The sequence below is a fragment of the Nicotiana sylvestris genome, chromosome 9 (genome assembly GCF_000393655.2).
Source record: "Nicotiana sylvestris chromosome 9, ASM39365v2, whole genome shotgun sequence".
In the NCBI taxonomy this organism is placed as follows: Eukaryota; Viridiplantae; Streptophyta; class Magnoliopsida; order Solanales; family Solanaceae; genus Nicotiana; species Nicotiana sylvestris.
In genome coordinates this window covers 21219794-21291882 of record NC_091065.1, presented here as the reverse complement: position 1 = coordinate 21291882, position 72089 = coordinate 21219794, and the positions used below count along the sequence as shown (strand labels likewise).

At 35.5% G+C, this 72089-nt stretch overlaps 3 protein-coding genes and 1 non-coding gene across 4 annotated transcripts; 1 reads left to right on the top strand and 3 right to left on the bottom strand.

Moving 5' to 3' along the window:
- Window positions 1-29217: 29217 nt before the first annotated feature.
- LOC138877319 (uncharacterized) lies at window positions 29218-30084 on the bottom strand. Its single transcript, XM_070156920.1, has one exon. It carries the CDS (start codon window positions 30082-30084, stop codon window positions 29218-29220), a length of 867 nt encoding a protein of 288 aa, XP_070013021.1.
- Window positions 30085-31466: 1382 nt separating this feature from the next.
- Window positions 31467-31573, top strand: LOC138878846 (small nucleolar RNA R71). The gene has a single exon (XR_011402619.1). It is a non-coding gene; the product is annotated as a small nucleolar RNA R71 (small nucleolar RNA).
- A 3255-nt stretch (window positions 31574-34828) lies between these two features.
- LOC104245046 (feruloyl CoA ortho-hydroxylase F6H1-3-like) lies at window positions 34829-36797 on the bottom strand. The gene is made up of 2 exons (XM_009800604.2): window positions 36283-36797; window positions 34829-35405 (listed from the first exon to the last, which is right to left on the bottom strand). The coding sequence occupies exons 1-2, from the start codon at window positions 36795-36797 to the stop codon at window positions 34829-34831; spliced, it is 1092 nt and encodes a 363-aa protein (XP_009798906.1).
- Window positions 36798-43991: 7194 nt separating this feature from the next.
- Window positions 43992-50438, bottom strand: LOC104245047 (vesicle transport protein GOT1-like). Its single transcript, XM_009800605.2, has 7 exons — window positions 50248-50438; window positions 49968-50051; window positions 48866-48957; window positions 48667-48747; window positions 48421-48518; window positions 48260-48341; window positions 43992-44273 (listed from the first exon to the last, which is right to left on the bottom strand). The coding sequence occupies exons 2-7, from the start codon at window positions 49996-49998 to the stop codon at window positions 44235-44237; spliced, it is 423 nt and encodes a 140-aa protein (XP_009798907.1). The 5' UTR covers window positions 49999-50051; window positions 50248-50438; the 3' UTR covers window positions 43992-44234.
- Between the last annotated feature and the right edge of the window lie 21651 nt (window positions 50439-72089).

The following is a 72089-nucleotide window of genomic DNA, read 5'->3' as shown; positions in this document are numbered from 1 at the left end:
TTATCTCTAAACCTACTTTTAAGTTCAAGTAATGAATCTTTTCAATTACCAAAAGTGGTGTTGTTCAACCGCCGTCTAACCTAATACTCTTTCTTAAGCAATATAAGGTAATTAGACACGATTAATCAAGGGCCCATTCAATTCATCACCGTACAAAACGTAGTTGAACAATCATATCATAAATCTGGCTCGATTATAACAACTTGAGTCAATACTTCAACCAACAATTGGTTCCATCAACCTTAGATAAGTATTTAGCTACTCATAACAAAACAAGATAAAACTACTAAATTGTTCATAATGTAAAATTGCAAGAATTAAAAGGAGATAGAAAAACTCTAATGTTTTGTTGATCATCTCACACTTGTTCTTCCTCCCAAAAATAGTCTAAAATTAGCTTCCCCCCTCAGTTGGGCGAGTTTCTAAAGCTTATAAGGGTTTTACAAAAGTTTCCCCGAAATTACACTTTGGTCCTTAAACTTCCAGCTGCATGAACAGTGAACCGCGGTCGCGGCCAACCGCGGTCGACCGCGGTGAAAGCTGACCTTTCTGCCTCACTTCAGTAACCTGCCGCGGTTCACCGCGGTCGCGGTAGCCTTCTTGCCCAGGCCATTTATGCTTCTTTGTGTTCGAGTACTTCTCGAGTGGGTGTTTTCTTCACATTATCGCCTCCAAAACACTCCATGTTGCTTCCTCTCATATAATATTCCCTGCTAAACAAAAGAACACTATTTAGAGCATTTTGTTGGCAATTTATCTATAAAACAACAAAAATGTATGGTCATATTAAGGTGTAAATATCAACTATATCGCCTAATATCAGTAATATGCAAACTATGAACATATTTGGTAATATAGTTTCCTATATGGCATAGGAACGAAAATTTTCCTATTCCTATTATATTTTTCAGTTCTCATAAGAATCTGTCAAGTTCTTACTCACCTATTCAAGCTAACATAATGCCTATATGTCTATGGAATTATAATTAACAAGAATGCATCTATAATTCATGTACATCAACCAAGCAAGGCAATTAGGTATATGTCTATCCTAATCGCGAATCCACTCCCCGATGCCCAGGTTCAAGAACATGCTCTACTCAATCCTATGTACAATCTAGAATTCCCAATTTTAAGTTCAATTCTAGATTAATAGATAATATTCAATTGGTGATCAAGCAATCAAATAATTAAGCGCAAGAGTGAATAAATAAACCAAAATGATAAACTAAGAACTCACAATCATATTTGAATAACAATGGTCATGAAAGAACCACAACCCTAGAACGTGAAGTTTAGCTCCACATAGATATGGTAGCCAAATAACAAATTATATAAACAAATATAAGAATTACTAAGTTTGGTGGACGAAAGATGAAACCCGACCTCTACGTCAGCTCCGTGCTCTCCCTAGGTCAAAAGTTACTCCAAAAACATCTTCCTCCTCCAAAATAAGTTTAGAACCCCTTTTATACGAATTGGGTCCGTATAGGGCCGAAATAATATTGTCCCGAGCGAAATAGGAAAACCCCCGCCTCCAGCATCCAGACTAAGGGCCTAGCGCAGGCCTTTGGCGCAGAAAACAGTAACGATTTTGCCTTGAAGTCTTTGGTTTGCTTTGAATTCTTGTTTCATTTTCTTTTGTCTTCCATTTTGGGGACAAACACCAAAGGGTGTCTCCCTCCTTTTTAATTATTTTATTTTCCTTTCTTTTTCTTTCGTGTTTTATTTAATTTTGTTCCAAATTTCTTCATCTTCAAACCGTTTTATTCCTACACAGCTAAAATATAATATAAGCATAAAGTAATATAATTAACGCTCAAAAAATGATTAAAAGTACTAGAATATGAGGCAACAATAAGTAAATATATGTATTTTTGGCCGAACATCACATTTGAATGAGATTATATATAAAATTTGAGAAAGATTTTGGATTGATTTGTATTTAAAATTCTGAGTTGAAATTGCCTGAAAATTATCACTACGATAATGTATATCACGTTTGTAAATCATATATGTATATTACACACACACACAAATATATATATATATATATATATATATATATATATATATATATATATATATATAAACGTGTAAATCATGTATGTATATTACACACACATATATATATATAGGTAGAATACGTAGAAATACGCGGTGATAACACATATATACACTGCCTCAAATATTCATGTTTCCTCATTTTCACACATCCTCTATCGCACAATCACCACCATAACCACCAGCCATTGCACACCCCAAAAAGAAAATCAAAACCAACGAATGTAAATTTGAACAAAAGACCAAAATGGTTGACTGAGAATATCGGAACCCCGACTTACATTTTTATTGTCACGACCGAGTTCCTATAATAGACTCTAATGGCGCCCAACGTCGCCGTTAGGCAAGTCAATGGCGAACTACCTATTTAATTGCTCATTTTATTGATTTTGAAATCATGAATTTTATTTAATAAGCAGACAAAGCATAGAAAGCCTTGGTGATATAAAGCATAAATAAAATATAAAAATAAAATGGTGTAAATATTATGCAAAAACCATTAACTTCTACTAGAATTTTCCAAAATCTGATATCATAAGTGCACGAGCAATTTAATAGATTATACAAACCATTACAACTAGTGTCTAAAACGAAATAGACATAAATAGAAAATGAAACATGAAGGAGACTCCGGGTGCTGCAGATCGGAGCATAGGGAGCAGCTCACCACTAAGTCTTTGTATAATGTGGATGCATGCTTGAACGGACACCAGAAGTACTTGCCTCAGTACCCGTACAATTTGTGCAGAAGTGTAGCATGAGTACTTAATTCAATGTGTACCCAGTAAGTATCTAGTCTAACCTTGAAGAAGTAATAACGTGTGGTCAACATTGACACTACTAGTGATCAATAAATAAAGTACAAGAATTATAAATAAGCATAAAATACAACAGTAACAACGGAATAAGAAATATTAAATAACGTGATCCTTTAACGAAATATCAATTTAAAATCCCCACATATTACATGTCATATCAACAAATAAGAACCATCAAGTGAATATCAAATCTCAAGTCATGAAGGAAATATCATGTATATTTTGACTCTTATCGATATTACGCACGAGTTATGCCGAGGTCGTATGTCATGACCCAAAACTCCCTCTGTAAAATATGGTGACGACACCTAGTTTCTATGACTAGGTAAGCCTAACAAATTGCGAAAATAACAAAAATGAAAGTAAAACTTAACAACTAACTGGAACAGATAACTAAGTAATTAATAACAATGCCGCTCGGCATATGCAATAACCAATACTCTAGTAATTCACACTATTCCTAAATTCAGAACATCATAAGTCACAAGCTACATGAGTAAACTAGTATATCTATACACTAGAGTCTAATAAAAGAAGTACAGAAGGTAAATGATGTAGGAGGGAATAGAGGGGGCTCCGAGGTCTGCAGACGCAACAGATATACCTTGAAGTCTCCAAACTGTCACTGCTCACTAATGACGTGGCTGATAAGAAGTCCCTGGATCTGCACACAAAACATGTGCAGAAGAGTAGTATGAGTATACAATAATGATACCCGGTAAGTGCCAAGCCTAACCTCGGTCGAGTAGTGACGAGGTCAGGTCAAGGCCCACTGGTATATAATAAATAAGCAGGAGAATGTAGCAATATAATAAGAGACTCCGAATGGCCCAAGTCTAGCCAAAAGCAATTACATACCATAAATATAACTGTAAGAAACTAATCAATTAATGAAATCAAGGCTTAAGCAAGAAATTAAAAATGCTCCCCAAAAAGTCAACCCAGGCCTAAGTCTAGGAATCGGGTAAAAGTCACAAAATATGAACACACATTCACTCATACCAAAATTGTCCAAATCCGAATCAAAACTCTAAAACTTAGTTGATGAACTTTCCAACCTTTTCCCCAATTTTTCTCAACCCAATTCCTTAATTTAGTAGAATACACCCATAAATGAGTTAAGAATCGTTACCCAATAACTTTCTCTAAAACCCTTGAATTATCGCCTCAATCCGAGCTCTCGAAGTCCCAAAATTAAAAATGAGATAAAACTCGAACTTAGCCTTTTCTGCCAAGAGATTTCGCACCTACGACCTATTAGTCACATCTAAGACACCGCACCTGCGGAAAACCATCGCAGGTGCGGGCTCAACTTATGGCTAGGGTTTCAACTTTTGCGGACCAGGGACCGCACAGGCGATCTCGCTTCTGCGAAGACCCTTCCGCTTCTGTGGTCCCAAGCCTCCCAGGCCTCTCCACTTCTGCATTCAAGCTTTCGTAGATGCGACTCCGCTTCTGCGGCCTTCATGTCGCACCTGCGACCACAGGCCAAACTCCTCCATACTGCATTTGCTCCCCTTGGCTCGCTTCTGTGGGCTCGCCCCCGCGGTCAATCTTGCATAGGTGCGATTACACCAGAATTGGTGCCTTCAGCCATTCTTCGAAAACCAAATTTGATCCATTAACCATCTGGAAGCCACCCGAGGCCCCCGGGACCCCAATCAAATATACCAATTGTTGATACCCAATTTTTCCCTATGCATTTCTTTACAAAATACTTTCAAAATATCATGTACATGCATATATAAGCATGCCCCAAGAGTTTTGGTATTTTTTCTAATTCTTAAAGATTTTTAAAATCAATTTATTGTCTATTTTAGCAGTACAAAAATCCATAATTATTCCCAAAATCATCAATTTTGGTGAATAATTTATTTTATTCCCATATTTATACCAAAATATAATTAAGTTTATTTTAGCATATTTTACAAATTTATTTGGTATTGTTTAAGTTAAATTGCATATAATTGCAATTTTAGCCTACTTTAAGATTTAATAGCATTTTATAATTGTAAAATTGATCCCAATATTTTAAATTAATATTTATATATTATTAATTGGGTCAGTACTTTTAATTTGCTTTTAAAATTATTTTTATTATTTTTATAAAATAAAAAGGAAAAACTGGCTATTTAATATTTAGCCACATTTCATTTCAATTACAGCCTATTCACATTTCAATTTTAGCCCTCAAATTAACCCAATCTTAACACCCAATTGGACCGGCCCAATTTCATTTTAACCCGACCCTCTTAACCCATTCACTAACCCGCTCGGCCTTTCCTTTAATCCAGGTCGTTGATCGTTTTGATCAACGGCCATGATCCTCCCTTACCATTTTAATTCACCTAACCCTACCCTAATCCCCCTATTTCATTCTAATAGTCGCCTTTGGATACTCTCATCTCTCAAACTCTCTCGAACCTTCCCCTAACCATAGCAGCCTCTCATCATCCTCACCTCAAAACCCCTCGGAATCCATGGCTTCTCAGGCCATGGAAACCTTATACTCACCTCCCTTTGCTCTTACACGCCTGATACCTGAGGAATCGAGGCCAGACTTTGAAGGTTTGCACCCAGATCTCTGTCGATTCAAGGTTCCAGAGTCATCATCGGCCTTGCTCTGGCATATCATGGTGTTTTAAGCCTGGTTCTGACCGCTCCGACTCAGATCGGTGACATTTTCAAAGCTTTTTCTAGGGTTCTTCTGAAACCCTAACCCTTCGAGGGTTTCTCCGATTTTCTTTTAGATCTGTTGTGTATCTATGCTCTACTTGAGTGTTCAAACGATTTCCCTAACTTTTCTTTCAAAAATTACTTTCAAAATCACTTCTTTTCGATTTAGGGTTTTTTGAAAATGCATAAAATGTTTCTCTGACTTTTCTTTTCCTTTTCTTTGTGTGTAGTTGTCTCTACTATGTTCTTAGGTTTTCTTTTCACCAAGCATGTTCTTTATTGTGTTCTTATGTTTCCCTTTTATCGCGCATGTTTTCCTACTGTGTTCTTATGTTTCCGTCCTTTCTTCTACTGTGTTTTCTATACTATGGTCTCACGTGTTTTTTCAATATGTTCTGCTATATTCTGATATGCTTCGCCTACTGTACCCTTCTACCATGTTCTTAAGTTCTTACTGTTTTCTCTTCTACTTTACCTTGTTTTAAATTTCTTCTGAAAAGACCTGCTTAAGCATGTTTTCCTCTATTGTTTCTTCTACTCTCATTATACTTCGAATTAGTTTCTTCACTCTGTTTGCTTTGAACTTTCTACTATTTTTGCTTGTTTTCTCATGAGTTTCTGAAAGAAATCTCTGAGCCTGCTTCGACTACTTGCCTCCTCATCTATGTATTTGACTCGAGGTGAAAACCCTAGAATTTGGGGGTTCTGCTGAGGTTTGATCGTGCGATTGAACTAGGGTTCTATTTGAGAACTTTTGACTCTTTCAGACTAATATTTGAGTCTTTGAACTGAGTTAGGACCCCTTTGTTTTCATACAATTCTAGACTTTTAAATTCTCCTGCACTAGATTCTTTCTACTGATTTCACAAGAGCATGACAATCTTTCTTTCCCGTGTCTGTATGCTTTTATATGTGACGAATCTTTCTTCAAAAGGGTTTTCAAGCTAGTGATTGATTCAGAATTCCTGTTAAAAAGGTTTAATTGATTGTTTGCTAATTTTCCTTAAGTTGAAATCTTTCCCCTCTTTCTGACTTGGTTCATTCATACAAAATCTTCGACTTCTGATTTCTTGGCTGTTAATTGATTTTCCTTCCTTAAATGTTACAACCATGTACTGTCAAGACCCTGTCCTTAAATAGCCTTTATGTATTTACCCCTTTTGTGCTACTTTGAAATTTTTTAACCAAAATTCTTTCCTTAATTACCTTCTACCCGTTTGAAATCAAATCCCTTAACTGAAGGGAAATTCTATGTGATTGATTGCAAGTTATTTTCTTACCTTTCTTACTTGTTTCTCTGCACTATAAAAGGGACTACCATTTCCGCATTTTTAAGACACTGACAATTCAATACTTTTTCAACACTTCAAATTGCATACTCTTACACACACTACTACTCTCAAAACCTGCATTCCCTCTTGCTCTTTTCTCTATTGTTGTTCTCTGCTCCAGCTTATTATTAGCCGGCTAAAAGTCAAGGCTAATATACTGCTACTACTTTGTCTTTGCTCTGCTCTTGCTTTTTTACTGGTATGTCTTGATTCAGTTCCTAGCAATCATCCTAATGTGTTTACTTAGAACCTTTACATCTATGCCTATTATCTACAAAGTTTGACATGTTCATATGTTGTTGTTTGCTTTACTTTCTTGTGAATGCTTGATCCCTATACCTTTACCCTCTATGTGTTTGTAAATGGGGATTCAGGGCATGGCAACATGAGTTGTTGTCTATGAACTGAATTTTAACCCCAAGTAAAGGGTGTCAGTATGTTTTATTGCTGATCATGTCCTTTGCCCACTTTTCCTTTGTCTACTGTTTCTGTTATGAATCCCCTACCCTTGCTCCCTATGTATGCTGAGTTAAGGCTCATGGTCTGGTAGCCTCTTAAATGGCTGCCCAGGCCTGAGCCTGGCTTTCAATTAGCCCTAACTCCTCAACTTGAAATGACAAGTTGGTCAGGGGTGTGCCAGTACTTCAAGTTGCTTGGCATGACCACCATCTTATCACTCCCCCTCCCCCTGCACTTGCACCTACTCTTAGATTTTAAGTTCTGCCCCTCTCTTTTCAGCCTTGCTTTGGGACCTTGAGTTCCCTCTGAACTTGGACATCTGAGAGCTGGCATTTCCACACTGCACTATAATCTAATTCCGCAATATATTTGGGGTGTAAGCACTGCCCTGAGTCCCTTTGAGGCTCTTGGGAACTTTGACACATCCCAAATCAGAGAAAGGCTTTGGACTTGGTTTACTTCATGTTTTAGACAGAAGTCTGAATCAGGCTCTCCTTGGTTGGGATTTTTTAGCTTTCAGATGTAACTTTATTTTACTTTTCTTTATTCATTTTGGGCTATAATAATTTGTAATAACTTATGGGGTTTTAGTGAAAAAAGGGAGGGTCACTCATATATGCATAAAGGTAGATATAATGCTCATTAGGTCTTTGTTTCTGCAAATCATGGCAAGTTCTGCATTTCGGAAATCCTGTTTTAGGTTCTGCACTTCTACATTTTCATGTAGAAATCCTATATATAAACTTCTGCACTTTGCATTCTAGAAACTTGTCTATAGGTCTCTGCATTTCATACATAGATATCATGTCTATATCTTCTGCATCTCATATAGAGACCATGTTTATAGGTTTTCTACATTTCTGCCTATCGTATAGACGACATATCTCTAGAGCTTCCTGAATGCTGCATATGCATCTATCACTAGGCAAACGTGCATATAGGTTTAAATAACAATCAGTATTTTAGATACCATGTCTATAGGACTTCTGCACTTCTATAAACGTTTAAAATCAATAACGCCTAGAAAGCATGCCTATAGGAGCTATCAACTAAATCAGAATCGTTCAACCCGCTTATAAGTCTAAAATCGGTAAATACCAATGTTGGAACATCTGCAGAACTCATGTTCCTGCAATTAATAAGTCTCCCTCTATAAAGTTAATATATTTCTCTCCTGCATTGTTAGATATCATGCCTATAGGTTTCACCTAGGCAAGCTTTAAGGTAAAACCATAATTGCATCACTCTTTGATAATTTCAACCAGCAGGCAGGTCTGATCCGGATTTCTTATCTGAAATATGTAATAAATCAGTCTGTCTCATGCATTTTTTCTAAGTTTAATTCAGACCTAATCATTACATATAAGACATGCTAAACAATCTGTCTTTAAGTGAGAAGGTTTGTTTGTGCCTTTAACTGCTATTCGTTTTCCCCTAACTGCTTATGTGTTTTTTGTTTGTCGCCTTAGACTTTTACCCTTTTTAACTCTGAAAAGCCCCAACTCCCTCCCCTTTAGGATTAGTAGTCTCAATGCCTCCGAGACTGATAGGATTGGGGCGGGTAATAGCATGCAATAAGTAACGATACCATTCTGCACTTTAATACCTTAACGGAGTGGGAAGGGTAGAATATGGATATGATGACCGGTGCACTAATATCACATGCGACCCCTCTTCTGAGGAGTGATTGCTGGATATTGCATTGAAGTGATCCATATTAATCATAAACCTAGGACCCCCTTCCCTTTATTTGCTTTCATCTGTTCTTGTAAAACTATTCAAATCCTTTTTCATAAATATCTGCCCTCTCTACTTGCCTTCAAAAGTTTTCAACCTAATTGCAATTTTATATGCGAGTCCTTATTTGAGCCTCTATTGTTTACTTGTAAAGTCACAATTGTAGCATGGTCGGGACCACACTAGTGGATCTTGAGGGATGCCTAACACCTTCCCCTCGAGATAATTTCTAGCCCTTACCCGAATTCTGGTTTACCAACTCAAACCTTTCTTAAAAGTGTCTGAATGCACTATAATCATTAGGTGGCGACTCTTCAACTTCTAAGACCCAATTCTCGAAAGGGAATAGAGTTGTCCTCCCAATGTCGTATACCCTATTTCGACCCACATATAGAAAAAGGGGGCGTCGACACCAACAAGTCCTAAAACACCATACCAACTTAGTTGAGCCCTCAAATCTCATCAAAGAATGCTAAAATCGTGAATCACCCTCCAATTTAAACCTAATAGACTTTGAAACTTCAATCTTCTACTACTGATGCCAAAACCTACCAAACCACATCCGATTGACCTCAAATTTTGCACACAAGTCATATTTGACATAACGGACCTACTCCAAATTCCAGTATTGGAATCCGACCCTGATATAAAAACGTCCACTTCCAATCAAACTTCCCAAAAATTCAACTTTCACCATTACAAGCTTAATTCAGCTACAGACCTCCAAACTACAATTCGGATATGCTCCTAAGTCCAAAATCACTCAACGGAGCCAACGGAACCGACGAGACTCCATTTGGAGTCATCTTCACACAGTTCCAACTACGGTTAAAATCCTAGAACTCACACTTCCGTTTTAAGGACTGGGTGTTCCAAAACACTCTGAAACTACGAACAAAACCTCCCAACAAGTCACATAAGCAGAAAAGGATACAGGGAAAGTAGTAAATACGGGATCGGGGCTAATACACTCAAAACAACCAGCCGAGCTATTACATTGTATGACCCAATACAATATAATCATGTACATATACTATCGAGATCATACAGCCCAATTCGGGGATCCATTTCCACAGGAATAGAGAAACTCTTCGAACTAGGAGTCAAACAACTACAACACAAGGATAGCAATCAAAGAAAGCATAATTTTCACCAACAATCAAGTATTCCGCCAAAACGCAAGGTAATAAAACTCGACCTAGCATAATCCCTAATATTTTAGTTATAAATTTAAGTAGTTTAACTAAGAAGTTAAGTTCAAAAATTCAAAATATTACTTGATAAAGTCCTACGTCTACCAGGATATGAACATGGTTTTAGCTACATTCGGACTCTCGTCACATAGTGAGTACGTAGCACCCACAACTAGTAACAAATAACAATTTAAGCACCTACGGGGATAATTCCCTCTTACATAATTAAGCAAGAGACTTACCTTGTTCTAAGTCCTCTTCTCGGCCCTCAAACCATACTAATACCCTCAAAATAATGTCGAGCAACTGAAACTAGTCAAAAGTCATACAAACTAATAAATATATTCTCAAAAGTTCATAATTCATCTATTAGAGTAATTACCCAACCAAAATAGGAAAGTTACTAAAAGCCACCCCTAGACCCACGTTCCTGGATTCCAAAAACTTTCATAAATTAATGTTACACCCTTTGTATTCATACGTAAGAGTACGCCGTAAATCAATTGATGTAAGCTCAGAAATGAAATCATCTTTGAAATGTTTACAAAGTTTGTTAATCATGGTAACGTGGAGGTTACAAATATTTAAGATCATGAATACCAAGTATCAATAGGGTTTGAAGGTTTAGAGGCTAAACGAATTGAAGAAAAAAAGTTTCGTCGAAAGTCGACAAATTGGAAATATTATAAGATATACTATTGGGTGAGACTAGGGCACGTAATATTATAAGGAGATTATGTTATACGTTATTTTAGTCGTATGGTAGTCGTGTGTTATATTTTGGAGTCAAGAGAGTTGTGGAACGAAAGTTGGAAAAGGTCATCACAAGTTACATTCAAAAATTTGTTGAAACTTGGGACAAATGTAGCTAAGCTTTTCTCCCAATATACTTGGAATTAGGGGATGATCTATATATTTTGAAGATCTACAAGTCTAGCTTGTAACTCATTTATCCATTCATTGATACGACATCGGAGTAGAGAGATATCCGCATTTTTGCGAGACTGCGCAAAGTTGCTCCCATGGGACCCACAAAGTCGGTGTAAACTCCAGCTTGTATTTAAGTCAATTTTAAATCATTTTCACACATTTTTCTAGTTAAAAATAGTTCCTAAACCCTCCTAAATTCTCTCCAGTGGTTCCTCTATGATTCTAGGGTGAAAACCTAAGATAAAACATGAATCCAATGCTAGAAACCCTGTGGTGCTGGCTAGATCGTAGATCTTCAATTTGTGGTTGTTTTGGAGGGTTCTTCAAAGAGAAGTAAATTCAGGTATCATGTGGTTCTTGCTGATTAAGGTAATAATCAGTCCCCCCTTCATACATATTATAATTTCAAGGTGAATTACAAGTGTTTACACTCCAACTTGAACACCAAAAGTTGATTCAAGAAGAGAATACAACACCTATAGTGTTGTGGTGTCAGTAAGGATAATTATGGGTTGTGTTTGGCTGAACTTTCAAGTTGTTGCTACTGTATAAGGTGATTATAACAGCCTACCAATTTTGCTTAAGCTTTCTTGTATGTTGGTTAAGTTGTTAGGATGATAAACTTCAAAATAATACTTGGATTAGCTTGGATGTTGTTCTTGATTGATTGATTTGAAAGTTGCTCTTATAAACTTTAAGTGGCTGAAAATTATGGAAAGTAAGTTGGCTATGATATTGTTAGTATGATTATGTTGGTTTTCATGTCAATCTTGTTGAGGAAATTGGTAACTAAAAAAGGAAATGGCTATAAAGCACTTGGAAGTTGTCGACAGTGATGTTATCTTGTGTTGGGCTATTTCAGGTAACTATAAAATTGAGTACAAGGTTGTAAATCCTTTAAAAGGTATTGATTATTATTCTGAATATATTACTAAGTTCAAGAATGAATGATAATGGAGTTGAAGGTTGCTAAAGGGATTCAATCCGAGCTTGCCGCTCGACGTGATATGTTAATGACTTGTTAAAGAAATATTTTGTACCCTATTGTTGATGTTGTTTTTATTGTATTTCTCTAGTTGTTGTTGTTAGTATATGGTATTGACGAAGGCCCTTGTTACTTGGGAGATACTGCCTAAATTTACATAAACGAGCTATTAGCTTAAATTACGGACATAGCCTTTACTCAACACTAATTTTGAATCTCTTTATGCTATGGTAGACTGAGTTGAGTTATTTGAAGAGTTGCTTGGAATCTATTAAGGAATCAACGAGGTTAAGGTATATTAAGGCTAAACCCTTTTTCATTTTGGCATGATCCAGTAACTACATGTGTTCGATAATAAGACATAAAGTGAAGTTCATATTCCTGAATATATGTACATTGTCCTAGTCTCATAAGCTACAGCATTCCCCCTTATCAGAACTTCATATTCAGTTTAGTTTTATCTTCTTTTAGCCAAGAGAGAAGAGAGTCTATATATATACAGCATTATAGTATTTTTACCACCATCGAGCTATAATCGATGGGCAGGCCCCTATTGGGTAACCTCCGATCAGATGGTAAGTTATACACCAAGCCTACTGTGGCCGAGCGCCTATAAGCGAGCCCATAATGGCTGAGATATAGAGCTTAGTATGGCCGAGCGCCTATGAGAGAGCCTACTATGGCAAAGCAGTTATACGTATCGAGCCTTATAAGGCCGGACAACTATTTTACTTACTGTGTTGAGAGATTTGAGTTAGTATCAGCAGGTAAGCATATCTTTAGATTATCTTTGACTCCCAGTTACTTTCAGTTATTATATTATCAGTTCAATTTTAGCTTTCATTTATTCGGTTGCCTTACATACTCAGTATATTATTTTGTACTGACGTCCCTTTTGTCGGTGACGCTACATTGCATGCCTGTAGGTCCTGATTATAGTTGGACAGACCCTCCCAGCAGATAGAGCCAAACATCAGCTTGGTTGGTAAGCTCCACTTCCTCGGAGCTACCAGGTTTAGACCTTGGAGTCCATTTTATATATACATGTTTGATGGGTAGGCTGAGGCCCTGTCCTGAATATGGTAGATTTTAGTTATCTCTAGAGGCTTGTAGACGAGTCATATATATTTTGTATATCAGTAGATGTTCATGGCGGCTTCGTCGGCCTGCATGGTTATATATATATATGGGGATATGTTTACCCCACAGATGAGAGAGACGTTATTTTCAGACGATTCAGAATATAGTTGAGGGTTACCCCTCCAGAGTTCACAGTTACAGAGTGGTACGCTCGGGCCGAGTAGGGCACCAGGTGTCGGCCATGCCTCTTCAAGTTTGGGGTGTGACAAACTTGGTATCGGAGTAGTTCTATCCTCGGGAGTCTACAAGCCGTGTCTAGTAGAACCTTGTTTATAGATGTGTTGTGCACCACATTATATAAACAGGAAGAAACAAGGAATTTAGGAGTCTGTTACCCTTCTTTCAAATCCACATCATGCTATAGAGCTGAGTCATAAGAGTTCAAGCCAAGACTTATGTTTTCTAATTATAGAGATGCTTGCAATTAAAAAAATCACAGCTAGCCAGAGGGCTAATACAGCAGCAGGTAAGGGCATTAGTACAAAGAGAATTCTTGACGACGTGGCCCTGTTTGAGGCCCTACTAGATCATGCATGCCAGATTGTGCACTCTAGAATAGTGCAGTCAGAGTGCAGTCAGATATGAATACTAGAACGTTGAAAAAATATTAGAAGACATGTACTGGCATCCGAGAAGGGATAAATATTTACTTTAGTATGACTCTCGCCCCTAGTAAAAAGAGAATAGTAGGTGATCCGAAGAGCCAGTGAGATGGAGTAAGGGGAGATAAAAGTGAAAGAATATTTTGTTGAAGTTTTCAAAATAAGGTAATAAACAGAGATATTAGTAGGAGAATAAGAAGAGAGTAATTGAAGCATTACGAGTACGATGTGATAAAAGGGTGGTAGCAGTAAATTATAATATGACATGACGACATAGTCTATAGACAAGTAAAGGAAAAGACAAGAGGTGGTAGTCCTTGAGACTATAAAAGAGTATAAGCCATAAAGTCATATCCTCATTTCAAGAAAATGAGTTGGCGATTCCAACATAATTACTAGAAAGCTAAGTTAGATCCCCCGGAGTAATATAAATCAACATAGGTTAGTAAACAAGACAAAAAAAATCAAACATGATTTAGTGACCTAACGATTCGATAATAGTCGGCATCGTAAGAATTTCAAAAATTGTGTTCCGAAAATAATAGAATGGAAAATGGAAGAATAACCTTTAAGGGTCATTCAGGAAGACGCTTCCCTAAAGCAAGCAATATGAGCAGAGTTATGCTTAAGGGACTAAGTGTGCCAGTTACACTAGATGACACCCTTGCGCATAAGAAATTTAGTTATCCCTGGTATAGAAGGGTTACCGCAAGGCGAGTAAGAGTCAGTGAAGATATAAAAAGATGCCAAATATTAAGAGGTAACTATGGACTAGTAAAGGGAGTAAAACGGTGAAAGGGGTGAGATTGCATTTATTCAGATCCTACATATACGTTATGACTCCAGAACATTATGCAAGCATTATGTCGGGGAGATGCAGTAAGGGTTCCCTCCCAGGATGTTATTAATAAATAAGTGCGAATAAACACTTGATACATAAGGAGCCAGTACGAGAGGTAAGTTAAGACAAAAAAAAACAATCCAAGAGAGATTACATGAAATATAGTTATGAGAATGAACCAACAAGTAGTTAATAGTTGATTCAGAAAGAGCCTAGTTATGGCTAGACAAGAGGATACAGATAAATCAGCAGATCATGCAAGATAAACCTAGTGAACCCCAGCATATGGAATTCAGTCTCGCAGATATAAAATCGCAATCCTTGAGAAATATTCAGATAGGAGTTGAGGTAGTTATAGTTACCATAAAAGTGTTACGGAAATAAAAGAAAGTTCCACGGGGGAGATAAAAAAATTGAGTTTAGAAGTAACCCCTACAAGAACAAGGGAACAGAGGTATGTAACTAAGGATATTTATAGGTGAGTAAGAACATCAAAAATTTTGTCAGGTATATGATGTGATGAGCTCACAGCTTTACAAGAGTCGGGGAGTCTTCCCTAAATGCTACAACGAAAGACTAGCTGAGGAAATAAGGAAGAAAGATTTAAACTAAGCATAGTGACCTAAATAAATAATGGTCTTGTAATAACAGTCTCATTACAACATCGTATACACTCTTCTATCCTTGTGGTCGTTAGTGAAATGGGGGATGGACATCTTCGGACCGCTGCCACCGGCTCCCCGAAAGGTAAGTTTTCTTTTAATTTTTACTGAGTATTTCACCAAATTGGTGGAAGCAAGTCCTTATCGGAATATCGTAGAATGCAAAGTGGTCGATTTCTTGTGGGAAATATAATTTGCAGGTTTGGAATACTAAAGGAAATAGCATTTGACAATGGACCGCAGTTTATCGGTGCAAAAGTTACAAAAATCCTTGAAGATTTCAAGAAAAAAAAGATCTCGTTTTCACGTTACCATCCGAGCGCGAATGGTCAAGCGGAAAATGAACAAAGTGATTATTTGAAACCTCAAGAAAATATTGGAAGTGGCAAAAAGAAAATGGCCTGAAGAATTACCTGGAATTCTATGGGCCTATCGTACAACAGCCAAATCGAGCATAGAAGAATTCTTTTTTCTCTTGTAAACGGTGCAGAAGCTCTAATCCTGGTGGAAGTAGGAGAACCTACTTTGAGGTACTTCCAGGAAAATGAAGAATCAAACAACGAAGTAATGTTAATCAGCTTGGAGCTGCTTAAGGGACGTAGGGACTTGGTGCGTGTAAGAATGGCAGCTCAAAAGCAGAGAATGGAGTGGTATTATAATCAAAAGAGCTAACCTCCATTATTTTAAAATAGGATTTGTTTCTAAGGAAAGTAACTCAAAATACCCGAGAGCTCAACGTGAGGAAGCTGGGACAAATGTGGGAAGGTCCCTACCGGATTTCAGCAATCACTGGGAAAGGTTTATACGAGTTGAAAAACTAGAATGGAGACAAGTTGCCTAACAACTGGAATGTGGCACACCTCAAAAGATATTATTGTTGAATAACATTGAGTATGTGCTGCATTTTTTTCCTTCATTCAGTTTTTGTCTGAATTGTGTTTTTCTGGCAAGCTTTTTAACAAGGCATCGACAGAAAGCATACTATAAGGATAGCAGCAATACAACCTTTAATATCAAGGCAAACAAGCAAGTTTCTACTCGGGGATGGTTAGACAGTCTTTGGCTCTTAGCAAATTCCTACTGGGAAGTTAAGTTTGCTATTGAGCAAAGGTTACCTGAACATTCACGAGCACAAACCACTAGAGGATTGTTAGGTAATCTTTTGTTCGATAGCATAGATTCTTGAGGGAAAGAAAGGTGTGTTACCGAGTTAAGGATTTTTTGGCAATTTATTGGTGGAGTTTTTGAAGGTACAAGACTTCCAATGTTCCGATTCGAATTCTTCATTCAAACACTAGGGGGAATGATATGAGGATACAGCACCGGTAATACCCACGTCAACCAGAAAGTGCGCAGCTAGCCCTCACTACAAAAAAAACTGGAATTAGCTACGAATGTCGTCGCTAATCTGTAGCAAAATTGCCCGTAGCTAGTAGAATTTTTTAATAATCTGTCGCTAATCCGTCGCTAAATGAGATTAGCGACAGATTTTTTTATTTAGCTACAGAATTTATCTGTCGCTAAAACCAGATTTTTTAGTAGTGCCTGTAGAAACAAATTGTATAAGATAGCCACAAGTAATGGCAATTTCTTTTTTAGCATTGCAAATGCTTGTACACTTTTGTAAATAGAGGGAATTCAATGAAATGAAATCCTGTTATTTTTATCTTGTTTCTAATTTGAACGATGAACTAACTTCTTCATTAGAAAGTTAAACAAGTACTTCAAATGTTAGTGCCGTAATGAATAGGAGATGTCCTCTTCAATAGCACCGTAAACATAAGAGGGCCCTCTCTTATAAAAATTATCACGTTAAATGGTCGATTTCGGAAGAATCTATACCTAGAATAAAAATGCCTTCGGGAGAAGATGTACTCAAAGACATACACAAAAGGACGCCAAAAGTAAACTTGCACAAACACTTATAAAAACCCTCATGTAAAAGGGATAATACTCGAGGCCAAAATGCTTCGAGGAAAATGCATCCGAGATCACACATAGCAAAGCGCGGATAGAAAAATGTGCGCAGAATTCTTAAGCAAATGCAAAAGTTAAAGACTTGCATGGATACTACAATATTAAGACTCAAACCATACTTGAGAAAAAATATGTCTTTATTTACAAAACATGAAAAAACGGCAAAAGCATAGTAATGTTAAAAAGAAAAGCTAAACTGTAGTATCACCGGAACCAGGAGAAAGAGAAGTGTCCGTGCCCCCGGGAGAAGTAGGAGGGTCCACTGATGACTTAATATTTTCCCCGGTTTGGTATTTAGCATCATCACCTTCTGATTCCTCTTCAATTCACAAAAACTCGGAACTAGAACCAGAAGAACCCGGAGCATCAGACTTCACCGGGAGTCAATTTTTAGCAGTCAACTCAAGCTCTCGGGCCTTATCAATTTTGGCATCAAAGTCAACAATTTTTGCTTTGGCCTCTTCCAAGGTTTTTCTCCTCATGATGTACATGGTATAAGTTTTTTCAACGATAAGGGAATCCGCTCGACGCTTAAGTTCTTCTTTAAGTTGAGTTATTCGGCAGAAAGGCTTTCCCGGGAGGACCTAACAGATCTGAGGCTAACATCAAGGTCGCAAACGGTTGAATTAAAGAGCCTGTTATGCTCGATAGTCTTCTTGTGCTTCTCTTACAACTGGGCATATTTTGCCGTCACAACAATAAGCTCTTCGATTTTGGAGTTCAACACTACCTCTAATTCAGTTACTTTTTCAGCATTGCCAGTCTCGCGCTCAATTGCAGCAACAACGGCGTCCTAGACTTCATACCATTTAGCCTTAGCTTCATCAAATCTAACCCTCAGTAGGCCAATTTCTTTGCTAAGGCTCACCACCACTTGCTACAAACAAGCCTCCAACAAAACAGCTTTAGTGGCTTTGGTTTCCAGCTCCGAGAGGCGGAAAGCGAATTGATCCTGTTCCACCAAAAGTTGATCCCGCTCAGAAGTGAGTTCCACTTTCTCACGAATCAACCTCTGAAGGCCTTCGGAAGCAAGAAAGTTGGTCTACAAAATAGGAGAAGAAAAACTTAGAATACATTCTTGCAAAATTAGAAGAAATTACAAAGAAAGAGAGTAACACACGGCTGCAGCATTGTGCATGGCATTTTTTAACAAACACTCCCCCGAGAGTTCTTGGATCTTTTCGCAATCTTTTTCAGAAGCCAAAGGCTTCATATAGTTAGCAAACTCCATCGGCAGGGAAAGTAGGTTGTACCCGGTAGAGACTAAGAGGGTAACATTTCTCTTCCTTTGCGGATCTTCAAAAGGGGCAGCATAATTTTGCCCCAGATTCCCATGAATTGGGGACTGGGGAGGAGGAACATATCCTTCGTGATCAGATGTAGCAGGTGGAAATGATGTAACGGTTACCGGTAGGAGAGTGGATCAAGATGGAAGTGATGCAGCAGTTGCTGGTGATGGCAAATGGGGATGAAGCTGATGGAGTTGAAAGGAGCGAAGAACTTGCATCAAATGCAGTGCTGGTGGTTAGGTCCTCACGAACCAAAGACGGTAGGGACTCAGTACTCGGGCCCGCAATATTGGGCACAACAGTTGGCACCTGATAACGGGAGTTGGCATTTTCTACCAAATCAAACTCCCCCCAGAGTGTCGAGGTGTCGTCCTCGGTTGGAATAGTTAACTCAGTAGATGGATCATTCTATTGAGTTAATGATAAACGTCGCCTTCTGTGTAGAGAAGCCCCATCATTACTAGCTTCTCTATTATCGTCGACCACCACGTGTCTATGATCGGCCCAGGAGGAGGGCTAGTGATCACAACTTCCTGATACGACTCGGGGGCAATAGTCTTCGCCTTCTTATTCTTTTCCCCGGCCGAGGAAAAACGCCTTCTTTTTGGTTGCTTGTTCTCCGATCGGGGACCCCGTGGTGAAACATTTGCTCCCGAAGTAGGCCCGAAGATACCTGTTCGAGTAAGTGCCTCCTGAACCAGCCTCGCTGTATCAGCAGGATCAGCCAAGACGTCCTTATCGGGGACAGCAACAGAGCCCGTGAGTAGACCTAATTTCATGAACAAGTCAGAAGGGTTCGACCAAGTTCTCATATTAAAAAATAGAAACGAGGTAAGTTCAAATTACTATGATTTTTGACCTTTAACCCATACTAAAGGGCCAGCACTTTCCACAAATGAGTTTCAGGCGTCATAACATCCAAGATCTTCTGGACCCACCCGTCCAAACCTTCCACTACGGGTGGAACCCATCGAGTTGCTAAAACACGTGACTAGATAAGGAGTCAATACTCTCACAAAGGAATATTTAGTAAAGAAAAATATTAATTAAAAAATCTTACAATTGCGATTCCAAGCAGCCGGAAAGGATGAAGTCGTTGTCGGAATGCTTTTATCGGTGGCAATTGCAACGAACCGTTTCGTCCACCCACGGTCGTTATCATCATCCATGTTGGTCAATAGAGCATGGTAGCCACGTTTACAGAGGTTTATTATTCCCCTACGGAAAATCTTACGAGAGTAGAGATTCATTATATGAGCTAAAGTTAGCTCTTCTCTAGTCTCCCGGCACAGGCGCCGAAGGTAGGCAACCGTCCTCCACACAGAGGGACTTACTTGTCCCAAACATATTTGGTAGCTGAGGCAAAACTCCACAATCACGGAATCTATCTCTCCACTCAAAGAAAATGCACCCAAAGTGAAGGGATACGTGTAAAAATATGTAAAACCCTCATTGGGAAGGGTCACTCGCTCAAATGGATCAGGAGCAACAATATCTAACTCATGGCAAAGTCAGTTTTCCTTCACAGTAGGAATACTGGAAGGACGAAAGGAAGAAGGATACCTATTAACAACCCATGAACGAGGGTTAGCAGTAGGGAATATTTCCTCAAAGTCCTTTGTGGTGTTAATACTTCTGGGGATGATGGAACCTACCGTTGGATGATCAGAATCTTCAGTTTTGTTCTTGCTCTTTGAAGAACCAGAATGCTTTGATAAGGAAGCCATTGAATAGAAGAAGGAAAAGGTATTGGATCGAAGAGAATTAGAAGAAAAGATGGAAAGCAAGGAGGCAAATTGGGAGCTCGAGAAATTATGAAGTTCATATGAGAAGGATGATGTGTATAAGTAAAATTTTGGCAGCTAAATTCATGGTCATGATTACCTCGATAATTGGCAAAAGTTGTGTTGAATCATGGGATGACACGTGTTCGAGGCATTAAATGCATAAAGCCATGTGTCTAATTGATCATGCCCAATAATTCCTCCTAAAAGGTTGAGCGGTCGTTGGAAATATAATCTGTTTTACAAGTCCGGAGTCGAATCCCACAAGGAATTAACCTACTAATCACAGCCGCTAGTTTTGCAAGAATTCAAGTAATCAACCTTCAGAAATATTAAATAATGAGTTGATTGTTTACTAACTAAAAGCAAGGTAATTAAAAAGCTATAATTTTGATACTAACAAAGCAAATGTTGTAGACAAATTTGGAAAGGTCTAGGGTTAGGATTTCCCTTGTCGTCGGAATCCTCCCCGCCACGTCTCATATAAATTCGCTTAGATATTCTCTACCGATCATGAGTACTTTAGGTGTCGTAATTCTCTTCCGAGCAAATACAATAATTTACTAGACGTATTCTTCCGAACTACGCTATCTGGCACTAGTATAACGCTCATTTAAGATCAAACCAAGATTTATTGCTAATCCCACCTTTAAACCACCCGTATTGATCCCTCATATAATTTAGGAGTGATGTTGTTCAACAACTACCTAAATATATACTCTTTTCCAAGTAATACACACTAAATAGGCACAGTGAATTGAGGGCCATTCAATCAACCACAATAATCATATAATAGAACAAGTAGAGAAAAGTAAATGGCAAATTCATATTAAACGCAATGGAAAAGTCATCAAGAGGTTCCATCAAACCCTATATGGAAATTTAGCTACTCATAATTGTTTGCACAAATACAAGATTAGAATTCATAACAATGGAAAATTAGGAAGAAAGAGAAAAATGTGAAGTAGAAAAACTTCTCCTTGCTCCAAGCGTGTTCTTGCCTCTCCAAAGTCTTCTCTCCCTTCAAAAAGTGGCTAACTTTCATATTTATATGGTTTAGGGTTGAGTTGGGATGAATTGACTTCTTCTAATTTGGATATCTGGATTTTTCTGCTCCGGTCCCGGTCTAGCGAAGCGACCATCAGTTTGCTGTCTGGGACTTTCCTGATTTCTTTCGCTTCTGTCCTGGTCTGGTGAAGTGAACCTCTCTTCATTGTTTGGGACTTTTCTCTTCAGCTCTTTTTTCACTAATTTTTCTCCCATTTGCTCCTTTTTCGCACATGTTTATCCCTACACATAAGACACACGTAATGAGCATATTTCATTTCAAAAGCGATGTGAACTCCCGCAACTCACACACGAAATAACACACAAACACACTCAAAATATGCACTTTTCATCCTTTATCACCACCCCACACTTAAACTCTTGATCATCCTTGAGCAACTTAAAAGTAAGCACATAAGCAAGAAACACCTTTCAAAACATACTCAAGCATTATACCAATGACAATAGTTTATATAAATGCTTAGAACCCAGCATATGCACTCTTCATACCTTTCTTCAAGTTTTAAACTCATGCCAAGATCATTTAAAATATTCATGCGACCCTTTCTAACATCCTCGCCTCAAAACTTGACTCTAATACACTCTACACTATGACTCAATTCTTGTACCAACTCAAAAATAAAGTTCTCTACCAATCCCTTGCAAATCATGTGCCTTCACCAACATACCAGAGAGAGAAAGTAGTCCATACACCAAGTATAGGTTCAGGTATAGTTTTTAAGGACTCAAATATAGAAAGAATTGGCTCACTCTCACAAAGAAACTCTTATGCCACCCAAGTTAATACCATAGGCTTGCCCGTAGTGTAAGTCTCTACTCATGTAAGCTCGTAAAGTCTAGGATCAAGTAGCACTTTACAAGTTGTAATGTAGGCTAAGGGACGGGTTGGATATATTTGAGAAAATAGTGACTAACCCTCCTAAGCACTTTAATACACTACATTTCACTTTTAAGAACCTCCTTGTAATGACCAATTCAATGTCTTGCCATAAAACCATACACATTTAGGCCCTCCATCATTAAGCACATCAACATATAGATATTTACTAGCCCAGACAAAGATATGAGAGGTGTTTTTTCTTTTTTTTCTCTCTTCAATTTTGTATTTTCGGCTAGTATCTTTTGTTATTTGTACACAAGTGCACCTTTTCGGCCTTTCCATGATGCTACTCAAAAGCTACCCACTCTTTTTCTTTACTCGTCTAGCTACTTAAGTGCTTTCTGAGGTAAAGGTTCAACAAGATTTGATTAAGAACAAAAAGGATTCGGCTTGTAATATGGTTGCCAAAGAAAGGGTCTACAGGCTCAAAAGGGGTGACTACGGATAATATTAGCATTGGTAGGCAAATAGGCTAACTAATCAATCAAAGGAAGCCAATATCACTTCCCAAACTTACAAGACTTAATCATTTTTCTTTGACTCACACACGGAGAAAGTTTTAGACTCACGAGGATGGCATAGAGTAAACTAAAGTCTCTCCTCACACAATGCACATGACTCACTTAGGACGGCTCAGACCTGTCACTCGAGTTAAAGCAACTAGCACAATCATCATAGAATTTCAGCACATGAATTTTAATCACAAGAGTCAAAAAATGAGCCTCGGTGTCAAAAGAAAGCCATACATATTGTCAAGGCATGTAATTATATAGATCATGAAGAAACTACTTAGTTCAAATTCTCCAGACCTAAGCCTCGATATAAAACATGTCAAAAGCACAAATTACTCAAGCTTCTTCCAATTTAATTATCAGTTCAACCAGAAAACAAAATAAAAGAGAAACAAAAAAATCATTTTGTATTTTTCTTTAGACTTTAATCCCTCAAGAAAACTGTCTAGGTAATCACTCTTCGGGAAAATAATTCTTTACACAGTTTGAAAACAAAAATCTACCCAGTTGAAGAAAATGGCATTCTCGGAAAAGAACTGTGGTTTAAAGAAAACCCGGGATTAAGCCACTACAAAAAAATTACTACAACTATAATATTACAATGGCTATAAGAATGATCATGCAGTACAAAATGTATCACTAGTAATTAAACACATGACACAAAAATTAAAGCCTGACATCCTACCCCCACACTTAAGAATGTGCACTGTCCTCAATTGTAGAATATCACAAAAACACAAATAAGCAATATCAAAAGTAGAGTGGATGTCAAAAACTCCCTCAAAATCACTCGGGTTGTGGTAAGGACCAGGTGGGGACATCGGTCCCTAGAAGTACAGGATCCTCTAAGGCGACGCTAGGAATATCAGCTGTATCAATTAGTTCGCCCTCTGCCATCGGGGGAACCTCAGTCTCAGCATTCCCCACACCCGCTACAGTCACAGCGGCCAGTCTTAGATCCTCCGCAATAGTGTTATCAGTAGCACTCAACTCAATAATGTGGGGCCCCTCTGCATTAGACTGCACCCCAATAGAACGGGTCGGCAGGGTACCCTTAAAGATAGTAATCATGTGTGCAAAATGAGACGGCATCCTCTGCTCCCTGGGTTCTATTGCATCAACCAGTGCACGATCTCGAGCCTCTAACTCTAGTCTCAACTGGTGTATCTCACTCTCTATTGCTGTAAATCGCATATACGTACTGATCCTCTAGAGCCACTCCTCACTGGGGTCTGACACATCACAGATATCATGCAATGCTCCTTCAGTGCAAACTCTAATATCATCTCCAGCTCTGGCTAACTTATATTTGGCTGAGAGTGTGGTCAAGGTTTGTACAAAGTAAAGGATGAGTTGCTGATTACCTAGTGTTTGGTGCATCCAACTTCGCATCACCTCCCCAAGATTCACGGGTATATTCGCCATCAATGTGTACACCAAGAACACATACTCCCAATATACAATCGATTTATGCATCGCTGGTATTAACCTGTTACTCACCCAGTTCAACCAAGTCCTAGTCTCCCTAGTCATGCATCCCTTTCCCAAACTTCTGGTTTTGGTCCACGGCGGCTCTGTCATTGGATCACACATTAGCTGCAACATATGATGCTGGTCTGGATTCTTAATTTGCTGTAAATACCCATCCTGAGATTGGAATGGAATACGGTAATGCTTATTTATTGTAGTGGGAGAGATGCCAACCTTACATCACAGGCCCATACGATATCATCATCCTTTTTTGGATCCCAATTAGCATATAATTCTTGTACAAGTGTCACATTCTCCTCACCTTGGGTCCTTGAGAAAAACGTGTCCCGCCATTCCTTTCAATCTTTTACAAAATCGGCAAGAAATCTTTCTTGACTACCTTAAAATTCAATAGCCTCTCAAACAAAGCTGGGTTGACTTGCTTTTCTTTAAGTGTCGGCTAATGGAGCCATGACTTCTTGCTAAAAAAGTTCTTATTCCACACTGAATCATCCACTGGTTCACGAGGTTCACCATTACCCTCGGGTAAAACAACCTCTACATATCCTCATCATCGGACTGGTCCTCCTCAAACTCAGGTTCCGTATCAACTATAGCTTTGTACCGCCCTTGCACATCAACTAACTTGTGCTTCTTAGCCTTGGGAGGCCTCGAAGATCCTTCACTAATCATGAGTGGTACTTCTCTCGACCTAGAAGGTCGTGTGTGCTGCACTTCCTGTGGTATTGCTCTAGAAATTTCCTGTGCATCCCTATCGTTCCTTGTCCTTGTTCGAAGCTATGTAGCACATTTGGCTTGTGCAGTTTTATTGGAAGGCTTCTCTGAGGGTAGCTTACCCTTACCATGGTTACTTGTAGGTGTCTTGGAGGTGGTCATAGTACCTGGAAAGAGCCAAGAAATAAGATTAGTTCACTCTATGCCTATGTTGGCCGCGGATGACACATGTCTTAGAAAGAGCACAATTTAGTTCATAGGACACCCGACGACTACCCCACACTTAAAGAGATATTTGTATTGCTAATTAATGTAGGTTAGCTACTTAGAATTCACGAAACCTTAACAAAAATTTCATTCGAGCAATTCATCGAACACTTTATGTGCACAACTTTTGTTAAGCTTCATTAGTTCAATTTGCCAATAGTGTACCCTCGCAATTAGATTGAGGTGGTGGTAATTGTAGTTTTCCACCTCACTACGCATAACCACCAACGATATTTTGGAGCAAAATATGCTCCACCATTCCAAAAAAATCATTAATCCTCCTACCACCTAACCAACAACACAACTAGAGAGACAGAAAGAAACAAAGAAAACAAAAACTAACTAACCTAATGAAAACAACTACTGGAATCAGCCGAGAAAGAGAAGAAGATAGAAAAAATAGAGAGGAAGGGTGGGGGCTTACTTGACGGAGGAATTGTTGGGGAAACAACAGGGAAAGAGAAAGGTGGGAGGGGTAGGGTGGGCGCTGGTGAAAGGTGTAAAAAGAAATAGAAGAGTTAGTTAAGACAGCACAAATACAAAAGAAAAAAAATTCTCCTTTTTTTGTAATTTATTTGCATATTATTTATTAAGACAAAACAAATACAAAGAAATAGTAATAAAAAAAAGTACCTGGGGTCGCGCAAGGATCGCGCAACGCACGAACTGGAAACGCGCCCCTTTACCTGGTTTAGCTATGCCTAGTCCCGTTCCCGGTCTCGCGAAGCGATGCACACTTCGCTGCCCCTCTTCTCTTTTTCTTTCACTTTTGGTCTTGGTCTTGCGAATCGAGGCACACTTAGCTATGCTCTCTTTGCTTCGCTGCCCCCACCCCTGCATTTTTTTGTGACTAAATGACAACTAGACGAAAACAATCAAATCGGGTTGCCTCCCAACAAGCGCTTGATTTAACGTCGGCACGACGAATTTACAATATTACAATGGGTTGCCTCCCACAAAGCGACTGATTTAAGGTCGCGGCACGACTCAAGCTATCCCTAATCAAGGATCCTTCTAGTACATGGTTGAGATTAATTACCATGCCTTGATAATGTTTTAGCCTTTGTCTGTTAACTTTGAACTTGCAGGACCCATCTTCTTATGCAAATTCTACGGCTCCGGCGGGATGCATCTCTACCACACGAAATGGTCCGGACCATCTTGACTTCAACTTGCCCGAAAACAACTTTAATTTCGAATTGTATAGCAATACCATATCTCCAGGTTTAAAATTTCATCATAAGAATATTTTTGTCATGAATCATCTTCATTCTCTCCTTATGTAGCCTTGTACTCTCAAAACCATGGAAGCGGAACTCAGCAAGCTCGTGCAACTCTATGATTCTACGTGTGCTAGCTATTTCCATGTCAAGATTCAGCTGCCTTAATGCTTACAAATCTCTATGCTCCAACTCTACGGGTAAGTGATGCGCTTTTCCAAACACCAGTTTTTATGGAGACATGCCAATTGGGATTTTAACGGAGGTACGATAGGCCCAGAGTGCATCATCTAGCTTTCTTGACCAATCTGTTCTTGTAGCATTCACGGTCTTTGTCAAAGCACTCTTTATCTCTCTGTTCGACATCTCCACTTGCCCGCTTGTTTGTGGGTGATATGAGGTGGAAACCTTATGGCGAACACCATATTTTTCTAACAACTTTAAGAAAGCTCGATTGTAGATGTGAGTGTCTCCATCACTGATTATTGCCCTTGGAATGCCAAACCGGGTGAATATATTCTTTCTCCAAAAAACCAATGACTCCCTTTGCATCATTTGTAGGGATTGCCACAACTTTCACCCATTTTGACACATAGTCCACAACTACAAGTGTATACTTGTTGCAATATGAGCTTACAAAAGGACCCATGAAATCGGTTCCCCACACGTTAAGCACTTCCACTTCCTAAATTGGGTTCATGGGCATCTCATATCGGCGAGAAATATTCCTGGTCCATTGGCATTCATTACAACCCTTCACCTAGAGGTTTGCACTTTTGAACAATGTCGTCTAGTAGAAGCCCAACTCCAAAACTTTCACAGTTGTCCTTACTCCTCTGAAATGGACACCATATAGGGATGCGTGACAATCCTGCAAAATAGAAGATTGGCATGTCTCAGTGATACATCTATGGATCATGTTATCAACACAAATCCTGAACAGAAAAGTCTCACCCCAATAATACATGCAACGGTCATGAAAGAACTTTTTCTTTTGGACAGAGGAAAGGTCATATGGGATTATACCGCTTGCCAGGTAGTTTGAAATGTCTGCAAACCATGGCGCTACCTCAAGGCTCGTGGCCAACAGTTGTTCATCTGGGAAAGTCTCCATAATCTCTTTCGCCTCAACCTTCTTCTCTGCTCATTCCATCCTAGATAAATGATCAGCCACTTGGTTCTCCGTTCCCCTTTGGTCACGGATTTCCAAGTCAGATTCTTGCAGCAGTAGCACCCATCAAATTAGGTGCAACTTTGACTCCTTCTTCTTAATTAGGTACCTAAGAGCAGCATGGTCAGTATAAATAATTACCTTCGAGCCTACCATGTATGACCTGAATTTGTCAAATGTGAACACCACTGCTAACATCTCCTTCTTGGTCACTAGGTAATTTAGTTGGGCACCACTCAAGGTTCTACTTGTTTAGTAGATTGAATGCATGACTTTATCTTTTCGCTGCCCAAGAACTGCTCCCACAGCATAGTCACTTGCATCACACATCAACTCAAAAGGTTGCTTCCAGTCAGGTTCCACTATAATTGGTGTAGTCACCAACCTCTTCTTCAAATCCTCAAAAGCTACCCTGCAGTCATCTGAAAATACAAAGGGGTTATCTTATTCAAGCAATTTACATAAAGGTTAGCATTTTTTGAAAAATCTTTTATAAACCGCCTGTAGAAGCCGGCATGACCAAGGAAACTTCTTATGAATTTTACGGAAGTGGGTGGAGGTAACTTTACAATTACATTAACCTTAGCACGGTCCACCTCAATTCCCTTACTTGACACTAGGTGTCCCAAGACTATACCTTCATGTACCATGAAATGGCACTTTTCCCAGTTCAGTACTAGACTAGTCTCCAAACACCTCTTCAATTCTTTTTTCAAGTTCATTAGGCACTCATCAAATGAGTTCCCCATCACTGAGAAGTCATCCATGAAAACCTCCATTATGTCCTCTATCATATCTGCTAAGATGGCCATCATGCACCTCTGAAATGTGGCGGGTGCATTGCATAGGCCAAACGGCATTCTCCGAAAGTCATAGAGATCATACGGACAGGTAAACGACATTTTCTCTCTATCCTCCAGGGCAATACAGATCTGGTTATACCCCAAATATCCATCAAGGAAGCAAAAGTGGGACCCCCCCCCCCAATCTATCTAACATCTGATCAATGAAAGGCAGCGAGAATGGTCTTTTCGGGTGGCCTTGTTCGACCTTCTGTGATCCATATAGATTTGCCATCCTATGACTATTCTTATTGAGATCAACTCGTTGTTCTCATTTTTCACTACAGTCAATCCACCCTTCTTTGGCATACACTGAACTAGGCTGACCTAGTTGCTATCATAGATGGGGAAAATAATTCCCACATCTAACCACTTGATCACTTATTTCATCATCACTTCTTTCATGTTAGGGTTCAGCCTTCTTTGATGTTCCCTGGAAAGTTTGTGCCCATCTTCCAGTAGAATCTTATGCATACAAAATATTGGGCTGATACCCTTTATGTTTGCAATGGTCCACCCAATTGCAGTCTTACACTTCTTCAGAAGCTGCAAAAGTTGTTCTACCTATACATCTAACAAACTAGAAGAGATAATAAGAGGTAATGTCGAACTAGGTCCTAAGAAAGCATACCTGAGGTGAGACGGTAACGATTTTAGCTCCAACTGTGGTGGATCTACAATTGATGGCGTAGCTGGAGGAGTCTTTCTTTCTTCTAAGTGTAAAGGCTCGAATTCGAACTCTCTTTTCCAGTATCCTTGGACTTCAAGAGCCAAAACCCACTCCACCAACTCCTCGACATCTACCTCTTCTAAGTTCATCAAGCAGGTTACTAGAGGGTCTTTTGCATTCAGAGCCTCATCTTCCTCCTCCAAAATCACATCCACGGCTTTGATTAGAGAGCAGATAGCAAATTCACTTGGTCGCCATATAGGCTTCTGCACATTGAACATTATCTCTTCATCGTTCAGTCTCATCTTTAGATCCCCAGTTTCACAATCAATTAGAGCTCTCCCAGTGGCCAAGAATGGCCTTCCTAAAATTATGGTAATCTCCTCATCAACTCGGCAGTCCAGAATGACAAAATCTGCCAAAAACACAAACTTTTCAACCCGCACCAGTACATCATCAAGTATACCTGATGGCCTCTTCATTGTTCGGTCAGCTAGCTGCAGTAACATGGATGTGGGTCTTGCTCTTTCAATGCCTAACCTTTTATAGACAGCCAAGGCTATCAAGTTTATGCTCGCCCCCAAATCACACAATGCTTTAGCAAAAGCATAGCTGTCTATTGTGCATGGGATTGTGAAACTCCCTGGGTCAGATAACTTTTCAGCTATGGGTCTCATCACGACAGCACTGCATGTCTGAATTAGTGTAACAGTGGCCAAGTCATGAAAGTCGAACTTGCGTGACATCAAGTCCTTCATCATTTTGCATACCAAGGCATCTCCCTCAAGGCGTCAATCAATGGAATGTTCACCTGGATTTGCTTTAACCTATGAATTTCTTATACTGCTCATCCTTCTGATATTTGGCCAACCTCTGCTGGAAGGGTGTTGGCGGTCGCTTCTTTCTTGTGACTTGAGTTAGATCCTACTCGGGCACTTTTTCCACTATCTTCTCTTGCACTTCCTCAGCCTCCTTTTTAACCCATATATCCTTGTTTATCTCCTCCTGGACTGACTGGATTCTTACTTTGGTTAAAGGAAGAACCACTGATAGCATTTGTAGTTGCTTCTTTCCGATCGATATACAAGCAGTTTGGCGCTAAGCTTTCTTCGTGAAAAAGCTTCTCCTTGTCAATATAGGATTATCTTTCATTTTTCTTTTATAGTTGACTCATCTACCTCAATTGTACTGGCACAAGTATCTCAGTTGGTCGGCTTTCGCGAGCAATTTGTTGCTCTAGATCAAGATCTCTACCATTTCTCAGAATCACAACCATCAGCTACTTCGGGCCCTGCTCTTTCAGGTTAACATGTGTGTCTGCAAGTAATGTCCCTTGAGAACGATTGTTAAGGGCCATGGATATTTGCCTTAGTTAAATATCAATGCCCTTGATATCTAAGTCGTGTGATACTACCTTTTCGTGCATCTGGTGTACCTTTTCTTACATTTAGTTGACCTTTTCTTCCACTTTTCCGCTAGACCTAATGAGTTGTTGCAACATTCCTTTTATTTCAAACAACCCATCATCTTTTCGCACTATATGTTGTTGTTGAGGTTGTTGATAAGCTAGTTGCTGATTCTGCACCCTTGTTGTCGTTGATAAGGCACAGCCTGACCCTATGGTCATGCAGCTCCAGGATGATTATTATTATTATTATTATTATTATTATTATTATTATTATTATTATTATTATTATTATTATTGTACTGCTATTTTGGTGTCCTATTGTTGATTCTGATGTCCCCAAGTCTGACCGCCTTTTCTCTAGCCTCCATAGTTTCCCACATTATTCATATTCTCTTGATAGTTTTGATTGTAACTTTCACCACTCCACGAGCACACATATGGCTAATTAATGCTTGGTGTGCATAATCCTCCATTTATTATGTCAACTATGTGCACCAGCTTATGGCCTAACTCATCAATCTTTTTAGTTAGGATACTCAATTGCGTCATCATCGTAGCCATATTCTCAGCCATGGAGTTGTTTGGTTCTAAAGCTACTGAGTGAACTACAAGAATGATTGTAGAGTCTCTTGTCATCCATTTTGAGTTTTGAGCCATTTTATCAAGTAAGACCTTGCATTCCTTGAATGATTTGCTCATTCTATGTAGAACCTTTGCCCCAACATCTAATCTAGAATGCCATGATGTGGACACTTAACCATCATACCTTTGAACCTCTCCCACGTTTCTTGCAATGTATCAATTAATTTTTGCATGAAGCTCAATATCTCATCAACTTGCTTGGCAATCTTATTGAGTGGGTAGAACTTATTCAGAAACTACTTGACTAATTCCTACCAAGTGGTGATGGAGTTTATGGGGAGCGAACTAAGCCAAGTCTGAGCCTATCCCGTCATTAAGAATGGAAACAACAACAACCTTATTGCTTCCAGTGTCACATTTGGTTGCCTTTGCATGAAACATATTGACAGGAAAATTTTTAAATGATGTTGAGGATCTTCAATGTAATACCCCGAGAATAGTCAATTGTTCTGCAACAAATGTAGTATGTTGTTTGTGATTTGAAATGATTTCACTTGTATCTGAGGGACTGCAATTACGATTGCTAGATTTTCAGTGATGGGTTGTGCCCAATCATACAAGGTTGCTTCTGGCACAAGAGGTGCCACACCCTGATTGTTCGGGTCATTCCCATTGTTTCTGTTGTTTGGATTATCTATTACGTCATTCATGTCTAGTTCTATTCATTCTATTGAGTTTTGTTGTCGTTTGTCCTTCTTCTTTGCCCAATTTAATGCCTTGAAAGCTTTCTCAGGATCCGATAATGTTCAAACCATTCACCAGTTCTTGAGGAGTTTCTAGGCATGTACCTGTAACACCCAAGATTACAAACGTTAGAGTTTCAGTATAATGAATTTCAAGTCGAGAAAGCTGAATAAACTACGAATTCTAATAGTTATTTTAGCCATAATTAATAACACTATTAATTCCCCAGCAACATTACCAATATTTGATCACACACAACTATGACTCCTAAGAGGTCTAGCGGTCGTTGCAAATATAATCCGGTTTACAAGTCCGGAGTCGAATCCCACAGGAAATTAACCTACTAATCACAACCACTAGTTTCGCAAGAATTCAAGTAATCAACTTTTAGAAATATTGAATAATAAGTTGATTATTTACTAACTAAAAGCAAGGTAATTAAAAAACTATAATTTTGATACTATCAAAGTAAATGTTGTAGACAAAATTGGAAAGGTCTAGGGTTACGATTTTTCCTCTCGTCGGAATCCTCCCTGTCACGTCTCATATAAATTCGTCTAGATATTCTCTACCGATCGTGAGTATTTTAGGTGTCATAATTCTCTTTCAAGCAAATACAACAATTTACTAGACGTATTCTCCCGAACTATGCTAGCTAGCACTAGTTTAATGCTCATTAAGATCGCACCAAAATTTTGTTATTCCTAATCCCACCTTTAAACCCTCCGTATTGATCCCTCATATACGTTAGGAGTGATATTGTTCAACAACTACGTAAATATGTATCCTTTTCCAAGTAATACACAATAAATAGGCATAGTCAATTGAGGGCCCTTCAATCAACCACAATAATCATATAGTTGAACAGGCAGAAAAAAGTAAATGGCAAATTCATATTATACGTAGTGGAAAAGTCAACCTTCAAGAAGTTCTATCAAACCCTAGATGGAAATTAGCTACTCATAATTGTTTGCACAAATAAAAGATCAGAATTCATAACAGTGAAAAATTAGGCAGAAAGAGGAAAAACGTGAAGTTGAATCCTTCTCCTTGTTCCAAGCGTGTTCTTGCCTCTCCAAAGTTGTCTCTCCCTTAAAAAATGACTAACTTTCATATTTATATGGTTTAGGGCTGAGTTTGGCCAAATTAACTTCTCCTAATTCGGATTGGAAAATTTGAGTTTTTCTGCTCCGGTCCCGGTCTGACAAAGTGACCATCACGTCGCTGTCCGGGACTTTCCTGATTTCTTCCGCTTCGGTCCCAGTCTGGAAAAGTGAACCTCTTTTCGTTGTCCGAGACTTTTTTCTTCAGCTCTTTTTCACTAATTTTTCTCCTATTTGATCCTTTTCCGCACAGGTTTATCCCTACACATAAGATACACGTAATGAGCATATTTTCACTTAAAAAGCGATGTAAACCCCCGCAACTCACATACGAAATAACACACAAACACACTTAAAAAATGCACTTTTCATCCTTTATCACTAATCAACCGTCAGAGGACTGCAGAGGGACTTATAATAATTCCTGCCAAAAGAGTATTTCTACCAACTTCCCGATGACACAAAAGTAATGTCACTAGAAAGCAAGGGGACTATTTGTATAGTGTAAAATATATTATGACACGTGGTCGTCTAAAGGAAAGACACGTGGAATACAAGACAGGGATGGCCGAAGACCGAACACAACTATTCTGCTTATCACCGGAATGGATAATGCTCATAAAAATATATTAAATGTTTTGCACAAGGTAGCATTTAATAAAAAATATTCTGCCGCATTAAGGATGACGACCTGTTACAGAGAATTTGGCATTTATGTTTGACGTTATATCTTCATCAATGACCCTCATAATTGACATTAAAAGGGGGCATGATCTTAGGACCTCCTTCCCTAGACACGGCTATAAATAATGAGCCAATTATCATTGTATAGGACACAAATTTTCTGGCTAACTTACACTACATTCTATACAAAGTTTAATATCATTTTACCTTCTTATTTTTTATTCCATCATTGCTATGTACGAAAATTTTGATCCCGGAATTATTATTTCTACTATTTCATCTACATTCTGAGGCTAAGTATTGTACAATTCTTCAGTTATGTTATTATTTCGGGATCAAATTAATTCACTTGTCTAAAAACCACGTATAAATTTAACTATATTGCTTTACGGGTAAACACTTAATTTACCACTTGATCATACGAAATAAATGGAGTTACGCTGGTGAGTTAGTTTTTCCCGTCCGAATTAGCCTTCTTTTTTATGGCAAACCAAACTCTACGGACTATATATAATTATTTGCCAGAGAGAGGAATTATTAAAAAATCAATGCAAGCATTTTTAATTGGATCAATATTTATTAGATTGAAAATAACAAGTATGAAGTATAAAAAATATTGCATCAGAAAGTTATATTTCCGGCAATTGTGATTTTGTGGTGCTATTTGTACATCATGCCCCTTTACAATTTTAAAATTAAGAAAATGACATTTTTAGATCTCTTATGTAGAAAAGACAGTTCTCTTACGTGTAAAAGTAAATTTTTCATGTGTAAAAAAAAGAGGTAGTGTCATAAAACTAAAAACAAGTTTGTAAAAAAGAAGTTATAGTTATATGACCATGTGTGAAATTTACCCTTTCAAAGTACGACAAATCGTGAAAATGTTATCAATATTACATGCCTGAAATTTTCTTTCCATTATTTTTCTTCCTTCAGCTTGTGGGAATGTTAAATAAAAAAGGTTGTTACACTTGACAAAGTATGTCATATCTTTGCAAAATCAACAGTGTCCTTTCCATCATGAGCTTTCCTGAAAAAATGCTTGACATAATCCGAGTAAAGAACTTGCTTATACACTGGTTTTTCACCATTTTCCAACACTTCTTGTAAAGGACCAATAACATCATTTGGCTTAGGGTTCACAAAAATTGGCACTGAAACTCTGTTATTGCTACCATTAGCAATAACACGATGCTCGATACTCTTGTATCGACCATTGCTCAGAATTTGAAGCGCATCGCCAACGTTAATCACAAGCGCTCCATTAATCGGAGGGACAGGAAGCCAAGTACTGTCATTGTCTAGTTTTCGCACGTAAAGTCCTCCGATATTGTCCTGAAGCAAGATGGTTAATGTTGAGACATCAGAGTGACGCCCTACCCCGACTGTAAGTTCAGGATTCGGGCATTTGGGATAGTAGTTAAGGTTGATCCTCTTTGAACCCATTAGAAGTGATTCTTTAGCTTCATCAACCTCTTTCACATTTAGTCCTTTCATTAGTGCTTCCATCAATCTTTTGATCACAAGATTGGCCTTTTTCATGAATTGAAGTGCTTCATCCCTAAGATCAAACAACAATTAGATAGGTTTTCTTTTGAATACAACACAACACAACTCAGTAAAATCTCATTCGTGGGATCTGGGGAGGTTTGGGGAGGTTAGAGTGTACGCAGACTTTACACCTACCCCGGAAGGATAAAGAGGTTGTTTGTGGGAGACCCTCGACTCAACAAAAAAGACAATAATATCAAAAAAGAACAAAAGAATATAACTGTAACAACAAAAGAACCAGAAAAATAATAACAGTGTCGTAGGAGACATCGAATAAGTGAAAAGGCAATAACACCATACTATGCAAAACAAAAAAAATAGTGTAAACATAACATAAACCGCTAGCGGTCCCAGACAAAACTCTATCAAACTCTATCTTTTAAATATGTTTCTTTACAAGTTATTTTTACATTGGGTCACTAAATTTTACCCACTGTAACATTAAAGTCGCTAAACAAATATTTATCGTATTAAATAACTGAACTTTATCCACTATAACAGTCTGAGTCACTAACTTTATAGTTGGTAAACTTCGATTAATCCTATGTGACAAAACTTAGTCTTGTGACTTTACTATTATAATGGATTAAGTTAATTTACTTTAATATGACAAAAGATAATTTTTATTAGGGATCTTTATATAAATAGCCGGTTGGATTCATTGTTTATTTTTCCTAGCTGGTATATATAGATTATATACTGATTATACACGATTACACACATATGATACATGGCTTATAATATTATATATTTGCTGTCTATTTTTAGTTTAAACGGTTAGGTGAGCGGCTATTTAGGTTAATTTAAAGTTGGATGATTGTATATGAAATTAACCTGCTTTTAAACTAGAAGTGGAGAAAAACATGAAAATTAAAAGAAAATTGAACCTGCAAGCAGGAGGCCAAAAATCAGCAGCTTCTTCATCAGAAACATAGAAAAGGCTAAGGTAATCTTTCCACTCTAAAGCCTGTTCAGCTTGAGGAGTAAAGCTTGTCCCAAAACGAACATTATTCGTAGAAGAATACTCTTTTGAGTACTTTATCTTTTCTTCAGCAGGCAAAGCAAAGAACCTATGTGTAGCATCCTTAACATTCTCAAATACTTGAATTGGAATTCCATGATTGACAATCTGAAAAAAACCCCATTTCTCGGCTGCATTACATATCGAATTCGCCACATTTGGATCGTTCCAATTTGACATATCAATGACGGGTATAGATAGTTCTTCAGCCAACTTAACATTGCTCGTGTAAATTCGTTCTTCGAGTGGTTGAATATATTGCTTAGGTAGTGTCTCAATTCCCATATCTGCAAGACCTTTCACTCCATGGCCTTCATTTACAACAAAATTCTTGACATTCCATGTGTTGGAACTAAAGATTGTTGACAATGATGGAGCCATAGCTTTTGATTATTATAACTTTAGTTATTGAGCTTATAATTTGTAAGGAGTAGAAGAATTGATGTATAATTTCAAGTGGTATTGAAGGCTATATATATGAGTTTTCAAGATTGCATTCTATTGTAAGCCTACTTTGGTTGCAATTCTCATGCTTTCCTTTTCATGATAATACTCAAGTTGCATTGATTATTCAATTGCAAATACTTGGCCTTGTACCGGTGCCAAAGTAATTTGCCTTTGAGTTTAAGTTCAATGCACTGACGGCGTAAAAACGATATAAGATAATACATATAAGTATATGCATCAATGGTAAGTTGAATTTGATTTTTTTTTTAAAAGTCAATAAATTGCTATAATATGTTAAATTATACTATCGAAAAAATATTACTGCCAATAATAAGACTTATATTCTTTGCCTATGAAATCATAGGCCATGAGTTATAGTTTTTGATATTTATATTTTGCTTCTACAGGATAGAAGTTGCTGACATTATGAAGTTTATATTATTAGCAAAACAAAAGGAGGAGCAGAGCCTTGGCATGTTTTACTCTAAGTTTCAGTACTCGGGGTTGGTAGAAAGGAGTTGTTGAAAATGCAGTATGTTTAATGACTAAAACTCTCAATGACTGATCCTACTATATGATAACTTCCTCAAATATATTGTTCATGGTTAGGGCCACTATAGGTGACACTTGCCATTTTATGGAGCTTTCTTTTATTTTAATTTATTTTTATTATTATTATTTTATTTGCATTTGCCTTTGAAAGAATTGGGGCCGTGAAAGTCGCATTGTAACACTAAGCTCTAGGTAACGGGAATTTGGCACTGGCTATTCAGAATAGTAACTGGTAATACAAAATAGAATAAATTATAGAATAATGCACTACATAAGTTGATCTTGCAATATTTTAGTCCAGTTATAAGTTTGTAAATGTGCAGTCAAATATCAATAAGATCTTTTCTTCACATTTCCTCTAATTATAACAATCTCATTTATTCCTACCTACCCCTATTGTAGCTCTCTCCTCATTTTTCACCCATAAATATTTAATTTAATTAATGAAAAAGAATCATATGCAAACAAATCTGAAAAGAAAAATTAGTTCCCCATTCAGTCAACATTCATTCGTGTCTTCTTCCATAACCAATACTTCTCTGTTTTTTTTTTAAAAAAAAAATTGTATATCTTCAGGTTTATACATACCTATCACAACTGCAAAACGCAAAAACAGACGCAAGGATCCTAAAACCTCATCTAATTTAATGCTAATCTTGTTAAATTTCGATTATGATTTTGTGAGAAATTTGGAGTGGGTATTGTTTGAACTTATTAGAAATAGTCTAAGTAGGTTGTATACAAAGTTTGAAGTTATTTGCTAGAGATTTGGACTAGTTTTATACAAGAATTGCAAGTGAAAATCGTACAAAAATTTCGTCAGCGATGCTTATACACTTTTATACGAAGAGGTACAGTATGTATATAGTTGTATAAAAGTGTATAAAGATGTATAATCACAGAGTGAAAATATTCTTGATACACTATGTATATAGGTGTATAAAAATGCGAGAAATTCACCAAATACCTGTAAATAATGTATCAACCTTGGATATAATAGTGTATAAGTTGTGTTTATACACTGTTATATACTATTTATACATTATTATACAAATGAATCCTATCAATGGAGCTTCACGTATTCTTTTTCTTCCTTGGGCATCCTCTGAAATTTAACTCAAATATAGCCTAAAGCTACTCCAAATCACTTGAAATTTAAGTTTTGAACTCATCTTAATGATTCCAATCAATTGAGACAACATCCATTCCAAACAACTAACAAATCGAAAAACTCAATTTCTGAAATCGAATCTTCGAACCACTTGTAATGGTGACTTTTATTTTTTAAATCCTTAGTTAATCATTGAAATCCGGAAAAGAATTGAAGGAGAATAACAATAGTAGAGAAATTTTGTGGTGCAAAGGCTGACATGGAAAGGAGAAGAAGAACGAAGAAAAAAGGGGAACGAAGAAATAAGGGGTGGGCTAACTGGTGAAAATTAATTTTCAGATTATGTACAACCTGGGCTATACTAGGTAAGGGCTTCAAACATGGGCCATTTTCTGATGGGTTGTTAGGCCAAGTGACAAGGGATGTAATTCTCCCTAAAAATATAGAAATTTTTACCTCCTATAGCAAAGGTTATCACCTTATTTATTTTAAATAAATACCATTTAAAAAAAAATATATTCTGTAGATACCTTTTAAGGTTTATAGCAAAATATTTAATTTTGGTTACCTCCTAGCCCTAAGACACTAAGTACGCTAATCAGTTACACTATTTTCTTTCTCTCTCTACTTTGATACATCACATTCTCTTCCCCCGTCCCATTAAAATTTCTGCTCTCCTCCTCCTTCTAATGCACAGCGACAACAAACCCTAACCCACACAAAACAAGCGCAAATTATCATTCTTTTTCGCTAAGTATTTAGAGATCATTATAACAGAGATATCGAGCAACACAGGTCAGAGCTAAAAGGAAAGGATGGTAATTACAAATTGAATCTGCAAAAAAAGATAACAGTGACCGGGACAAACGAGCTCGCCTCACCATGATGGAAGGGATGAAGAAGATCGGAGCCAAAGATCACGTATTTTATGGTTGCCTGATTTAGGACTTTATCTCTAAGACTTGTGGAGGTACATAGATTTGAAGCAGTCACTTCCTCCAGGTTTGAGCGTGCAAGATCTTTGAAGATGGAAGGACTATTTGGCTACAAGGCGGAAATTAGGGTTTGTTGTTGAGCAAAGATGACGGAGTTTGGGGCTGAGCAACTTGATTTTCTGTTAATATATTTCAATGTATTTGCAACGTATCACGTGTATTTTCATGTATTTTATTGTATTTATTATCTTTTTATTCATTGTAATTCAATGTATCTCGCTGTATTCCGTGTATTTCATTGTATTCACTGTCTTTTTTTCATTGTATTTCAATGTATCCCGTTGTATTCTATGTATTCATATATTTTTTCAATTAATATAATTTATGTATTCAGATGTATTATATAATTTCTCTGGAGATTGCTATGTTTTGGGGGGGTTTTCCAGTTGAGAATCTTTTTTATAACCGAAAATATAAATTTTATGTGTTATAATTGAGTTTGTTGAGTTATATTAGTAGTCTATTATGTTAATTGATACATTTTCCATTTAAAAACAGTGTAATCCCCTTGTTTCATGTCATAAATACAGTCGAATACAGCAAAATACAATAATTTGTCCAGCTGTAATCCCATGTTTTATGCCATGAATACAGGCGAATACACTCGAATACAACAACTGATTAGCTGGACTTCCCTGATTCACGCCTATTTTTGCTACTGTATTCATGAATACAATAGCTTAAATACATCAAATACATCATATAACCACAAAAAAAGTATCTATAACCCGTTATATAGCAGCAACAACAACAACAACAACAACCCAGTATAATCCCACAAGTGGGGTCTGGGGAGGGTAATATGTACGCAGACCTTACCCCTACCCCGAAGGGTAGAGAGGCTGTTTCCAGGAGACCCTCGGCTCAAAAAAGCAATAGGAGATGATATATTAGTACCATAAAAATGCGTAATAAAAATAACAACAATATATAAGAGATACGAAATATGAAATACAGGATACGAAATACGAAATACGAAATAGATGGCTGGTATAGTACAACTAGAAGGTAAAGCCCTGCATCAATAGACGACCACTGACATTCCTAGTCTAACTCCTAACTAGATAGTCTCTCTCACTTGTGCTGTAGAAATATTCACACTCTCCCCTAACCTACAACCTTAATGCTCGACCTCCATAATTCCCTATCAAGGGTCATGTCCTCAGTAATCCTAAGTCGCGCCATGTCCTGTCTGATCACCTCTCCCCAATACTTCTTAGGTCTCCCTCTACCTCTCCGCGTGCCCACTACAGCCAGTCGCTCACACCTCCTCACCGGTGCATCAGTGCTCCTCCTCTGAATGTGCCCAAACCATCTGAGTCTTACTTCCCGCATCTTGTCCTCCATGGGGGCCACACCCACCTTCTCTCGAATATCTGCATTCCTAATCTTATCCATCCTTGTATGCCCGCACATCCACCTCAACATCCTCATCTCTGCTACTTTCATCTTCTGGGTGTGTGAGTTCTTTACCGGCCAACATTCAGTTCCATACAACATGGCAGGCCTAACCACTGCTCTATAAAACTTACCTTTTAGTAACGGTGGCACTTTCTTGTCACACAAGACTCCCGACGCTAACCTCCACTTCATCCAACCCACCCCTATACGGTGTGTGACATCCTCGTCAATCTCCCCGATCCCCTGAATAACCGATCCGAGGTACTTGAAACTACCTTTCTTGGTATATAGCAAATGGTATCTATAGATGGCTAATTACTACTAAAAGATAGTGCTTTATGAAAATTTCTATATATATATATATAAGAATTTATTCATTTATTGTACTTAACACGGTCCAGCCTGATTTGACATTTTTAGTAAAAACTTTGGCAGAATGTAACAAAGTGCAAAAGGCGGGAGAAATGCACGGTTAGCCACTAATAACACATGTATTTACTTTTAAGCAACTGTTTAAAATGTCTTTAGTCTTTAGCCACTGCTTTAATAAACTTTAATTGCCCGGACGAAAATACTCTTCTACTCATGTCCTTAATTTTTGAACTTAACTTCAGGACTTCGGGACTACATGTCCTTAACTTTTGAACTTGGAACTCTAAGTTCAGGACTACAAGTCCTTAACTTTTGAACTTAACTTCATGACTACATGTCCTTAACTTTTGAACTTAACTTCAGGACTACATGTCCTTAACTTTTGAACTTGTAACTGTAAGTTCAGGATCAAGTGTCCTTAACTTTTGGGCTTCTTAGCCTAAGTTTAGGACCTATTGTCCTTAACTTTTGAGCTTGTTAGTCTAAGTTCAGGACCTCAGGACCTATTGTCCTTAATTTTTGAACTTGTAACTGTAAGTTCAGGACCTATTGTCCTTAACTTTTGAGCTTGTTAGTCTAAGTTCAGGACCAATTGTCATTAACTTTTGAACTTGTAACTCTAAGTACTTTTGAGCTTGTTAGTCTAAGTTCAGGACCAAGTGTCATTAACTTTTGAACTTGTAACTCTAAGTTCAGGACCAAGTGTCCTTAACTTTTGAACTTGGAACTTGAAGTTAAGGACCAAATGTCCTTAACTTTTGAACTTGAAACTGTAAGTTCAGGATCCATAACTGTATGTTCAAGTCCTTTCTCTACGTGTACGTACTAAGTGGGAAGTCTTTTAAGAACTTTATTATGGGTTGGTCCCTCCTCTACAAGTGTAACTGCAACTTCTATCAATAAAATAATTATCCAGCTAATGAACTCCTGCTGTATATATGCACCACAACTTTGAATTACCATTGTCCCACAAATTTATCTAATTAATTTTCTTTTTAATTGATTAGTATTTAATTACTGAACATCTTACTTTTCATGATTATGTAAATTATTATGTCAGCATCTTTCAAAGGTTTCAAAAACGTTGAGTCTACGGCAGTCCCACCGAAAAATTCTTCCGTCTCATAACAGTTCTTCTCCCTAACACATGAAAGAGATAGAATAAAGGGTAACATAATCTTTTCATATTAATTTTAATAGACTAGTGGCTACAATTGCTAAGCATTAAAAATGCTGGATAAAAAGTAAATACCACTTTAAAAAGTGGCTACCCTACACAATTTTTACGCAAAAAGCTGCTTATTCCTCACACTTCTTCCCCACCATCTCCTGCCCCATCCTCTCTTCTCCTCTTCTTCGTTGATAAATCTATTAGTTCCCAGTTACAAGCTACTCCCTCCTTTCAATTTAGATGAAACACTTTATTTATTAGTCAGATCCCAAAAAAATGACATATTTCTATAATTGGAAATAATTTAACTTTAAACTTTTCATTTTATTCATTTTACCATTAATAGGAAGCTTTTATAACCACACAAATGTTTTGGCCCCATAAAGCTTTAATCCCTTAAGGTTTTAAGACCATAAGTTTCAAAAGTCTCTCCTTTTTCTCTTAAACTCCGTGTCGAGTCAAAATGCCTCATCTAATTTGACACGGAGGGAGTAATATAATTTTAATTGTTATACTTCACTCTAACTCAGGCTAGTAGTGTTATTATTAATAGACATTGAGAAAACGGACGACGTTTCAGATCTCAAAGTTGGACTTGGAGGGCAACTCGTATGAGTCACATTTCAGTGGGTTTCTTCTATATTTTGTTTTAAAAAAATTGACAACAGCTAGAAGTGTGAAATCACCCTACGAATATGCATCGCGTCCGATTAACGGGTCTATCTTCAATCAACTCATCTAATAGATTTTGTTCGAGATATAAAACTTGTGTAACTTGTCGAAGCATGTTAAACTGGGACATATTAGTTGAGCGTCAACATAAGCTCACCCACAATCCTTCTTAAAGACTGTATCATCATGTGCCACTGTATCGCTCCGATTTTATCAAATGTCTCCAAAGTAATATTCCCTCCACATCAATTTATGTGTCTTAGTTTGATAGTACACGAAATTTAAGAAAGTAAAGAAGATTTTTAATCTTGTACTCTTAAACTAAATATACGTGTAGTGCCAAAAGGCTGTTGAATCTTCTTGTTTTAAATATGCCATGTGAAAAACTAGAGTTAGAGAGTTACTAAATATAGAAAGAGGTATTGTTTTTTAATGAGGCTCAAATGAAAAGTTAGATACATGAATTGAAACAGGAGTATGTGTTAATCCTGGGAAAAAAGATAATCAACGTACGTGGGTGTATACCATATGTTCTTTTCCTTTATCGAATTATAACGATATTGCTAGTTAGATAAATAGATCAATTGGGTAACACTATGACCGACTAAAAAACATCTATTTGACCAACCTACTGGTGCAACACAAGAAAAACAAGCTCAAAAAAATTAACCAAAACAGAACAGGTAGTAGTTACATGGAAAAAGGTTAAAAAGAGAGAAGGGGAAAGGAGAGAGGAAAAGGATCGTTCATTGGTCATTAACTCATTGTTATAATCAGACGCACGGAACACCATAAATCTGGATTGCATATTGCAACTTCTAAGAGTAGGTCAAATGGGCAGTGCATCAACAGAGTAGTAAATCAATAAATTGAGAAGATAAAATCGGAATTATGTTACTTGCAAAATCAATAAAAAATTATGTTACTTGCTCTAGAACTCACCAGGAGCCAACAAGGCTCATAATCATAAACTGCAAACAAACTATACTGTCAACACCCTTCTAGACAACTAGACGTAAAACTTGAGAACACAGTACTTTACAAACGTACGAGTGGGGTTACTCAATGTCGCTTAATTTTGCACCATTGAACTGAGATTATACAGGGACACGTTTCCCACGATAGCGGTCAAAGAACTGCAGAGAAGAATAAACAATCTCAGGTAAAAGAAACTGAACACGAATTGTAATATGCAATTTTCAACAGATGCACAAGGATTAGAAAATCAGAAGTTACTTAACAAGGTTGACAACCCCATAGCAGTCTATGACCTTATATAACATCTCACACCTTCACCCAACTTCATATCAGTATCTAATAACTAGGCATAAATGTTTAATTTATTTTATTAAAATAGAAATGTCTCAGATAAGATGATAGTGATCAATGAAGAGTGGAACACCCATAATTTCCATTTCCGGGAAAAACAAAGAACTCAGGGAGAGCCTTGGCAAACTTTCAAGTATGTGTAAATAGTTACTCCTAACTCGTAAAACAGCTTGTGTGCTCATGTCGGAATAAGGTTAGAGAAGGAATCAAGTCATAAGACAAGACCAAGAAGAAGTCGCCCAGTATGGATCTTTTCCGGATCTCACTAAATCAGGTCATATCAATTGCCTATTTATGTTGATTCATAGGACACTGCCTGAATAAATTGAGTGAAATTATTTTAGACCCTGTTGCTTAATATTTGGTCTGGTCTATCTCAATTGTGGAAAATAACATCTCAAGTTTGTAGCATGGGAAGTCCAATGACTTGCTTGTAAAACATGTGCAGGAAATGGTTTGGGCGCAGAACAAATTTTAAGACCAACTAGTAGAAAGAAATGTGGTTTCTCTTAAATCATTAATCCACCACAACACCACCTGAACTTTAACATAATTTTGGAAATTTTGAACTTCTCCCTATCCAAACCCATAAATATTGGCTCACTACCTGGTAAAACTTATGGAACCTATAATATTAATTTATTAATTATATTAAACATGCTATGACAATTCAAATTGGCAAAATGCTTCAAAAACCAATAACTTGAGACCTACCTAGTGTTGTACAATGTTTTTAAAATACCATATGATTAATTCAATATATTAATTTCCTTGCCTATCAAAAAAGTTCATTATATTTACAAAAGGTAATGAGGTTTTCAATTTCATGGGGCTTTTTTAAGTTGTTGTAATATTGAAATGAATTAGCCTTAGCAAAATAAAAGAACTAGTTAGCTAAGTGATAATAGCTTAATATGAAACCATGGGTAAAATGTTTATAAGTGTATAGTACATAATAGATAGATTATCAGGTTGACCTAATATTTTAACCCTTTGACACCATATCAATACACTTATTATGTTTTGGGCACAGGCCCCTGTCCTATCTTACCCTACTTATAGATTGGGCTTATAGCCACTTCTTATATTTTCCAACCTTTCTTAACAGGTTATAAGATAAGTAAAATTACATAGAATATATATATATAGCAAGTTTATCACTCAAAATATTAAGTGTGAAGTGGATGGTGTTTAAATACAGAAAATAAAGGTATAGGTTTCAGTCTTCCAAGGAAATGACATGGATAACAAAATTAAGATGGTCGAAATAGAGGAGTGTCACAGGAATACTAATTGATAAGAAGATGCCTGAAAAAGTTAAAAAGGAAGTCTATGGAATGGAGTCAATGGACATGAGACCAACAACGTTATATGGACGTGAATGCTGGTCCTAAATATCTCCAAATGTGTGCCATAAAAATGAGACGGTTAAGAAAGGTGTCCAGTGAACATGATTAAACAAAATTAGAAATTATTACGTTTAACAAAGAGATCAAGTAGCACACATAAATGACACAATGAGAGAACAATCAAAAAATATGACACAATGGGAGAAAATTGCTCTGGTTTGACTAGGGCTGTCAAATTTGGCCCAAGGTTGGGCTGGTTATTGACTATCTCACTTATTGAACTTAGTCCATCTTGACCCAACCCATCTCAACCCATTTAAAGTTGGGCTAATTTTTAGTCCAAATTGATCTATGAGTAACTTTGCCAATTTATAAGAAAAAAAAAGTCTTATTTAGTAATTATACAATTTATAAGAAAACAATACATATTAATTAAATCTTAATAAGAATTGGGCGGGTTAGGTTATAACCCAAATTTTAGCCCATCTTAGCCAAGTAACTTTTGGGCAAGTCATATGACTCAGCCCATTTTAACCCGCCCGAGGTTAGTCATGATACTTACGGAGTATACGGGATTGGTTGTACTTATACTACACTCTGCACTTAATTGTGCAAATCCAGGTGTGGGACCTTGTGTTGGATTACTGTGGGAGACGAGGTCGAGTTGCATCATGTTCGCAAATCTTGGCGTCTCTTTCCATTACTATTACTACTATTATTGTTCAGACAATACTTGTATAATATCAGACTTGTAATCCTATTGTAGAGCTCATGACTCTATATTACCAATTCTAGGAGATTTCTTGTATCACAAGAGTCTTTATTTATGATATTTGGCTTTTAGATTTGTATTGTTTCCTAATTTTTATCTTGAATTGTTATTGTTATGCGTGGCTTGCCTAGCAAGTGAGTTAGGCGCCATCACGACCGGATGGTGGTTTTGGGTCCTGACAACTACAGTGCAAGATTAGAAATGACAGTGCAATGAAGATATTGGGTGTGAGCAAGTCAATTTTACGAGTGGTGGTCAATAAATATTGAAGTAATTTGCTAAATATTGGGTGGAAAGCCGAGAAAATTCACTGCATTATTCGTCTAATTTCTTTCTTTTAATACATAGAATATCATGATATAACAAAAGTTAGTAGGGTTGAGAGTAGTTGCTGACTTTTCAGTTTATAAATTCAATGATGATCTACTACAGCAGTAATCAACACCAAAAACAAAAAATTGGGGTAGCAGGTGCCTTGCCCTACAACTCACAACATAAAGATATTAAGACCAATAACCCCCAAAGCCCCATTCAAACAATCATAAAAACCAGTGTTTTGGATAGCGTGCAGCGACAAATAGCGACGAGGGCCCGCTTCACTGAGGCGAGAGGCGCGCAGCGAAGCGCTCGCCTTTTTTATGTGAAGCGACAATTTATACAAAAACATAAAATATTATATACATATAACTAAAAACTCAATATCAAGTCAATGCAATTAATTCTACTATATAAAGAAGACAAAAAAATAGAGCAAAAAAAAAATGATTCTGCCTTTGGAAACACTGTCTCTGGAAAAAAACAGCAAAGAAAAAAAGACAAAAAAAAACAGAGCAAAACAAAAAATTGATTCTGCCTTTGGAAACAGCAAAGAAAAAAGAACAAAAATGAAATTTTTGCCTCTAGAAAAACAGCAACTAAAGAAGAAGACAACACAGAGCAAAAAAAAAGATAAGAGAAAAAGAAAAGTCTCAGTTTTTGCTCGACAAAAACAGCACAAATACAGACCCTATTTGGCTCTGTTTCTATCGACAAAAAACAGAAGAAACAAAATAGAAAGAAGAAGAGAAGAAAGAAGAAAGAAGAAGAAGAAAAAGAAGAAGACGCAGCATACCTCTGTTTTTTCGCTATTGAAGCTTGAAGAAGATGAAGCCAGATGACGAAGAAGAAGACTGAAGAAGACCGTTGGTTTGTTCGCAGGTGAAAAGCCCTAATCGCTGAAGTTTTTTTGTTCGTGGGTGAAAAGATCGAAGCCCTAATTCCCGACTTAAGTCTTCTCCCTTTCTCTTTTTTTTTTAAAAAAATAGCGACGCTACAGTCGCTACTCGCGACATTGTCGCCTCACGCAACACACCCTAAAGCGAGCGCTATTTGGAATCGCAACGCAACAGATGCTCTGAAGCGACACACCCTCGCCTCGCCTCGCCTCACGCTATTAGCGCTGAGGCGAGTGCTATTTATAACACTGATACAAACAAAGAGAAATAAAAGCCAAACGAGACCAAACCAAAGCAAAAAAAAGGGATAAAAGTTTGCTAGCCCAAGCGCCACCTTAGACTTTAGACAAAACTGTTTATTGAGGGGAAACTAGTTAACAAATTCCTTGACGCACACCCCAAATAGACAAAAAGATAATAATGCAATGAGATATATATGATTTTAAAAGCAAACATACCGATCTGACAAACGGCTGCTGGAAGATCCAACCTAGAATAGGTATCTTTTGCAGGAATACTGACAGTGTTGGCCAGAAACCACTGCATACAACAATTCATCAGCAACCAAAGGAATAAAAAAAGAAATTACAACATTCAAAGAAACATGAACTCAATATACCTGAAGAGTACAATGAATCCATAAGCTTCAAGAATCATTCCCAATATAGGCCAACCAATGACAACAAAGAAAAAGCCAGCACCAAATGAAGCTGTTCCCTAAGGAACAAGGAAACGATATAAAGTATAAAAAAGATTAAGTAATAGAAACACAAAAGATATATCACCAAAATATCTATTTCAAGAGAGAATAAGAGGAAGGAGGGGGTGAGAAGCAGAAAGAGAAAAACACATAAAAAAAGTAAACCTTATAGTTGCTCCGTTTCATAAAAAATTGCAACGATGACTTGAGACCAATGGTTAGTGCCACCCCTGAGAAGAAGAGGATCTGATTCAGTAAAATAACAGTGCGTCAACTGGGAGGCATAAGCAGAAAGCAAAGAAAAGTTGATGAACTAAAAGGAACATTTAAGAGAGAGTGATCGTGGCAGCATAATTGTACTTACATTTCCCATGGCAATTAGTCCCTTATCGAAGAAGAAAATGATCCCCAAGAATGAGAAAAACACCCCGAATCCCGTCAATCCTAGCCCAATCTCTGCTTCAACAAGCATCCCAGGTTTAGTAGATATAACAATTTAATAGAAAAACAATATGCTTCCATCTTTGCGTTACCATCTTTCAATCTCTAGAAATGCACCAAGTAGCAGAAACATCATACACCCTCTATCCCAATTTATAACACTTTTTTTCTTATTGGGATGTCCACAAGTGTAACACTATTCTACAAATATTGATTTATGCAACTCTCACAAGTTCCTAGATTCAAAAATTATTTAACAAATCAATTTTTATGTTTTGATGTGATGTTTAATCTTTTCTTTCATTTCTAATTATAAATCATACAAGTTCAAAAAATATCTTAAACTTCGACTTTAGTCAAATACGGAGGGAGTGTTTGCTAAAAGATACACGAAAATTGCTAACGTCGCACTTACATAAATAGGAACTCTACAGAATTATTCATTCTAATTAAGGAATATTTTCCACCTAAAAGCGTAGGAAGCCGGTGCCACGAAAAATAAAATGTAACTACTACATCAAATTATACCGTTTAAATCTTTACGCTCCCACGAGCTAAGACAAATATGATCATGATTTCCTGTATTATACAAAACTAAACCGGATACAACATATCATAATCTACATCAGCTTATTAGCTACAGGTTCAACACAATCCAGAATTTTCAACACAAAACATGAATATATATGTGAAAAAGCCACTAAACTTCAACAACTATTATGTTGTGAACCCATAATTCCAAAAATAAGTTCAGTGCAAAGAACTTTAAATGCTGAAATCATCAAGTTTAAATTCCGGATCCGCCTCTGATCTCTGTTACCATTTCAAATGGAGGCTAGACCACAACATCAAATTGGCCATAGTTCCACGAGGAGATACCATTTTAAATTACAAAAAACATCAAAACTCATTAACACAGGTTCTCGCATTCCACATTTCGATGTTGGTCAGTAATACTAATCCTCAAATATTATGAAATGGGAACAAAGTCAATTTGATTCACAAGCCACAACTGATTGACTTACTTTTCCGATCATTCATTTCGAACGAAACCATCTTGACCTAATCCAGACAAATCTAAATCAATTTTCACACCTGCAACACCGAATCTATCAAAAAATATAGTTAATAAATCAATTATTACGAATCCAAGCGAAAAAAAACTTAAACTCCAAAATTTCATGTCAGAACAGTCCGTTAGGGTTTCAAAACGGACACTTCAATAAAGATCCGAAACTCGAAAACGTTCAACACTACGAAGAAACGAACGGCATAATTGAATCTAGAGAGAGAAAGAGGGAGAACCTGTGAAATGGAGAGATAAGAGGTACAATTGAAGAGGATGCGCTCAGAATCGGAGGATGCGAAATGAGAATTTGGGCGGGTTATGCGGGTAGAAAATGGTTTGATTTGGGAGTCGTCTTCGATAGGAAGCAAGAGAATGCTATAAACGTGATGACATGTATCAACTGAAAATTCTGAATCTGAATATCCCAATTCCCAAATTAGGAAGCTATAACCCGTTTTTCGAAAAGGTATTATTATGCGCAGTTGACCAAAATTATCTAGATTAAAGAATAGTCGGGTGTTGGTAAGTTTATAAGATGATCAAAATCAAATTATAATTCAGTTACAAAAATATTCATAAGTCAAAATTAACAAAAGATGTAAGTTGATCGCCTTTGATATATGACTTTTCCGTTTATAAGCACGTTTTATTTTATTAGATTTACTAATATATTTTTTGTAATTCATCAAATACTCTTCTCAAAATAAAAATTTTAATTTTCTTTTCATTTCATTTTTGCAACTTCTACGCGACTCACGTAAAAATCTCTTAGGGGTCGTTTGGTAGGGTGCATAAGAATAATGCTGAATATGATGTATTAGTAATGCTGGTATTAGTTATGATTGCATTAGTTATGCTGATATTAGTTATGCTGACATATTTCTTATCCATTATTTGGTTTGAGGTATTAAAGCATTGTGCAATTTCTAAAAGAATTGTTTGTTTACAAAAATGCCCTCAAAACAAGTCCATCACTTTAACTTTCTAAATGAAACATATATTGAGAAATATTTTTATCGCAAAAAGTTTTAAAAAAATTATTTAATTTGTCTACCTATATTGTAAAATAGAACTAAATATTTATTTATAAAAAATAAAATATGCTAAGTATTTATTTATTTACTAGGACTATAATTTTATTTCTCACTATTTGGATTATTTTAAACTTCCATCAATATAATAACTAGCATATTTTAATCAAGCATAAATGTTGAAGGACAATTTTGACTTTAACTAAGCTAATGCATGCATTAAAACCCATTGCATTGCTAATACCATTGTTTTCTATGCATTAGTTATGCATATGATAATATAACTAATGCTTGCATAACTAATGCATAGGTTCAAAATGTCTACCAAACAATATATTATTAATACACAAAGCTAATGCATGCATTATTTTATCTAATGAATCCTACCAAACGACCCCTTAAAGTAAATGGGTATTTTGTACCAAAACTTTTTAAAAATATTTTCGTAAATTATTCAAAATGCTTATTTTATTCATATAAATTGGTTATTATTTTATTTATTTATTCTTCAAATTGAAAATAAAAAAACTTTCTAATATTTTCAATTATTATTTAATAATATTTGTATTAGAATTGTTAATTCTTTGGCTATATTAATGCTTTTGTTCTAAAATATCCAATATCAATACCTAATATAATATTGAATAGGAATTCTAATTTCTTATCCAAATATATGAATGCCTATTTATAAAATCTACCTCAACTCTTAATCGCTTCTCAATAACATCTAGAAAGTTCGGAGAATACATAATGTAAAATAAAGTAAGTCTGGATTGAATAGCACGTAAGAATGTGTAAGTTTTATTTTAATATAAATGGATAAATGGCAAAGGCGGTTAATTTATGACTTTAGGTGAGAAGTTCTTTTAAGAAACACGGTGCTGCAATTCCTATATTACCCCTGCAGCAAATCCTTCTCCTAAAAGAAATAGGATTTCTGATTCTTCCATATATATACTCTGCTCCATATCCTTTTTCCTCCAACAATTAACATAGCTAATTACACCTTAATTACCAAAGAGTATACATACGTAAATCCAATGGTGAAATCGACAGTATCTGAGACCTCGCGGGAGATGGAGGCAGCTCTGCAACTAATTCAACTCAGCGGTGATTCTCATGGCTGCAGCCTAATTGAAGAAGAAGGAGAAATAAGCGTGGGCAACAGTACGGAAGAAACGTACTCTTCTTTGAATCTTCATGAATACGAATCAGAAAACGGCCGATCGGAGTCGTCAATGAAGAAAATTAGAAAGTTCCGGTCAGTGGTCGATCTCTATCGGGCGACGAAACCGATAATGAAGAAGAAAATGAAGAAGCATCGAAAGGCTTTAATTTGAAAGAACGATATATAGCATTTGTATACTATTAATTAACGAATTCATATGTAGTACTAAGTAGGTGTATAGTAGTATCAGATTTGCTTTTGTCAGTGTTGTTAGCTTTCATAATTTCATAAAGGTAAAGCGCAGAAGTTTTCTCCTCTCTGAAGAAGTTACGTTTCCCTCGTTCAAGTGGGACTGTGGGAGTTTCTTCTCTTACCCTAACTAGTATTAATACCCGCGCGATGTGCAGACACAAACTATGTTAAAACTGACTTGGATTATTCGAATTATATGGAAATAACTTTAAAGTATAAACCGTTAGAACCAGGACATGAAACTATTTTTCAAATGTCATAATCGGTGATCTATTTTCTTTTTCTATATGTGTAACAACCAAACCCCTTCATTTTAATATTTTTATTTCGTTTTGCTATCAACATTAAAGAATATTAAAAATGTCATATTGTGATATATGTTGTTTTAGCACATTCGATCATATTATTTTAACAAAAATCTTATTACCACTTTGTTTTTCATCTCAAATTTAAATAAGTCTTATTCTAATACATTTTTAAACATTTTTTTTATGTTCTTTGCTTATAGTTATTTCATTATTCATTACTTAATATCGTTATACTGTAATGTGAACTTATATTAGCTTACCAATTGACTTAATGTCTTACTTATTATCCTTTTAATAACAACAACAAACCTAGCTAGTAATTCCCCATGTGGGGCCTGGTATTATCTTTTTAATAATAATAACAATAATAATAATAATAATAATATATATATATATATATATATATTGAAGTATTTATTTAATTATATAATTTATTTATATTAAATTATTCAACATATAAGTACCCTCACACTATCTCTATTTTTCTCTATATACATTCTCTTTCCTATTATGAAATTTTAATTATGTTTGATAATATAATATTTGCCTATAATAAAAATAATATCATATTTTTTTTAAATAGTAACTTTTAATTGTCTAAAATATTAATGCATAAGTTTTTTGATTATTATATTTCAAATCTATTGAGTTTTCTAATAATTGTTTTTCTAATACATCCAAGTAAATTTTCTTTCTCTTTTAGTTTGAAGATACAAATTTGACTTTTAATTTTCGTATGTAAAATTACCTACATTAGATATTATTTTGTGTTATTAAATTTCGTGGTAGTATCCATAATTTGAGAATTCTCATAATAATATTAAGAATTTTCTAAATTTAAGTTCAAATATATTTTCCATCCATTTTTAATTATTTTCCTTAATTTTGCTATTATATTATCTAATATATAGTATTATCATGTTTTCATGTGACCTTTTATTAACTTTTCACTATATTATTAATATTCATTACTACACTTTAATATAATGTAGATAGATATTGCAATTATTTTAATCTTGAGATAAATATTTATTTTATTTAAAAAAATTGCTCGAAATTCATAAATTGTTTAAATTTATCAATACTATTTTTAAAATATTGTATATTTACTTTATTTTATTTACAAACTATTTCTTTGTATAAATCTCCTCTCAATAGCTCTAATTTATTTTAATTATTTACAAATATTAAGTTTTTATTTTATCTATTAGACTTGAATTATGTGGTCTTATCCACAACATGACCTTTCTTATCATAATAAACAAAATAACGTTTTCATCTCAAATTTAAATAACTTTAATCTTTCTTTTCTTTATGATGAAATTTTTGTTTTTAAAAAAAAAATCTTTTCTCTATTTATGCTTTGTTTTGCATTGTAGTTAAGCGAAAATTCGTAACGAAATAAAAAAATGATTCTGAAATTACAATTTATCTCAATTCAAGCTATGTTCTCTGCTGATTCACCACGACTTCTTTGGTAATATCAAGTTCATTATACAATAAAAAGGCAAAAGAATTACAGCGAAAACATAATAGGGCAATCTAGGTAGAATTATAATATCTTATCCTCTCTTAGCTACTACTAAGTTAATATTTAATTTAAATCAACTGACTCATCGTAACTTATATATAACATTTCGGCGGCGAATGCTCTATCTACCTATTTAGGAAAATCTTCTGACACCGCTAACAATAGATATTTGTGTTGCATCAAATTTACCCAAGCTCTTATAGTTTAAAAAAATTTAAAAAACTGAAAAATTGTACTCAAATGACAACATGTATTATTGATTGTATCACAATTAACCACATGACATCACATTGATAATAACAAAAGATCACTGATAAACCAACGATAATAAAGACTTATCATTGAGGAGTCATATATTTTGGTGCTATCATCTCTAATGCAGTTGAAATGATCTTCTTGGTGTACAGATGATATTATGTTCTTGCCATGCAGAAATTCTTTTTCGTTCCAATTTTTGTTGATTGCAAGTACAAATCATTTGCAAGTTTAAACAACATAAAACAGACTGTTTGGGGCTTGGCTTTTCAGATTAGAGAAGGTAGAATTGAAGAAATAGTGAATGGTTATGTACAAAAAGATTAAAGTACTTCTAAAAGAACAGTTTTTCCTCAAAGCAATAGTGATGGTTATGCAGTTATATCACGTTATAACACCACTCTTAAAAAGGAATTCTTTATCCCTCACGTATAGGGGGGAGGGGGAGAGAAAGTTTGATTTTTTCTTATTATTCTGTGCCTATGATTTAGGAGAAATATTAGCCGTTGAGGTGTTGATTTTATTTTTTTATTTTTTATATTTGAAGATATAATATACAACAAAAGTGATATTTACGACAAAAAATTCGTCACTAATTATTTGTTTTTCGTGACAAAAATTATATTTCGTCTTTAAATATATGAGCCACATACTTTTAGTGACGAAACATAAAATTTTGTAGCAAAGATTTGTCCACTAAAATTTTCCACCAAAAATTGAGTTGGCGCCAATTATTAAGTAATATTAGCCATGAATTTGAACTTATTAGCGACATATTATTTTGTCACTAATGATGTACCCAATTAGTCACGAAGCATTATTTGTCTTAAAAGTAATTAAATTTTGTATACGAAAAAGTTTCGTCACAAAAGATATGTTATGATAATAGTGACTGTTAATTAATAATTGCGGGGCGAGAACAACATTAACGTACCTGTCAATGCAGCGAAAGAATTGTTGAACTCACCACCAAAAGAATTGCCCCAAGTTGAACTTTGAATCTCTTGGAAAACAAAGTTTAGTTTCACAAACTATATGTCTTTGTTCTTGTGTGTTTTGCGAAAATAAGAAGAGAAATGTTCACTGTTATGGAAGAAGAAAATAGACGGAAAAAAGAAGAGCAAGAACCCACCCTTTTGTTTTTCTTCTGTTCGTGTCTTTCCTTTCAATAGGAAGACCAAGTTATTATGCAGAAAATAAATTAACTGCATGTTATGGGAAACTTGCTCAACTGCATCCAACGTGTAGTAACTTCTTCAAAGAAGTTACTTTGTACTCAAACTCTATCTCTTCCCAAATGGGTTGGGTCAGCCCATATAGAGTGACCCGGTATCCGAATTTTAATACCCAACAGTGACGAATTCGCTCATGATGGGCTGGAACTCAAACCAGTATCATGAATAAATAACACACTTAATTCATACAGACAAGTAGTTCGTACGACCTGCGAGCATCAAGAGCTATAATATAATCAAACCCTTTAAGGTTGTTTAACAGCTCTAAGTAAAAATCCAATCACATGCGGAAGGGATTTACTACTAACATGAGGATCTTATTATTACTCGCAATACCCCAGACATTGTTGGCTATTCTAGTAGCTAGTTATCCGATCCCTTATCCTCGAAAAGATGCGAACTCGAGTTTATGTTTAACTTTGTATCCATAATTATACCCAATACCCTCATGATAAGTGTAATGGTCGACCTATGAATACAGGTTAAATTACTAAATTTTAGTCGTCTTCCCTTTCTACTCGAATCTTTCCATTCCAAATCAACTGCTTTCCTAGACGTGCACTGCATTGCCGAATCACTCATGGCTATTAGTGACATGCTAAAGTAGCAACACTGATTGGCACTTCAAGAGACAGTAAAAGGTCAAAGGGTATTCTTATAAAAGTTGATATAACTTCTTTGGGATCTCACACAATGAAGAAGCAGGGATTCATTCTTCCATTATCCCATGGTCGATAGCACACGTGGTATGAAACACATGTTACGGTGTTCTCACCTTATATTGGCGCGTGTGTCTTATTCTTTTAATCATTCAACACCGTACAAATTTTGGTCTAGACACCTCCAAATATCTAACATGAGTTTCTCACTTCAATAATCTTCAAACCATCATCTTAGAGAAACTTCCATCTGGCCTACAAAACAAGTCATAATCGAATTGTAAAATTCGTTAGTCTGATTAGTTGTCATGACCGACCTCTACAAGTGAATATAACCTCACATTATCCAAGGTTCTATAAGGTCTCATCCCTTCACGATTCTTAACGTAAGAGGCGATTGCTCGTGTGAGAGAGCCAATCTCGCGACTAGTTCGACACACTTTATCAACAAAATATTCATCACATGCATACGAGATATAAGCACAATTCAAGAGTCAAATATTGATGAGTGTATTATAATGCTTAAGTCGTTTTAAAATACATAAATATATTCATATCCTTCGCAAACGTAGAGCCATAATATGTTTCTCAAATAGGTCTCTAGATATCGCCTTTGTAAAAGGATCAGCTATCATGTTTCGCGTAGGAATGTACTGTAAATTTATCTCTCCACTTGCTACCATGTCTCTTACAAAGTTATACTTGATGTCAATATGTTTGGTCTTGATGTGATACTTTGGATCTTTTGTATATGCAATAGCCGCTTGACTATTACAATATAGAGTCATGGCACCCTGAGAGTTCTTTGCAATATCCAAATGTTTAAAGAATCTCTTCAACCAAACAGCTTCTTGTACTGCAGACGCACAAGCTACAAACTCAGCTTCCATTATTGAAAGGGCTGTACAGGTTTGTTTCTTACTTTTCCATGATATAGCACCACCATTAAGTAAGAAGGCATAACTGGATGTTGATTTTCTATCATTTCGATCACCAGCCCAATCAGCATCTGTATATCCTCTCAAGTATAAATCATTTCCACTATAACATAGTGAATAATCTGCAGTTCCCTTCAGGTATCTGAAAATTCTCTTCACAACTTTCCAATGATCTCTTCCAGGATTGGATTGATACCTGCTAACCAGACCTACGACATAACAAATGTCTGGGCGAGTACACATCATAGCGTACATTAAGCTCCCGACAACACTTGAATATGGAACTCGAGACATGTCTTCCTTTTCATTTTCAGTCCTGGGACACATTTTAAAGCTTAAAGTTTCACTTCTCACTATAGGAGTATCCATGGATTTGCAACCATTCATGCGAAAACGCTCCAAAATTTTCTTTATATAAGTTTCTTGAGATAGACTCAATGACTTTTTGGAACGGTCTCTTTGGATCTTAACTCCAAGGATATAGTCAGCCTCACCCATATCTTTCATGTCAAATGACTTTGAAAGCCATGACTTGATAGTTTTTAAATACTCCAAATTATTTCCGGCCAATAAAATATCGTTCACATAAAGAGAAAGAATTACAAACATCCCATTGGACTTCTTCACATAAATGCAATGGTCCTCATTGATCATGGTGAAATCATATGAGATCACCTCCTTGTGAAATTTCAAATACCATTGCCTTGAAGATTGCTTCAGGCCATAAATAGATCTTTTTAATTTACAGACCTTCTTTTCTTGGCCTTTAAAGATGAAGCCTACAGGTTGTTCCATGTAGATTTCTTCGTTCAGTTCTCCATTGCGAAAAGCTGTCTTCACGTCCATTTGATGTAATTCCAAATCCAAACGTGCAACAATAGCCAAAAGTAAGCGAATTGAGGTAAACTTCACAACTGGTGAAAATGTTTCCTCATAATCTATTCCAGCTTCTTGAGTAAAGCCTTTTGTCACCAATCGTGTCTTGTATCTTTCTATTGACTCGTCTGCTTTGTGTTTAACTTTGAGAACCCATTTGTTCCCAATGGCTCTACGCCCAGGCGGAAGATCAACTAAATCCTAGACTTTGTTGGTTTTCATGGACTCTAATTCTTCTTTCATTGCTTTCATCCACTCATCTTTTCCAGGGCTCGACAAAGCCTCAGTCACAGACTTTGGCTCATCCATTTCTGTGGGAGATGCCAAGAAAATATAATCTTCAATTTCATAAGTACGTTTGGGTATATTTTTCCTGGCACTCTTTCGTAGTTGAAATTCAGGTTCATCAGAAAGATTTTGGGATTGAGAGTTCCCACTCCCACTCGGATCGAGAATAAGATCTTGATCAATTTGATTATCAACTGTGTCAGAAAATACATGCTGACTATCTGAGTTCAACATTTCATAAAGAGGCTCTCCATTCTTTACCTCACCCTTCTTTGGAAAATCATTTTCCAAAAAAATGACATCTCGCGATTCAATCTCAGTAACACTTCCATCCTCTAATTCACCAATGAACACATATCCTTTGGAGTGTTCTGAATATCTTATAAAGATACATTTCTTGCCTTTTGGACCTAATTTACCAAACTTGCTAAAAGAATCTTTTACATATGCAGCACAACCCCAAGGTCGTAAATCCTTTAAGTTTGGTTTATGACCAGTCCATAGCTCATAAGGAGTGGAAGAAACTGATTTAGAAGGCACTTAGTTTAATATATAAGTTGCAGTCAATAAAGCATCTCCCCAAAAGGAGATAGGTAAATTTGCTTGCACCATCATGGACCTTATCATGTCCAGTAGTGTTCTATTCCTCCTTTCTGCTACACCATTTTGTTGAGGTGTGTACGGAATAGTTAACTGTCTAGTGATTCCCTTTTCATTGCACAATCCTTCAAATTCTTTTGAAAGATATTCACGCCCTCTATCGGTTCTTAAGGTCTTAATCCTTTTATCTAATTGATTCTCAACTTCATTCATATATTTCTTAAAGCATTCAAGTGCTTCAGATTTATGAGAGATCAGATAGACATAACCAAAGCCTGTGAAATCATCAATGAACGTAATGAAGTATAAAGCACCAGACCTAACCCTCATATTCATTGGACCACAGATATCAGAATGGATTAATTGCAATGGAAAATCAGCTCTCTTAGCCTTTCCAAATGGTTTACGTGTAATCTTTCCAGCAAGACAATTTTCACAAGTTGGCATTTCAATTTTAGATAAAGGACCTAGATGTCCTTCCTTAGCCAATCTATTCATTCGATCCTGCCCTACGTGACCTAATCTTGCATGCCATATAATAACATCAACATCATTGTTACTAGAATAACATGCCATAACACAACGGTCAACATAATAGTTATACGTAGAAGGATTACAATCTAACACAATAAAACCATCGAATGATGTCCAAAACCATAAAAAACATTGTCTTGAGTAATTCTAAGACCACTGCGACTAAAGTTCAAATTGAAATCTAAATTTAGAAGAACAGACACAGATACTAAGTTTTGTCGAATCTCTGGAGCATATATGACATAATGCAACATCAAAGATCGGCCACCACGCATGTCTATTCTGCAAGTGCCTATCCCCTTGACTTCAAGCTTTGCATTATTTCCCACATATACATGCTTTGATCCAGGTGGAACTCGACGAAACTCTATAAACGCTTCTCTATCGTGGCTCACATGGTCGGTGGCCCCTGAGTCTACAATCCACACAGGATAAGATTCAGTTAGTAAAACAGTGCTAGAAACATATATAGCACTAAGAGATGTGTTTTGAAATGCTACCTTTTTCGGCTCAGTGCACTCACGAGCAAAATGCCCTGGAACTTGGCAATTGTAACACTTCATCTTGCTCTTGTCTTTCTTCTTGAAGAACCGTTTTCCTTTCTTGGAATTTGGCTTGTTTATTTTCTTGGAGGGTCCTTCTCTGGTCTCCTTACCCTTTCCGTCATTTTTCCAGTTTCTTGCGCTTGAAGCTTGATCTCTTTGTACCACTTGATTCTGCCACAAAGGCATTAGGTACAGCTTTAACAGCACCAAGCCGCTCGTCTTCAAGCTCCACATGACGGGCAACATCAGCAAAAGTTTTGATGCTATCGTTGTGGGTCAAGATGACCTTCAAATGTTCCCAATTATTGGGAAGAGACCGAATCACTGCCTGAACCTGCTGCTCATCAGAGAGAACATGGCCAGCACTTTTGAGTTGAGCAATCATATTTGACATCACCCTTAGATGTTGCTTGACACCGTGATCATGACGCTTTTTGTACGTGTCAAACTTGATTGCCAGCTGTCGAAGGCGAGTCACAGTCGTACCCCCATATGCCTCCCTTAAATGTGCCCACATGGCTTGAGCAGTAGGATATTGCTCACATTCGTGAATGAGATCATCAGCAACTGAACTTACAATAGTTCCACGTGCAGTAGAATCTTTCTTTTTTCAAATATTGTAAGTTTCCAGGTCCCTCCTGTGTTGGGCAGTGTTACCCCCCTCTGGGTGACTCATAACATGGTTTACTTTCAAGAGCATCTTGCTCTTCGAGTACATACCACATCTTACGACTCCAGATATCGTAATTTTCACCATTCAGTTTGTCACCCTTGTTAAGTCAGCAATGATACTTTTTGATGCCATGTCTGTTATTAGAGACAATATTACAAGTTTAACTCATCAATATATACTTCAGTTAATTTATGCATGTGATTACACACTCAAGAAAATTAATTGTAATATTAATTCTACATTTAGTATAGAATCGAACGGTCACTACGTTTCCATTCATCATTTATATCTAAATATTTTAATTAATATTAAGATAACTTCTTAGTGTGTACATATTTTAAGTCTCAATCCATTACAAAAGGATACAATAAACAGTGCATGTAACTAGTGAGACAAAAAACAATAATATAAATTTCATTAAAATAAAACACATAATAACAATTTACATGTTTGCTAGGATATCCATTTACCAATCGAACATTAACTCTTGCTCATATACGCTAAAAGGTGCACTAGGCCAAACATCATGATGAGTCTCAGTTAAAATTTCACCCAAGGCTCTCGAAGAGAGTTCGCTAAAATAGCTAATGCTTCCCAATCAGTAATTTCTACGTAATTAGCCAATTCATCTCTTTTTATCTTAAAGAGGTGTACATGTTCAGGAACGGAAACATCAGGGCCCATCTTAAATTCCTTAAACTCCCTAAATTTCTTTTCTCTTTCCCTTCGTTCAGCCCTCCGATCCCTTAACTGATCTTGTCTCGCCCTTGGGATATTTCTGATGACTTCAGGCTCCGAGTCTGAATCATTATAGAAATAAGTTCTGCGACGACGTACCCTTCTACGTTGTCCCCTTCCTTGACTTCGAACTCCCACTTGGAGTAATTCGAACTTGTCCCTGTTCAATCATATCTGAAATACGACCAAGGAAACAATAAGAATGGCTACGACCATTCAATGTGACAACATATGTCATAATAACTCATAGAAGTCTATCAATGTAAGAGATAATGACTAAACTAATTTTCTACTTTAAGTAGACAGTGAGTTCAATTAAGGCCAAATCTCTAGCAATCACATAATCAAAGTCATGAACAAATAAGACTTTGACTTAGTGGATAAATATGTTGATTAAATCTCTTGATTTATAAATCCATGGTATCAGCCATTTTGTAGGAGTGTTCCGGTAACAGTAAGCAATTCTTCATCTTAAAATAATAAGAAAAGCAAAGAGGGACATGACAAAAAAAATATTGACTAGTCAAATCCCAAAGTGCATAGAAGAGAATTAAGTTCTTTGCAATTCGAAATACCCTTTCAGGTGGGCAAAAGAATTAACATAAACATGCCCTACTTCAAACAATATCGGTCAAATACTCCCACAAACAAAATTGTATGAAATTGGGATAAACAAAATAAGAAAAGCATCTGTCTCTTATTTGAATAAATGTATCAAGTCAATTTGTTTAAATTGATAATTAAATAGTAATATGGTATATGTAACCAACAGTGGTAATTTTAAAAGTTCACTAATGCCACTTATTAAATCCAAGAGCAAAAGTTTCATAAACTGCTCTTATTTAGCAGTAGGAAGACGTAAATCTTCCAACCGATTCGTAAGTGCTTGTTTTAACTCAAACCATGAATTAATACTTGGAAAACAACTATTTCTATTTTATTTCCAGAATAAAATTCTTATTAAAGTAGGACACACCACTGATCCTCTTCACAGATTGTGTAAAGCAATATCGGTTTACGCCCAAATTGCAACCACATATACAAAAATTTACTCCTTCAAAATCTTGAACTCTCTTTCAACGAGAAAAGTGATACCAATTATTATTTCAAAGTTTTTTATTCTGTTCACAATCTATCAATGTGCAACACAAAGAGAAATTGAAACGAACAGTATATTAAAAATACTTTTCACACAGTAATTTACATTGAAACAATCAACAACTACGAGCATACAACGCTGGCTCTGATACCATTGTTAATTAATAATTACGGGGCGAGAACAACATTAATGTACCTATCAACGCAGTGAAAGTATTGTTGAACTCACCACCAAAAGAATTGTCCCAAGTCGAACTTTGAATCTCTTGGAAAATAAAGTTTAGTTTCACAAACTATATGTCTTTGTTCTTGTGTGTTTTGCGAAAATAAGAAGAGAAATGTTCACTGTTATGGAAGAAGAAAATAGATGGAAAAAAGAAGAGCAAGAACCCACCCTTTTGTTTTTCTTCTGTTCGTGTCTTTCCTTTCAAAAAGAAGACCAAGTTATTATGCAGAAAATAAATTAACTGCTATGGGAAACTTGCTCAATTGCATCCAACGTGTAGTAACTTTTCCAAAGAAGTTACTTTATACTCAAACTCTATCTCTTCCCAAATGGGTTGGGTCAGCCCATATAGAGTGACCCAGTATCCGAATTTTAATACCCAACAGTGACGAATTAGAATTTGTAGCTAAACAAGGAAAACTTTAGCCACAAAATTTTATATTTATTTGTGACCTTAATTTTTGTAGTTGATAATGCAAATAATAAGTGACAATTACTTAAGTGTCGCTATTGAACCTACAATTCAGTCACAAAATTTTTTGGTCACAAAATATACTATTTTTATTTTGCTACGACTAAAATTTTGTAGTTGAATTATGAGATTATTGGCTACGAATTTTTTTCTTTAGTAAAAACTAAAGATCAAACTTCATAGATAACTATGATTCTAAAGTTGTGTTCATACAACATACATATAATTACTTTAAGACTAATTGAATTTGAAATTGAAATAATCATCTTTGAAAATTATCTAGTCCGAGAAACTAGAAACCTATTGTAATTACTTATGTTAGAAATTTTAGAAATATTTTTCTTTCTAGCACAATTCAATTTCTTGTTGGAAAGTATCAAGTTTATTGAATTTCAAGAAGGACATGAATCATTCAATTTGGTTCTAAGTAAAAAATTTATGCCGTGAATTTGCCTCAAGTTTCAAATTAATGCACCTTTCTTTTTAATATTGTATTTTACTTAAACTTTAATATTGCAAGATGATTGTTGTTTGCTTGATTAGAAGGGAACACCATTTTTATTTTAGAAAATTGTACATGATATATCAATTTAAATATATGCCTTCAATACTGCATCAAATTATTTTGTAATTGATATGTTTCTTATATATATATATATATATTCTTCGAGGCAATTTTATTTTCATTTTCTCTTTAAGTTTTGGTGTCTTTTTTGCGAGTAGAGGACAAAACGATTGCTTCTTGAAAGGTTCTTTCTCTGAAGCTTTTTTTACTTTAGGAATTTTTGAAAATGATCTGATTCCTTCTTGAAAATGTATTTTCCTTTTTTGTTATTGTTATATATTTTAGGAATTGGAACAATTTAATTCCTTCTTGAAAATTACTCTTTTTACTTACGTTAATTTTAAGAATGTTTCTTTTATTTATTATTTATTTATGTTTAGAATTTTGAGGATGTTTTTAAGACTTCGAACACAATTTAATTCCTTATTGAAAAGTGTCAAGTTTATTTAAATTAAAATATAAATAATACACGCATAATGTATGCACACAAAAGCTAATATTATTATAAAAGCTCAAATTCTAATACAAAATTATAATTAATTTTTTAATCTTTCACATATACATTCTATGGTGGATAAAGTTGTATTTACAATCAATTTTTAAAAAGCCTAATTTTTTCTTTGTATTTATTGTTTGATTTTTTAGTAAATTTATAAAATTTATAATTTCCTTGTATGGTGGTATTGGAAATAGACTCTCTACCTCACATAAGGTCTACATACACCCCATTTTCTCTAAACCTTACTTTTGGGATCACACTGGTACGTTATTGTTGTCGTTGATGGTATTTGAAAAGAACCAGATTTTCTTAAAAGTTTTCAAGTTCTTTATTATAATTTTTCAAATTAAATTAAAAACAATAAATACTGTAACTAATAGAATGCAATTATAAGTACTGACAAAATCAGAAATTTTAACAAATGAATTTAGAAAAATGTAAACTAGTATTGTGATTGAATACACTAAGCTATCAAGGGTATTTGACAATCGCGTGCACGCACACACGCATTAAGAGATTATTCTAACATACTTGTACAATGTAATTTTTCGACAAATGAGATTCACTTGAACTGTTATTCAATACTTTTAGCTCCACCATTTCATATAATTAAATTACAAGCGTCAAGTGTTGAAAAATATTTTAAGCGCAAAAGATGATATTATAAATACGAATGTAGACAATAAATTGCGTCGAGAAAATAATAGAAAAATATTGCAATAATCGTAGTATTTTATTTCGAATATTTTAGTGTTACAATCTCTACGAATCCTCTTATTCTTCTATTCATTAGTAAATAAATTCAAGAGCCTTTGAGCTTGATCTTGAATCTATGTTTGTTGCCACGAATGATGATCTTGTTCTTGAGCTTTAGCTAGATTGCTTGAACTTGACCTTGATTCGTTCTTGAGCTTCAACTTAATTTGTTCTTCGTTCTTGAGCTTGAATTTGATTGCTTGAAGCTTGAAACTTGTAGAGAAATTTGCGGTGTTTGATCCACGAGCTCTCTCTTGCTTCTTGTTATAACTTCTGGTGTCTTTCTGAGTTATGAAGATCCCTATTTATAGTTGTGGAAGGGAGGAATCATGATAAGAACAAACTCTTTCCGACCAATCAAATTGAAGTGTGACATGGTCGCATTTGATTGGCCAGAACATGTCACTTGCACACACGGCGCAATTTCGTTGGCATTTTAGTGTGACTCGGCATGCCTTGTCATTTTGACACGTGACATGATCCTATTGGCTCTTCCGTTTGACTTGGCGTGCCACGTCATTTGACACGTAGCACCAAACTGGGCCTCTAGGAAGATGACATCTTGGACTTAATGAAGTGGGCTCATCACTTTAGTCCAATTAAATGAGTTAGTTCAATGGATTAAGACTTATTTATTTAATCCATTTATATTGGACTTATTTATATAATTTCATTATATTAGCCCATAATATTTATTTGACCAATATATCTTAAATTTAAAATATAATCCAAATTATTTCATGAATTTAATTTTAATAAAATTTATATGCCTCCAACGAAATCAAGATAAAATTAGCATAACTCATAGTAATAAATAGTTGGTGTATTTGCCATAAAGTACAAAATAATTTTTTGTTAAAATAATTAAAATGACTTTAATTTAATTAAATTTAATCAAATTAATATTTTAATATTTTTCACTACAAAAATTATAAAATTGATGATATCTTTTTAATCAACAACCATAGTACTGGTAATTACTAAATGGAAATAATTTGATTTAATTATTGGTAAACATAATAAACTTTTAATTAGTAGTTTTTGCTTGTGAGGTAAAAATTGATTATTATAAATGGAAATAATTTGTCTTTATGGTTGTTCAAAATATTTCTTTTAATTAGTGATAGTTTTCTGTCAACTTTCATTTTTATTCTATTTCAAATTTAATGTCAAAAAAGTAGCGGCAAATTTCCCACTTTTCTTTTTTGTGTTCTCAAATCCCTCTTTTTAGTTGAGTAGTGCTGCCTTCCATTTCTCAATTCTCCCCTATTTTTCTCCTAAGTCCTTACGTGATATTTATTTCTCCATTAAATTATTGCACCAGTTAGATCTTCTATATTGCTTTCATTAATATTTTATTTTTTTTCTCTTTCACACACACAGATACTCTTATTCGATGATGCTTAATTTTCTTCGAAATCTTTTGTTGATTTAATAATATAAAAGATCAAATCCGTGTGATGGACGTTTTAAGACGCAAAGCCACTTCTGACATCTCCTTTGCTTTGGTACAAATCCTCAAGCTAAGTTAAGAAATATTATTTCTACTTCAATTTTTTTTTTCTGTTGTGTCTCTCAAATAAAATTTCTTTTTCTTTCAATTGTAGGGCAATAAAAATTTGGGTTTCTCAAGATGATATTGTATGTGTATGTATTTGTGGGTTTTTATTGATTTAATTCTATTGTAGAGGTATGAAGAAATTTGTATATTATTCGTTAATTTTTGAGAGATTAAGTACTCTTAATTTTATATCTCTTCGTCTTAATTCCTGTGGTTATTTGCAGTCAAAGAAGAATTAACATTTATTGTCTAAATACGAGTAAGTATCTTTCAACCAGTACTAATTTGTCATTCTATTATTTGCTTTACTAATTAAAATATGATATGTAGCGTCTTAAAATATTTTTTTGCTAAATCTTGTTATCAAAAAGTATGTACTAATATTATTTTTCTTCAACAGACACATGAAAGTGTAAAATTATTCAAGAACAATGTTACCAGTACAAGTGGTTACATTAGCGTTGAGGAAGCAACATACTTTTTGTCTTTCTTAATTTATTATTAAAATTATTTGTATTTCGATTCGACTTCATGTTGTTGAATGAATTTTATTTTGTTTGTGCGTTTTAGTGTACGGAGTTTGTAATGAGTTATTATCTCAATATAGTATTAATTCTTAATTATGTGATTATGGGTGAGAATTTTGTTGTTACCTTCCATTATTTACTATGTTATTTTCATTTAGTAAATGATAAATTCTGGAATTAATGAGAAATTAGGTAAATACTACTTATAAATAGTACCACTACGGATTTTAATTTCATCAAATGTTCATCATAAATTAACCGCGTTTAGTGACAAAAATATTATTTGTCCCAGAATCACCTTTTTAGTAATTTGTTTTTTATGATAATTTAATTGTAACTAATTTTGTAAAAAAATATTATTTTTAGCGACGACATAACAATTTTCAACTACAAATTGTAAATTATTCTTGTAAAAGCAAAATTGTCACTATTTTATATACTTGGGGACGAAATATTTTTTGTATATAAAGGTAGCTTTTAGTGGCGAAATAACGTCGATTTAACTACGATATATATATATATATATATATATATATATATATATATATAAGTTTAGAGACAATTGATATCATCACAAATTAAATTAAATAGTTAGTGACAAGGTAGTTTCGTCGGCATTGATAATCTTTTTAGTGACAAAAACACGCTATTAACGACGAATATTTATACCTTTTCTGACGAATAAGTTCGTCACAAATACTAGGCATTTTGGAACGAAAAAAAAATTTCGTCCCTAATATAACTTGATTTAGTGACGAACCACAAAATTGTCTTTGTATACTTTTGGTGACGGTATTTTCGGGACGAAAGATTGACAAATTATTTTTTGTCACAAAAGATCTTTTGTGACGAAATATGACTTTTAAATGACAAAATAGTTCGTCATTGATAATCAAATTTGTTGTAGTATAAGGAAAATTCAGTTGAACTTATATTTCATTTTTAATCTAAAACGTTTATTTACCTACAAATTTCAAATAACTACCATATAGATATTTAAATATTTTAAATTCAAATTCTAATTCTAAAAGATAACTAATTCAAATTCAAATTCTAAATATTTTAAATTCAACCAATATAGACATCGGCAGAAACATTTGCCTCATAAGAATGTTCTTTGCATGTTCATGTAGTAACTACCATAAAAATAAAGCAGAGAATTAGCATATACTCGTCAACCATCACAACAAATGTGAGACAATACATATAATCGAGAAACCCAATTCTCACCTCATAGGACATGTGATGTATGTCCAAACGCATATCTCTGTGCTGATCAATGGAGGGATTATTAACTTTAAGGTAGACTACAATATCCAGCATTGCCACTCCCTACAGTCTTGCCACTCCCTACAGTCTTCTACAATTTTCAACCAAAAGCACCCTTGTGAAACCAAACCAGGTAGAAACCAAAATAATCCATCAATAGTATAAAAAAGTTGACCAAACAATTAATTATCAGTATATTTTATGGGATGCTCTAGAAGCAAGTTATAATTTTCTACCTAAGTGAATATAAGCACAATTCTTGTGTTATGTGCAAAGTTAATGATAGGACATGCAAATTATGATGATTAATGCAATGTAACATGAAATCTAAATGATAACCTCCACACAATTTGCTTTAACTGAAGCATTTGACAAACTACAATGGAGGAGAAGATTATGTTCTTGATAAGCAGTATAAAACACAATAAAACAAATAAAAGGAGAACTGCTGACATATAGTGCCACATATCAGCAAGTAGTCCTTCTGCCTCATACCATTGAGATGCCAAAAAATTACTCAAACAGAACTTAGGCCTACAACTCCAGCTTTCCAAATGGTTTATTGGAAACTTAAACAGATGTGGAAAATGAATTGCGGAATATGGAGGTGATTAAACAATTATTTTTTTTTCATTTGAAGCTTACATTTGAGACTCAACTTCAACTACATAAAATATGAGCAATTTTTACAATATATACATTCGTACAAAATTGGTATGCATTTCAACAAAGTAGTAATGGGTGGGTTGTATTCTACAACTATTTGATGCTTCACAAGTGACAATATATGATTAATGTACATGGCCAGTTAGGGGTTTAATATCAAATTTACCTTCTTCGACCTTCTCCCTGACGTGATTTTCTCGGGCTTCCTGCACGTATCCCATTGCGATATCCCCACAGAGGATTCGCCAAAAGCAATTCTTGCCGGCGACTCGATTCGATAATCGGAATTCGGACTTCACACCTCTCGTTTCTCTGAAATATAGACAGTAAACTTCTAGTTATAGTTTGATCCCTTCACAATAGCTACCTATGGAAGTAAGAGATCAAAAGCTATTCTTAGGCCTTCATAAAACCTCTGAAATAGTATCTGTAAATACTATGTAAAGTAGTACATAAGACTATACCTTTGAACTGGATATCTTCAGAGAAATGGTACAGTACTAACCTTTCTTTAGTTCCATACGCTTACAGAGGGCTTCTAGAAATCAGATTATGATTTTCGACTGAGGATTTAACAATGTTAAGAAATTCAGCTTTAATCTAAAACTTAATCTTTAATCTTATGTACTATAATTAGTGTTGATTTAGTTCACACTTAGAACTCAAAAGATAGAAAACAAATAAGGCAAAGTAAAATGAAATTGGAAAAGAATGAGAGAAACTGAATTACCAAATAGCTCAGAATACACCACATAATTGAAGGCACCAATGATGATTGTTAGAAGATTTATAATGACAGAGAAACATAAGATGTTAAAAGTTAGAGCAATTAAAAAAATAACACATGCTAGAAGATGATAGAAAAAGAAATTTGTCAACAAAATAGAATTCAGCAAAGAATTCACTACATCGACCACGTTGGTGTGTATGTATTTATGTGATATGTTTGAATTGGCACTAAAAAGATAGAAAACAAATAAGACAAAGTAAAATGAAACTGGAAAAAAAATGAGAGAAACTGAATTACCAAATAGCTCAATATTGTCAAATTCTTGGGGATCTGACAGCTCCTCATAGGTTTTAAATTTGAAAATACACATGTTAAAATGTGTATCATGTAATTCGTCAACAGTGGTCTTATGCGTGAACATCAACTTAAACTTGTGGTCTTTGGTCTTTAGCTTCATATTATTTGGACAAACCACAAAATTCTTCATGATGTACGAACCCATTTCCTTAATTTCTTGTTTGAACCTTTGGATAAAAGACCTGCCAATACTTGCGTGAATGCGGTTGCCCTACAAGAAAACTCAATTACTTAAAATGACTAAGTTATTCCGTATATGACTGTAATATACTTACACATATGTAAAAAAAATGATAAATAAAAAGTGAGTATAAAGTTTTAAACAATACCTTTTCATCCATCAGAACAATTTCAATTGAAAAGGGGTTGTCAGGCCTATCACGATCCGAATTTTTCCAAAGCCTAACAATACGAACCTTTAACTTTCAATTCATTGACTTGCTGTTAATTTCACTAACGAAATTGATTTTAGCCGCCATTATATCCTGGAATAGACAGAAGAATTTGTAAATATAAGTAGAAACTAAAACTGCGCAAAAATATCTGTTAAAGGAATACAATTCCATCATGGAATAAAGATTGTTCATGAAATACAAATCATACAAATTATCTCTTGTAGTCTAGAATTGTTCTTTGATATGCACGCGATGGAGAAAGAACAAAACTATATAATGTAAAAGTAGAACGGATTTGATAAAAATGAGAAACCACGTTGCTGGAATCTTGGGCAGAAGAGTTCGTGGGTAAGGAGTTGATATCATGGTAAGACATCATGGGATTGAGGTGCCGAATTTGGAGGATGAAATTTTTAGGGCAAAAGATAAAAATAGCGTTCCCAATTGCCGTTCTTATTTCAAAACGTATCTGTACCTATTTAATAGGGAAAATGTATCTATCTATACATATTTAATAGGAATGACTTTTTTTTTGGGCAAAAAACGTAGAAACTACAGGCTTCTTCTACAGGAATGACTTTTCTTTTCAAACTACATATATAGACCTGCTTCTTCTTTTTTAAAAAAACTTCTTTTAAAAAAAATATAGAATACGTAATTAATTGTTTTTAAATTATTAATGACTTTTCTTTTCAAACTATATACGTAGAAACTGCTTCTTATTTTAAAAAACTTCTTTTAAAAAAAATGTAGAATACCTAATTAATTGTTTTTAAATTCAAAATTTAAAAAGAGAAACTAATTTTACCTAATTTTAACTAATTTGTCTTAAAATAGACATATGGCATTTTATATGTGGAACACTTGGCAAATTTGTAGGGTTGACTTCTTTCCTTTTAAGTAAATATAGATAGATTAAAATTAAAATTATCTGTAACGAATTTTTTTAGTTGAATATTCAGGTATATAATAAATAACTAATGAAGAAACGTGGGAGTCCAAAAATTTGAATTAATTAGATGATCGTGATGAAGAAATATGGGAGTCCAAAAAATGTGGGAGTCGTGAATAGATACACAAACGTGGGTCTCTTGATGGAAATAACTGAAACATATTAATGCTTTATCCAAGAAATAACTGAAACAAACGTGCGACTCCTAATGCTTTATCCAAGTTGCAAATTAACGTGGGACTCTTAATGCTTTATCCAAGCTGCAAATTAACGTGGGACTATTAAGAGAATTAACTGAAACATATTAATGCTTTAAAAGATGCAAATTAATTTTTTTTATTTTATAGATTTTTTGAATCTCCATGATTATAGGG

Bases quoted from the DNA above. Each gene is read 5' to 3' on its own strand.
- LOC138877319 (XM_070156920.1), bottom strand. From the start codon at position 30,084: ATGATGAAGGACTTGATGTCACGCAAGTTCGACTTTCATGACTTGGCC.
- LOC104245046 (XM_009800604.2), bottom strand. From the start codon at position 36,797: ATGGCTCCATCATTGTCAACAATCTTTAGTTCCAACACATGGAATGTC. The intron at 35,406-36,282 runs GTTCAATTTTCT...GTTTGATCTTAG, and splicing joins TTTTGGCCTCCTGCTTGCAG to GGATGAAGCACTTCAATTCA.
- LOC104245047 (XM_009800605.2), bottom strand. From the start codon at position 49,998: ATGGTTTCGTTCGAAATGAATGATCGGAAAA. The intron at 48,958-49,967 runs GTAAGTCAATCA...TTGTTGAAGCAG, and splicing joins CGAAATGAATGATCGGAAAA to AGATTGGGCTAGGATTGACG. The intron at 48,519-48,666 runs GTTTACTTTTTT...CTTGTTCCTTAG, and splicing joins TGAAACGGAGCAACTATAAG to GGAACAGCTTCATTTGGTGC.